We start from the raw sequence: 72,089 nt of genomic DNA on the forward strand, positions 1-72,089 counted from the left end.
GAAAAAAAAAATAAACCAAAACAGAACAAAAACCCCAAACCTGCCTAAAATTGTACAGTTAACATTTCAAAATGCTTCAAGTCCATTTAAATTTATATATTTCTATCACAGTATCACCAAGGTTGGAAGAGACCTCATAGATCATCAAGTCCAACCCTTTACCACAGAGCTCAAGGCTAGACCATGGCACCAGCAAGTTTACAGATGACACCAAGCTGGGGGCAGACGTGGCTGGGTTGGAGAGCAGAAGGGCTCTGCAGCAGGACCTTGACCACCTGGACAGATGGGCAGAGTCCAATGGGATGGCATTCAATAGCTCCAAGTGCAGGGTGCTGCACTTTGGCCACAACAACCATATATATATCAGTACTCAAGGCTAAAATAAGTATTTGAAAGGGAAAAAATCATTAATTCACCCTGATTTTGCTTATTTTGTTATCTGATTCTCTATGACTGCCATATCAGTTCATGAATTGAAGAAAAATGGCCAAGTTTGTTGTATTTATTGTAAAATACTGAAGTTGCTACTATTGGCTTCTTTGCTTTTCATCGAAGCAGTCATAATTCCCCCATTCTCCTTGATAAATAACCGTTGCATAAGAAAACTTTGAAGCTCCTAACAGCTACTGCTTCTGTTAAGGCTGGTGAAGGTCATGTTTACATATTTATCACAATATCTGATCTTGCACTCCTTGTGCTTGACTCATTCCAGGTTTCTTCATTATTTTCTCTTCTCCCACACATATATTTTGCTCTTAAATGCAGACATTTGGGGTTTGAGTAGTATTTTATTTATATTATATATATATACATATATATATATATATATGAGAAATGTGTGGATTTTTTTCTCTTTTGGGAGGGGAAACAGGTGGGAGGTTGTTTGGTGGCTATCTTTATTTACAGTGTTTTCATAAGGCACACTGTAGTTTTAGAATTGCATCTGACAACAGAGTCTTTCTTGACACTTTTAAAATTAAGATTTTTAAAGAAAAAGGCTTATGGTGATCTTCTCCTCTCTTTTCCTTCACAGAGCAATTACAAAGTTATAGAAGCATAGAATGGCTTAGGTTGGAAAGGACCTCAAAGATCATCAAGTTGGAATGGGCTGCTCAGGGAGGTGGTGGAGTTGCTGTCCCTGGGGGTGTTCAAAAAAAGATTGGATGAGGCACTTAGTGCCATGGTGTAGTTGATTGGACAGGGCTGGGTGCTAGGTTGGTCTGGATGATCTTGGAGGTCTCTTCCAACCCGGTTGATTCTATGATTCTATGCTAGTTCCAACCCACCCTGCCATAAGCAGAGACAGCTCATCCAACCTGACCTTGAACACCTCGTGGGAGAGAGCAGGCAAACCTCCCTGGGCAACCTGTGCCAGTGTCTCACCACCCTCACCGTAAAGAACTTATTCCTAACATCCAATTTAAATCTCCCCTCTGCCAGTTTCAACCCATTGCTCCTCATCCTGTCATTACAACACCTTGCAAATAGTTCCTCCCCAGCCTTCTTGTAGGCTCTCTTCAGATACTGCTTCTCAGGAGAAATTTATCAATCAAATAACTAAGATAAAGTTTCCTACTTCATCTTAGGTAAAAAAAGTCCTTTCAAAATCATGACACAGTACTTATGTATTCACATCAAGCTGTTAATTCAGGTCTAAATATACACATTTACCAAAGACCTACCTTGTACCTCTGCATGGAGGATGATTTGGCAATGGATCGTTATGGTTTTTTCCCAATGCCATTTAAATACTTTTTTTCCTTTTTTTTAATATATAACTTAGAAATTGCAGGCATTGAAGTAATGCAAAAGAGACACAAGAAGCTAATCAAAGCATTAAAATTTTGGACAAACCTTTTCATCAAGCCTACGAGTACAGCAATCAAAATCTTTTCAGTCTTACAGGGAATTTTGCATCTCCTCCACGAGTCTCATCTTCTGCCCCTGAATCTTTTCTGATTTTTACAATCATTTGAACATGCTGCTTTAATTTGTTGATTTTAATGACAAAACAGAGGTGACTACAAGTGTTCTAAGCTGCCTGAGAGTCAGTAGTGAATCACAGCCAAGGAAAATCTTTTGACAAGTGTTTTGTCCAGACGAGAACAATTCAGCTTAGCTAACTAAAGTCAGTTAACTACAAAACAAAAAAGCTCCCAAATCCTGTCTGTTTCTACACAAACCTTCTCTAGAAGCTCCACCAAACATATGGTGGCTTTTGCAGTGACCTCATAGCCATTATGATGATCTCATATTACATTTTTATTGGCATTATATATGTGCTCTTTCTCTTCCATTTTTTCTTACAACTCCATTGTTCTCAATTGAGCATTTATAGCTTTCTCTCTAGCTGATGCTTCTCTGCAGTCCCTCAGCTTTAATTCATTCCTTTTCAGCAAGTTAGTTTACAGTTGCCTCCTATGGATGCTCAGCAGATTCTTTAAGCTTTAACTAAAGGTCTTCAAATGAATTCAGGATAGATCTTCCACTGCCTTTCACACTTTGCTAGCATAAAAATGTAAGCTATCATCTTCTTATCATTGTGCTAGTTTGAGGCTAGCTGAAATAGTCTAGCAAGAGGAATTAGATTACAGGTTGTGAAAAGGAAACAGTGGTGATGTCTACTTCACTCCTAGGCTTGCTGAGATGTATAAAAACAAGAACATAAAACATAGATAACACAGTCATGCAATGGCTCTCTGTTGCAGATGGTGTCTGTACTTTTCTCCCTAACCTGCCATCTGTGTAACTAATCTGTCTGCTTCCTAATACCCCTGGCAGAACCTCCAAACTCACCTTGTGCATAAGACAAACTCCAGGATAGGGTAGAGGGGTGAAAGGGAGGTGGAAGGGTGGTTGGGAGCCCTTCCTGGGGACTCTGGTTTCTGGGAGGGTTGTTGTGTTTCTGTACTACTTTTAACTTGTCTATTTCTGTCTATAGCTGTATAGATTGTAAACATCTGTTTGTATATTGTGCTAAGCTGTAAATATAGCTTCATTTCCTTAGCTTCCAGCTCATCTGAGTCTAGTCTGGGTGATTTCCTAAGGGGGGGGGGTTAACACCCAAACCATTACAACCTTAGCAATTCTTATCTGTGCTATATTTATGCATTAAAGTATTCTCCACATCTGAAAAACAAACACCTTGCATTTTTATACTCCTCAGATGAAAGAACATAAACACATGCTCTATCTAACAAGTGGGTGTTTTTTTTCCCCTGTTAATCATTTTCAGTTTAATTAACTTGTATTTATTACTTGGTTTTTCCTGTGTATGTAAAAATAAACCTCTAGCAAAACCATACAGTATTTCCTTGAGATTTTGAAGACCTTGCTTCATCTCAACACCTACTAGTAAATTAACAAAGTGAAGGAAATAGAACATGCACATCTGAAGTAATAGACAGCTGAAACTTTGTAGGTTGAAAGAGGTGATTCTCCCTCTCTACTCCACTCTGATCAGACCCCACTTTGAGTACTACATCTAATTACAAGAAGGATATAGATGTGCTGGAATGTGTCCAGAGAAGGGCCACGAGGATGATCAGGGGGCTGGAGCACTTCTCCTATGGAGACAGAGCAAGTGAGTTGGGGTTGTTCAGTCTGGAGAAGTGAAGGCTCCAAGTATACCTTACTGTGACCTTCCAGTATCTGAAGGGGTCAACAGGAAAGCTGGTGAGGGACTTTTTGTGATAGGACTAGGGGGAATGGAGCAGAACTAGAAGTGGGAAGATTTGGATTGGACGTTTGCAAGAAGTTCTTCACCATGAGGGTGGTGAGACACTGGCACGGGTTGCCCAGGGAGATGGTGGAAGCTCCATTCCTGGAGGTCATTACAGCCAGGTTGGATGTGGTTCTGAGCAACCTGATCTAGTGTGAAGTGTCCCTGTCCATGGCAGGGGGGGTTGGAAGTGGATGATTTTTTAACTGTCCTCCAGCCCTGATGATTCTATGAAAAATGTCCATAGCTTTTCATCACTTTTCCTGCCTCGCTTTCCCCTCTCTGTGGTTTCTGTGTTAGAGAAGCATGTGTTACTCAAGAATTTGTGAGTCCAGTATAACTGCAATTCTTCCAGCTGTTTAACAGCATTATTGTCCAGTATCTGTCAGGAGGAAGCAATGCCTATCAACAACTCCACAAGTCTCTTTTAAAGCCCAAGTAAATATCCTAAGCATTCACTTTCTCCAGGGACCGGTAGCAAATACAGTTCAAACTCAGAAACAGAAATCAGGATTATTGTTTGAAAGTAGTTAGTTTGTAGTGGGCAGATAAAGTTTGAAGGTGTTTTTTTTGTCAGAATTTTCTCTTGAGCAGCTGTGTTTTCATTAGGATAAGCAATGAATAATAAGCTTGGAGCAATATGTTTCAGGGTTTATTGGGACAAGCTAAAGAAAGGAGAATGGGCTTGCACTTTCAACTTGATGCTCTATCCATCTTCCAAATAAGACATTGTGGGTACTGGTAGATAGTAGGCTGAAGATGAGCCAGCAGTGAGCCCAGATGCCCAAGAAAACCAATGGCATCCTGGCCTGGATCAGGAACAGTGTGGCCAGTAGGACAAGGGAGGTTATTCTTCCGCTGTACTCAGCACTGATCAGGCCACACCTTGAGTCCTATGTCCAGTTCTGGGCTACTCAATTCAAGAGAGAAGCTGAGATACTGGAAAGTGTCCAGAGAAGGGCTATGAAGCTGGTGAGAGGCCTGGAACACAAACCCTATGAGGAGAGGCTGAGGGAGCTGGGGGTGTTTAGCCTGGAGAAGAGGAGGCTCAGGGGTGACCTCCTTGCTGTCTCCAAACTACCTGAAGGGAAGTTATAGCCAGATGGGGGTTGGTCTCTTCTGCCAGGCAACCAGCAATAGAACAAGGGGACACAGTCTCAAGTTGTGCCAGGGGAGGTCCAGGCTGGATGTTAGGAGGAAGTTCTTCACAGCAAGAGTGATTGGCATTGGAATGGGCTGCCCAGGGAGGTGGTGGAGTCACCGTCCCTGGAGGTGTTCAAGGAAAGCCTGGATGAGGCACTTAGTGCCATGGTCTAGTTGGTTGCATAGGGCTGGGGGATGGGTTGGGCTGGATGATCTTGGAGGTCTCTTCCAACCTGGTTGATTCTATGATTCTATTCTATACACTTTTTTAAGCTGTCTCTTCCAAACTTTCCAACTTTCTTTCTGACAGAGTGTAGGGATAAAACTGCTCTCACAGTGACAGTGTGCTTCTTGCCTGGCTGTATCAACCAGTACCTATTAGCCCCTGAGGAGCTCAACTCCTAGGATCATTTAGCATGCCTTGACACTGGTGTTTAATTAGAGAATGTTTGAGCTCTTTAAACTGCTAGTCACTCACAGTTACTTGCATCACCTTTTCAAACTTTTAAAACATTTATTTTTATTTTTAGAAACTCTTAATCCCCTTTTTAATAGAAGAGAGTGAAAAGGATTAAGCCAACGAACTGTGAATGGAATACTAAACAACGTGAAGGAAGATCCTCTGACAGCAGCTAGCGTAGAGCCATCCAGGAAGGCAGTTGCTCAACAGGCAGAAAGATAGAGGGCATTTTAAATATACATGATTCTTACATCATCTGTCAGTAGCCATGCATAGAAAAAGGTCAGAGATTGAGGTGAAGACAGATGTTCACATGAAAAGAGACAAATAAAAGGAAAGGATCAGGAAAATGAAATGATAAGAAGTTGATTGAAAGAAGAGTGTGCCCAGCAGGTCAAGGAGGTTCTCCTCACCCTCTGCTCTGCCCTGGTGAGACCATATCTTGAATACTGTGTTCAGGTTTGGGCTCCCCAGTTTAAGAGGGACAGGGATCTGCTGGAGAGAGTCCAGTGGAGGGCTACGAGCATCATGAAGGGACTGGAGGACATGTCTTATGAGGAGAGGCTGAGAGACTTGGGACTTTTTAGCCTGGAAAAGAGAAGACTTAGAGGGGATTTGATAAACGTTTATAAATATCTGAGGGCTGGCCAGAAAGGGAGAGACAGGTTCTGCTCACTGCTCCCTGGCACAGGACAAGGAGCAATGGGTGTCAGTTGCAGCACAGGATGTTCTGCCTCAACACAACACAGCTCCACATCTGCTCCTAGCTTGGTGTCATTTGCAAACCTACTGATGTTGGGCTCAATCTCTCGGTCCAGATCCTCAATGAAGATATAGAACAGGACTGTGCCCAGCACTGATCCTTGGGGCACACCACTAGTGACAGCTGCCAACTGCATGTGGCACCATTCACCACTGCTCTCTGGGCCCAGCCCTCCAGCCAGTTTTTGACCTATGTCAAAGTGAATCTGTCCAAGCCACAAGCTGCCAGCTTTGCCAGCAGCTTCTTGTGGCAGACTATCAGAGAGAGCTTCTATGTATTGATTTTGCAGACTTAACATAGAGATATTACAGATATATTCTGCAGCATAACTTGTCAGAAACAACCACAAAGGCAAGGAAGCAGGCAATTCTGATAGTACACATTGAAGATTCTAGGCATCTGAATCATAAACTTGCAGCCTATCTCAAAAGCAGTGTTCCTGAGGACTTACAGCAGAGGCATAATCCAGATGACATTTTATGCACTTTTCTAGGTGGCTTTTTGGTTTTCTTATTGAGAAGAATATTAAATAATAAATAGAAGGCAGCAAAGAAGCCCCTTGCAATTTAGTATCTGATTGGTAATTAGCTCAGAGATACCACAGTTGCATAAGAACTCAATTATCTGTATTTCTGAGCCTTTTGCAGTTTAAAGCTTCTGCAGTGATAATATAACTGTTGTTGAATTTGAGTCAGCTTTGTGCTTTGGGCATCAAAATTGTTTCCTTGCATCACAGCATCATTTGTTAGTGGACTGTAAAAGTAGACCAGCTCCTCTGGTGCCACATGGGATTCTTTATTGAGATTCTCCTAATTTTGTTCAGCCCGAAGAAAGCATTAAGGAGACCATGCAACCTAGGGCCTACCTTGTGGCTGAATATGCAAAGAATGATAATGAGCATGAAAGCTTCTTTAGCTCAATGACATTCAAAGTCCTTGCTATCACAATGCCTGACCACTGGAGTTACTGGAATGGAAAAGACTGTTCTGTCATTTAATCAGTGCTTCCCACTCATTGGGATTCAGCCCCAGTCTCTAGTGACAACTGTGCTAGGATTTCTCCAGCTTTAGGGCTGCAATAACTCACTTAACCATAAAAAGGGGTGGGACAGATGAAGAAGATTAAGAAATGCAGTGGTTTGTGGAGGTTTGCTCATTTGCATATGTTTTCATCTCCCCCGTGGATGGGCTGGCATTCATTAATTTCCCCTCAAACAGAAACTCTTGTTTGTCACGGAAACCCCCAAGATACATCTCCTGAATTTGTCCTACATATAGATATTATGCCACAGAGAGCAATAAACAGTATTGATTGCTTCCTGCCATATTTGGGTGACCCTGACTACTTTGCAAGAGTTTTAAAAATCTGTGTTGCTTAGACAGCATCCAGGAGGCTGCTGGACCTGTGGCTTGGCTTCTAAACCCTTTGTCTCCTTAAGAAGGAGATTTATATTGGCTGCATCCCAGAGGTGAATATAATGACCTCTTTCACCTTGTCAAAAGGGCAGCTTTGTCAGACTCGCGGTAGTCAATATCCTACAGTGCATCCATTTAGCACCGGAGCACAGCCCAAACTGGGACTTCAGAGTGCAGGTACTCAAATGCACAGGTCTGACAAAGACAAATAGCACAGGGATGCACTAACCGAGCAAGGACAAAGGGACGCCGTGCCTCCACTGTGTGAGAAATTGAAGTCCACTTATATTTCTCCTGCATGCGTTTCATGATGTGAGAAGAGGTTTAATATCTTTGAAATCTCTGACTTCAGGTGTGAGAAGCAGAGAAAATACTTCTGCACAATGCTGCACATTTTCTTTCATGTCTTTTTCCTTTCAATATTTGTTGTTGTTGCTTTAATTGACTGCAACTTTATCTTTTTCAAATGAGTACATTGGTTGGGACTCTTGAATAATACACTTTCCCTGCTGATACTCTCAATGCTGACAGCTACCAGTATGTAGTTAAGAGTTCCTGCTTAATCTGTTACAGCAGTGCTGTGCCTAGCAGTGGTTATATTTTTCATGTGGGCAGTTCTGATCTTCTTACTGACCCTTCTGACCAACTAAGTTATGCTGCAATTGTGCTGTGCAGAAATCTGTAACACAGAATGCATTTTGCAGAATAAAACTTATTAAATAGCAGGGGGAAAAATTGGTTTGATTATTAAGAAAAATAAGAAAAAGAGAAAAGAAAAGAAAAATAACAAAGAAAAAGAAAAAAAGGGGAAAAAAACAGAAAAAAGAAAAAGAAAAAAAAATATAAAAAAAGAAAAAAGATTAAAAAGGGAAAAAAAAGGGAAAAAAAGGAAAATAAAGAAAAGACAAATACAAGAAAAAAAGGGGAAAAGGGGGGGGAGAAAAATATTTAAAAAGTAAAAAAGAAAAAAAGAAGATAAAAGAAGAAATAAAAGGAAAAGGAAAAAAAGAAAAAATGAACACGAAAAAGAAAAAGAAAAAAGTAAAAAATAGAAAAAAGGAAAAAAGAGGAAAACAAAAAAGAAAAAGAAAAAAAGAAAAGAGATGAAAGAAAAAAGAAAAAATAAATAAAAGAAAAAGGAAAAAATAAAAAGAAAAAAAAGAACAAGAATAAAAGGAAAAAGAAAAAGAAAAGAAGAGGAAAACAAAAAAAAAAAGAAAAAGAAAAAAGAAAAGAAAGAAAAAAGAAAATAAAGGAGAAAAAGGAAAAGAAAAAACAAAATAAAGAAACAAAGAAAAAGGAAAAAGAAAAGAAGAGGAAAACAAAGAAAAAAGAAAAAGAAAAAAGAATATAAAGGAGAAAAAGGATAAGAAAAAATAAAATAAAGAAACAAAGAAAAAGGCAAAAGGAAAAAAGAAAAAGGCAAAAGGAAACAAGAAAAAGGCAAATAATATTTTTTTCATATGACTTTACTATTGAAAAACTTAAATTTGTGATGCACGTGACCCAACTCTTCCTTTAACACAGCTCTGTCATACAAGGGTGGTCTTTTTCAAACGTAAAGCTCTGCAGTGATCTTGAGTCTGTTTTGAATTAGGATTGCATTTATCCTTCAGGTCATCGTTTCCTGACTGTCATTTTAATGCAAATCACAAGTAAACACGAGAGTAAAATCTGTATAAAATCACCACCAGTCCCCAATCCCACATACGCTCAGCGTGCAGCTAATGGTGAGCCACATCGATCTCAACAGTACTACTAACAGTGTGCAAAATTAAAGGCATTTATAAGTCTTTGCAGGATCAGGGCTTCAGAGAGCTCACAAACTGGCCTTTGATGTCCCTTTATAAATCCCCATTATAATTAGCGGGAGTTTTGCAGGCACATCAATAGCAAAGTATATGCGGAGTGTACTCCTGCTAGCCAAATAGTCTGCAGATGGAGTCCCAAACTATTCATTGACTCCCTGCTGGCAAGGAAATTATTTATTATTTCTACCTACATGATACAGTACTACCCTTGAAAACCCATTATATTCTAATGAAGCCAAAGACGTTTCAAATAACAAACAATCACCACCTCAAAATATGACTTAATTTAAGGAAACATTGCAGCTAGCAGAGAATGAGAAATTCCAGACTTTCTTGCTATGTCTCATAGTGGAAGGGATAAAGCCTTCTAGAAATGTCCCTTGGGGAGGGACTTTTTAGGCTATCATGTAGTGACAGGACTAGGGAGAATGGAGCAAAGCTGGAGGTGGGGAGACTCAGGCTGGAGGTGAGGGAGGAAGTTGTTCAGCATGAGAGTGGTGAGAGCCTGGAATGGGTTGCCCAGGGAGGTGATTGAAGCCTCATCCCTGGAGGTTTTTAAGGTCAGGCTGGATGAGTCTGTGGGCAGCCTGCTCTAGGGTAGGGTGTCCCTGGGCATGGCAGGGTGGTTGGAACTGGATGATCCTTGTGGTCCCTTCCAACCCTGACTGATTTTATGACTCTATTCTAAGTATTTAAGTACCTTTCATTGAAGTATGGCAAATCAACCAGAGAGAATCTGACCTATTCAGCAAATGTCGGGGCTGTGGGGGTTTATGCTGTGTTAGCAACAAACAAGAAATGCAGGCAAAAGTTCAAGTTTGGAATTAAACAAATTCTGGATTTTCTATCTGAGTCCCCAGTTAGCTACAGATACTTGCACACTAAATCAAGTGGCACAGAAGGTGCTCTGAGAAAGTAGCATGTATGTTTTTCTCCTTGTCGTATAGACTGGATGATCTTGGTCCTTTCCAACCACAGCTATTCATAGTGAGTAGATGTTGTGCTGAGGGCAAGGACTTGTCAGTGTGAAACTAATGATTGGACTCAATGAGCTTGAAGGTCTCTTCCAGTCTAAGAAATTCTGTGATTCTGTGATTCTGTGAATAAGCAACTTTAGGATTTACCATAAGCTCTTCTCCAAACCAGTCTGGAAATCAGGGTAAGATGTCTATTGTACAGTTACCTAGCTGTGATTATATGTTCACTTTTTCTTCTTTTAATTCTCTACTAGTATGATTACTGATCCAAGACAAAGTGAACTAACTCTTGTTCTGTTAAAAGATCAATATATGTGACCAGATCATAAAGGTCTTCTCAAGAGAAATGTGCTCTCATAGTTGCTGTCATAGGATCACAGATCCATCTGTTATGAACATTTGCCCCTGTCTGACCTTTCTCTACTATTATGAAACTTCTACATCTGACCAGCTGCTGCCTCCAAAGCTAAAGTTTTGGGTGCAGGAATATCAATACTTTAAAATTCCCTCCTGGCAAACTGTTCTCCATCACCTTCACAGGATCACAGGATGTTAGGGATTGGAAGGGAGCCAAAGAGTCCAACCCCTCTGCCAGAGCAGGACCATACAATCTGGCTCAGGTCACAGAAGAACACATCAAGAGAGGCCCTGAAAGTCTCCAGAGGAGACTACACTACCTCTCTGGGGAGTCTGTTCCAGAGGTCTGTGACCCTTACAGTAAAGAAGATCCCCATTGTGTTGAGGTGGAACTTCCTGTGATGCAGGTTACATCCATTGCTCCTTGTCCTGTCACAGGGAGCAGTGAGCAGAGCCTGTCCCTGCTCCGGCCCCCAGCCCTCAGATATTTATAAATATTAAATCCCTTCTCAGTCTTCTCCAGACTAAACAGCCCCAGGTCTCTCAGCCTTTCCTCATCAGGCAGTGCTCCAGTCCCATCATCATCCTCATAGCCCTCTATTGGACTCCCAACAGCAGATCTCTGTCCCTCTCCCTCTTAAACTGGGGAGCCCAAAGCTGAATGCACTACTCAAGATGAGGTCACACTACTGCAGTGTAGAGGTGAAGGAGAACCTCCCTTGATCTGCTGGACACACTCTTCTTAATGCACCCCAGGAGCACCCCAGGATCCCATTGGCCTTCTTGACCACAAGGGCACATTGCTGTCCCATAGACAGGTGTCCCTCGAAGGAGTCTTATTCTTATTACTTTATCAACTGTAATTGAAACATAGGTAGAGGAGAATTTAATCATTTCCTTTTTTTCTCTGTGCTTTACTCTTAACTGTAGCTGTGAAAGCCAAGTTGAGTTTATAGTAGCTTGATTTTTGACATAAGACATTTTAGAATAACTGCACTCTTGAATAATTCCATCTCTGAAAGAGCTTTTGTGCTATGGCAGAAACAGGATCCTAAATGTTAGCTCTGTAATGGATATCAGAACATCACCATATGTTATATTGTAATTTACCCTTGGGTTCCCAGAGTTTATTGAGATGCTGGTTTAAAAGTCAAACATCTCACATCTGTACTTTAAAAAAAAAAGAGTATTCAAGCAGATACAACAGGAAAGGAAAAGTATAAATTATCATTATAAAACATGCCTAGAGTGCCACGTAGAAGTCAGATTACCATATCCAGGAAACACGAATTCCAGTGAGGAATACCTAGCAAAGTTGTAGTATTATACATCTATCATAACAGGGAAGGAAAAAAATACCAAAGTGTCAAAAATATTTAGAAGGATGTTGATGTTTTCAGGTACTGCAACGGGCACTGACACTGTGTGATATCAGGTTCTTCAGTCCCTCTGTCCTGAGTTTTTCCTTACTAGCAAGGGAAAGCAACCCTGCCCCACTGATATCACTCTTCCTGATCATGGAAGTATCACAGAAACATCCAGGTTGGAATAGCCCCTCAGGATCACCAAGTGCAACCAATAACCCTGCTCTTCAAGGTACACCCTAAACCATATCCCTAAGAACCAATTCCGAACAACCTTTAAACACATCCAGGGTTAGTGACTCCACCACCTCCCTGGGCAGCTCATTCCAATGTCTGACCACTCTCTCCATGATTTTTTCTTTCCTAGTTTAAACCTACCCAATCACAGCTTGAGGCCATTCCCTCTTGTTCCATCACTACTTACCTCTGACAAGGTAAGTAGGCACCAACCTCTCCACAACATCCTTTCAGGTATCTGCAGACAGCTACAAGGTCTCCCCTCAGCCTCTTCTTTTCCAAACAGACCCAGCTCCTTTAGTTGTTCCTCTTAAGATTTATTCTCTAGGCCCTTCAGCAGCTTTATTGCCCTCGCCTGCACTTGCTTGCGACTCAAAGTAGAATGAACACGTGTTATGGGTGAAAAACACTTTGCTTTAGTGTCCTCTTCCAGCTACAGTGGAGCATAGGAGATATCCCTGGACATTCCCATACACACCATCTCTCTTCCTCATCATTGCTTTCCCTATTTCTTTACCACCTTTTCTGCACCTGAGCCTTGTCCAATATAATTCCTGTTAATAACTTTTTTAACTCCATCCATAACCCAAATTCTGTATTTCTTATTCTGCTACTTAGGTAACTTCAGCATTATGTGCTCTACCAAGAGGGCTGCCTAGGTGCTACTAATCTTGCAAGAAACTTGTCCTTCCAGTTATCTCTGATCTTCAACCCTTTCTCACTTAATTCTCAGGTAACCATCCAAGTGTCCTTTGTACTCCTCACACTGCTATCTGTAACTTTTGGCAGCTTCTCACACCGTTTATCTGTCATATCCAGCAATTTCTCATGTTGTAGTTTCTCATGTCCTGCTCAGGTAGCTTAACCCCAGGCCAGGGCTTATTCAGATGCCTTGATATCTGCCCACAGCCCTAACAAAAGGGAAAATGAAACTTGTCTTCTTTATCTTTGCAACATGAAGACTGAGGTCAGATGTGGAGTAAAATCTTGCAGACATCTTAAGTATGAAGGACTAAAGCAACCAAATAGAATAATAGGAAAAAAGAAATTGTTACTGCAGCAACTGCATATATGTGGAGGGATGTATCAGGCACCCAGAGATCACTGTGAGCTTTTAATGATTGGTAAGCCTGATCACAGAATCATAGAATCAGTCAGGGTTGGAAGGGACCACAAGGATCATCTAGTTCCAACCACCCTGCCATGCCCAGGGACACCCTACCCTACATCAGGCTGCCCACAGCCTCATCCAGCCTGACCTTAAACACTTCCAGGGATGGAGCCTCAACCACCTCCCTGGGCAACCCATTCCAGGCTCTCACCACTCTCATGCTGAACAACTTCCTCCCTCACCTCCAGCCTGAATCTCCCCACCTCCAGCTTTGCTCCATTCCCCCTAGTCCTCCTGATAGCCTAAAAAGTCCCTCCCCAGATTTTTTATAGTCTCCCTTCAGATACTGGAAAGTCACAAGAAGGTCACCTTCCAGCCTCCTCTTCTCCACACTGCACAGCCCCAACTCTTTCAGTCTGTCCTCACAGCAGAGCTGCTGCAGCCCTCTGAGCATCTTTGTGGCCCTTCTCTAGACACGCTCCAGCATCTCCACATCCCTCTTGCCATAGGGGCTCCAGAACTGGATGAACTAGATTGACTTTCACTGAGACCCCTCACTCTAATGCTTAGTTCCTACTCATTTTTAGATGTTATCACCATACATTCAAAGATGTCAGTCATATGCTACACTCACTGTGAGCACACTACTGTGGCACTGGTGCCATACCTTCAGTGTGGTGGTCACCATTACCTCAGCAAGTGAAAGGGTCTTTTGAGCTCTTCCATGTAGGATATTAAGGTAAACAATATTTGGGATCTCTCCCTATTGTAAAACATTTGAGTTTCTTGACAGCTCTAACCCTCTGGCCTCTGTTACAGATGCAGGTACCTTGGGATGCTCAGGGAGGCTGCTGTGCCAGGTGATCTGTCCTACCACTTGGCTCTTATTTCCCTGCTCAATGGCTTCTCATTTTCTTGTAGGTTCCTTTTTTCAGTGAGAAGTAATTAACTACAAATGGGTTTTTTACAATGAGGCTTCTGCTTTCAAGGTATGCCCATATTTGAAGCACCTTAATTATATGCTTTCAAAACTTAACAACCTAGACAGAGATATCAGGCACGAAGCTCCAGTTCACATCACAAGTTCTTACAGCAGCTTGGTAACAGTCCCAACAGACCACAGCTGGGGCCCTGCAGAGTTTGCTGAGGCCCAGTTACCTTAAAGCTAGAAGCTTATTCCCTGAAGCATTACAGTTTTTATGGGGCCACAGGGTGCAAAAATGTTTTTACAGCTATTATTGTTATTTACTGTGCTTACATCTAAGTTTAAAACAACTCGTGTTTATTAAATCCTGCTTAGTGTAAATCTGCTTTTATGAGTGCAATAGACCTTTGCTTTGGCTGCAGTATAAAGTGCTCATGTATTAGGAAAGGCTTTCTAAATACTATACAGTGAAATTAAAAAGGCAGTCATCCAGTGGGATAGGAGGTATAAAGAGCAGTTTTAATGGCAAGGCAAAAATTCTTTCCTTATAAACCAGAATTTAGCAATTATATAAGGAAGGACTATATGATATGTTTGCTTAGCGTGATCAAGGATTACACTGCTCAGCTCAGGAATTCACTTCCCACTCCACTATCCAACAACGGATTCTGTCTTGGCTTCTAACATCTCATTGACATAATTTAGATCTGCATCTGTGCCAAGCCAGATTTAACCTCTATTGCAAAGTTCATTTTTAAAGAAAGAGGACACAAAGGTTTCAATATTCTATCACAAGTTGATTTACAAGTTAACAGATAAGTTACCTCTTTTTTTCTAGTTAATACATCAACTGCAATAGGTTGGATGATCTTGGAGCTCTCTTCCAGCCTGGTTGATTCTATGATGCTATGAAAATTTGAGTTACAGCTGACCACTCTGATTTAGAGGTTATTTTCAGTGGAAATAGAGTATCTAGAGGCATATGTATGCTATCCTCTTTTTCTAACTCCACTTTTTCTGTCCATGGATTCGTTAGCTTCTAAAGAAAGCTCTTACACTGAAAGATAGCCATTTACATATGAAAACATACATTCACTTGAACTGTAACAGGATTAATTGAGAAGGGACCAATGCAGGAAATTAAATTTGCAGCTTCTTCCCTGAAAATAACATTCAAATCCTGTGAGTACTAGCACCTGACTTCTTATACTTTTCATCTAATGGCTGGTCACACAAATGTGTGAATACACAGATTATCATTTGCTTGTTAATAACAACCTACCTGTTGTAGTGTGCCAAACTGCTGGTTAAGAATGGGTGAGAAAAGTTGGGCATGTTTTCAAGTGCTGAGTATAAAGGTGTTGGTGATTATTGTTTCTTCTGTATTCAACATACCACATTACTATTTCTTTGTTCTCCATTAATAGGTGATCCTTTGACAACCACTGAAAAAGTTAATCCTTTTAAATGAAGATGCACTGTCTTTCCTTTGTTTATTACTGAAGTGTAAACAGGTAAGGAAGCTCAGGGAGTCAAGAGAGAGTTTTATAAGTGCACTTTGCTGCTTCTGCTGAAGGAGAAGTGAATATCACATCCTTCAGAATGAAACAGTGGCAGTGGTCTGAACATGAGATTTGAATTGTGCTATTGCCTCTGCTTTCAAGTTCTCAAACATTACAACGCTATTATGCTCAAGTTGAACCAGGACAGGTATGGGCTGGATGTTAGGAAGAAGTTCTTGCCAGAGAGAGTGATTTGCCATTGGAATGGGCTGCCCAGGGAGGTGGTGGAGTCACCTGGATGTGTTGAAGAAAAGACTGGATGAGGCACTTAGTGCCATGGTCTAGTTGACTGGATAGGGTTGGGTGATGGTCTAGTTGACTGGAAAGGGCTGGACAGGATGACCTTGGAAGTCTCTTCCAACATGGTTGATTCTATGATCCTATGAATACTTATCTGCATGTATCAGAGCACTGCAAAGCTTGCAGACAGTTCTACTAGAATGCAGATGCAGTCCAGAACTAAACTTGAGTCCACACTTACTAGGTATTGAGGAAGTGAAACAGTTCTCCCCTGTCTTTCCTTAACTGAGAATGTTAATGCGAGCTCTTTCTTCCTCTTTCTGTAATGGAGCAATTCAAATGGCAAGAAAGACTTTGTCAATCTTTTGATTATGTTTAGATGGTGTAAAGATATATTAGATAAAACACATCAATTATCCATAGCACAGTTTCAAAAGCCAAATGAAGGATGAGAGTGATGGATTAATTTAACTAATATTTAAAATAAAATTCATCCAGAAATAATAAAATTTAAAAACAAAATCAAATAGCCAAACACAAAGTTAAAGATTCTACAGTCCAGTATCAGAGGACATAACTTCTATTTAGTTGTGTGTAGCATAATTACCACAGTATGCCCATGATGTGCAGGGTGAAGCAAGCATATTAAGCATAGATTTTTAATTAGATCTGAGGTACTTGGCTAATTAACATAATGGATAGACAAAATCTGTATTTCATTAGGGTGAGATGTATCAGTTTCCTCCTGTGCTCCTACATGTTTGATATATTATACTGCAGTGAGTTATTTCCAGTGCATCATGTTGGGATGTTGTGATGTGTCACATGCAAAGCAACATGGTAAAATAATTTATGATCAACCAGGATGAAAATATCAGTTGAGGGATTTGTTGTATCTAATGGCTCACTGCATGACTTCATCACATTTCACTCAAGCTTTTAAGGCAGTGCAGCTACTGATATTATTTGAACAGTCTTCATTTTCCCTCTCAGAAAATGAAAGAATAAAAGTCCTCTCATATTGGATGTCTTATATGTTGCAAGTCTTACCATGCTGTCTTATACAGCTCATTAGTCAACTTGGTGCACATATAGCCTAATGAGAGGTTATCAGGTATGTATAGGTAAATAGACAGTTAAAGAAGTGCTCATTCTCATTCACTCTTTATACCATAAAGCTGGGAGTGTACAGAAGAAAATTGCACCTGTATTGAAGAATCAGGAATTCATTTAAAATACCAATATATTGGTATTTTATACCAATATATTGGTGTCCTTATTTTTACAGTTACATTAATGAAATTATTATTACTTATAAAGCTATTATTAACAATGTTTTGTTATTATTATTAAGAAAGGAATCAAGTACACCCTCAGAAAGTTTGCAGATGACAGAGGAAGCCACAAAGATAATCACAGGGCTCTGCTATGAGGACAGGCTGGGAGAGTTGGGGTTCTTCAGCCTGGAGAAGAGAAGACTTTGAGGAGACCTTGCAGTAGCCTTCCAGTATCTGAAAAGGGCTTACAGGAAGGCTGGGGAGGGACTATTGACAAGGTCTTGTAATGACAGGATGAAGGCAAATGGGTTTAAACTGCCAGAGGGGAGATTTAAACTGGATGTTAGGAAGAAGTTCTCTCCAGTGAGGGTGGTGAGACACTGGCACAGGTTGCCCTGGGAAGTTGTGGCTGCTCCCTCCCTGGAGGTGTTCAAGGCCAGGTTGGATGAGCAACCTGTTCTAGTGGGAGGTGTCCCTGCCTATAGCATGGCATTGGAACTGGATGATCCTTGAGTTCCCTTCCAACCTAAACCATTCTATGATTCTACCACTTCAGACAAAACAACATTTCCATCCCCAAGAAGCATTATGTTTAAAGTAGAAGAGGAGGTGGTAAAGCCACTTACCTCCATTTCTACAGAGATGCCTTGATAAATTCAGCAGAAACATAAAGTCTGCATGCTTGGTTGTGCATAGTTAACACTCTACCTATTGGCAGTCCAGAAACACTTACTGTTATGGAGGTTACAGGTGTTTCCATTCATAAATACTATAGCTAAAATTCATTGTGCATGACTCATATTGCTGTATGCTGTGAGCAAGTCCTAGAGCCTGTGTGAGTACATCACCTGTATGGTGCTGCCTTCTCCAAGATTTCATCCTCTGAAGTACTGTAGGTTTGTTTGTAGCCAGTCTATGCCTCACATTTTCTTCATCACAGAATGTATAGAGTGGTTTTGGAGTAGCAGTTCCATAGGTTTAAAAACAATGTGATCTCAGCCTCCAGTGCAGCTGATGCTTGGCAGCTCTCAATAATCTCACAGAGTGAAATGATCATTTTGGCTGAGCAGGTAAAAAATGAGACTAAGGTTCAGATATTTAAAGGTAATTAGGAGTCTGTCTTCCCTTGAACCAATTTTTCCCCCTCTCTATTTTGATGTCGTTGTTGTCAAGAGCATTTATAAAGATGCTATAATTGCTCAAATGATACAACCAAGAAATATTAACTAATATTGGCTAGTACTGAAAAGTAAACTGAAGCTAAAGCAAGTGATGACAGATGGTCTTATTTGTCCAACAGGCAAAACAAGCTTGAAGAATGGCATTCTGATTTGTAGTGCTTTTTCATTATAATTTTCAGGCTTCCACACAGGTACTTAAGCTCAGATGGCATCTGAAATGCTTACAAATCTGCTGCTGAAGAATTCCAGCATTAGCTTGTAGGAGGTATATGTAACACTGATGTTAGCTATTAAAATGACATCTGCAGAGAAAACATGCAAAAGCAGCTGTCACTTGATTTGGGCCATTCTATATGACTAAAACCCATCAGATTGCTTGAATAAGTAATAAAAAACCAGCTGATTCACTTACCATATTAGTTGCTAAAATGTGTCTGGGGATTTAGATTTGCAGGCAGAGTATCCTTTCAAGACTCAAGAGAAAAGATGCCATGGAGGCCAATTAACTTAGGAATAGCTGCTAATCCTTTTCACATCGTGTAGAGTCACAAGTACATATAAATACATGGTACAAAAGCACTTTTGATTTCACTAAGCTGCTTTTTAAAATAGTTCTTAGGCAGCAATTCTAATAGCATTGCCACACTTCATATTTTCTCAGTGCTATGCAAACAGCTAATTAGGTCTCAGAGTTGCTTATTGTTCTCCAAATCTTTCAGGCAGGAAAACTGAGGCATGGAACTGGGAGGTATCCAAGGCCACAGTGCCGACAATTGAGTCAGGATTACCGTTCTGGACTAGCTACAATCAACTCCTCAGTTTGTACCTGCAGTGCTGTGTGCAGTTCTGGAGCCCCCTGCACAAGAAGGACATTGAACTGTTGGAGCAAGGGCAGGAGGAGGGCAATGAAGATGCTCAGAGGGCTGCAGCAGTTCTGTTATGAGGACAGGCTACAAGAGTTGGGGCTCTTCAGCCTGGAGAAGAGAAGGCTTTGAGAAGACCTTGTAATACCCTTCCAGTATCTTAAGGGGACCTACAGGAGGGCTGGAGAGGGACTATTGACAAGGTCTTTTAGTGACAGGATGAGGAGCAATTGGTTTAAACTGTCAGAGGGGAGATTTAAACTGCATGTTAGGAAGAAGTTCTTTCCAGTGAGGATGGTGAGACACTGGCACAGGTTGCCCTGGGAGATTGTGACTGCTCACTCCCTGGAGGTGCTCAAGGCCAGGTTGGATGAGGCCTTGAGCAACCTGTTCTAGTGGGAGGTGTCCCTGCCTATGGCAGGGGATTGGAACTGGATGATCCCTTCCAACTTAAACCATTCTATGATTCTACCACTTCAGACAAAACAACAATTCCATCCCCAAGAAGCACTATGTTTATAGTGCAAATGTTCAAGATCCTGCTGCGTTTTTTGGGAGGTCTAGTTATTGACCCTGACTGTCAAGCATCTTTTTATGTCAAAGAAAGAGTGACCCAAGGAAAATACATAAGTCAGAGAATACAAATTACCATCATCTCCTGATCTTGCATAATCCAATCATTAACAATCTCATGGAGAAGGAACATTAAATCTCATTAGAAAACACTGGGCTCCAGGTGATAATTACATTAAGACAAACAAATAAAATGAGCAGTCAGAAGCAAGAATAAGAGATCCAAAGTACAGGTCTCAGATTTGTGTGCATCAATCAGCTCAGAAAAAAAGTAATTATTCCTTTTAACCCCACTGGGTACAATAAGTTCAATTTTAGATACTGTGAATGGGGCAAAGCTGGAGATGGGTAGGTTCAGACTGGATGTGAGGAGGAAGCTCTTCAGCATAAGAGTGGTGAGAGCCTGGAGTGGGTTGCCCAGATAGGTGGTTGAGGGCCCATACATGGATGTGTTTAAGGCCAGGCTGGCTGAGTCTGTGGCCAGGCTGATCTAGGGTAGGGTATCCCTGCCCATGGCAAGGGGTATGGAACTAGATGATCCTGATCCTTGTAGTCCCTTCCAATCCTGACTAATTCTATGATTCTATGATTCTTTGTACAGGAGCCTGTCCATAATATACATTGTAATGTTCAGTATTTTCATGCTAGTTCACTCCTTCCCTCCCCCCAGTTTAAATTCCAATTTAATATTTTTAAATTGTTTTCTCTTATTTTGAAAACAGCCAAGGATCAGTTCACACAAATCCTAATTTTGCCAGAAGTTCTATTGAAAATCAAATATCCTGAGTTTTCCCTGGTCCATAACACTATTTCAAATGTATATGCTAATTCATTCAACCTATTCAGCGTTCTCGCCACTGAACTGAAGCTTGCAGAAAATGTGGTGTTGAAAAAAAGAAAGAAAAAGGGGCCACTATATTAAATCAACTTTTATAACAAACAGAGAAATGTTATTTCAGTATGCTAAGCTAAACCAATCAAAATATACACCCAGCATTTTTAAACGTTATTAAATAATGAGCTGAGGTAGAACTACAGCAGCAGAATGATTTCATCATTGCCCTAAAAAAAAAACCCCACCACCCAGAATACCAATTTAATATCTAATTTCTTCCCTCAATTGTAACCACTGTAACCCCACTGACTTCAATTTAGAATTTTCATAGAATTTACATTTGGATAGAGATTTAGTTTGAAGTGCCAGTTATGTTATTCTTATATATTAGTTTCTCTCCTCTTTCAGACCAGCAAAGCTGCTTGTGGAATGCGATATCTCACCTGCTCCCATTTTGAAGATGTAAACTCTTCATGATTTCAGACTCACTTATTTGTTGAGAGAAGCAGTGTTGGGGTTTTTTTTGGGGGGTGTTTTTGTTTGCTGTGAGCTGCCTGTGCAGATATGGTGCTTTGACTCTGTTTCTGAGAACTACCTATCCACATTCCCACTCATTCCCACTAGTAAGGGAGGCCAGTAGGACAAGGGAGGTTATTCTTCCCCTGTACTCAACACTGGTCAGGCAACACCTTGAGTACTGTGTCCAGTTTTGGGTCATCAATTCAAGAGAGATGTTGAGGTACTGGAACATGTCCAGAGAAGATGCTTGATGCAAGCAATTCCAATCCATTTATTGCATTCCAAACGTGTTTATAGACCTTTCATCAGAAGGCTACAAGTTGCATTAAGCTGTAATTGGTTACATGTACTTGTGTTAGAAATTACATGCTAATTGGCACAGACATTGTTCACATTCTCTCAACAAACACATGCATTGTCTCTAAACAATCTAAGTCAACAGAGATAGGTAAAAAACACAGGCTCCAGTCTTACATTTGTTTAGATTTGTTACACCATTCTCTAAGGTCATTCCAACCTTCTATTTTATCTGAACTCATGACTGAGCTCGCGAACTCTCGCCTGTCCATGGCAATGTACCACAATCAGACAATTCTATAGAATCACTACATTTAATATTACTATTCCCAGCAATCAACTATCCCAGTCATTGTCCCAGGCAAGGCTCCCACATCCTGTTCATCTGCTTGTGTTAATGCTAATGCAAAGAGAGGAGATGAGCACAGAGACCCAAATGATTCACACAAGCGAAAAGTAAACTGTGGTGTTTAAATTACTTCCTGAAAGGCTGTTTAACAGCTCCAGAAGAATCAGACTGAAAAACTTCTCTAAAGTAAACTTTGCATCTTTAAAAGCATCGTTTTCCAAATGATGATGACTTGACTGCTACTCCGTGTGAGTCTTAATGCCTCTCTTTCAAATTCATGGAAGCAGATCTCACATAAAATTGCTGAACTACTTCTGGCTATTAAATATGTGAATACAAAGCAGATTAATTAAATATATATATATATAATTATCCAGTAATTAAATATTGATTAAATTGGAAGGTTCTGGAAACAAACATATGAACAAATAAACAAAAAACTAAGAAAAACTATGATGGAAGAAAAACTAAACCAACCAAACAACCAAATGAAACAAAAAAACAAATCCAAACCACAGTGGTTATCTCATGAGACAAAACTCTGTCTTACTGTGTCAAGAAAAAGATTCTTTTATGTAAGGTATGAATATCATTAAAGAAATATGCAGAGTTGCAATCACATAAGAATCAACCATTATTGCAGGCTCTTTAACAGGTCATAACTGCAATTTGCAGTATTCAGGGAGTGGATAAAAAGTGAAATTTAGAGAGGCCAAAAGTGCAGATAAGATATGAGGGCATGTAACTGAGACAGCCTGGTGGCTGATCTAAACTGGTTGCAAACTAGGGCTAAAACAAGAATAGAATATTCATTACTTCCCAGAGAAGATTTCTCAGGGCTAAACAAGAAGGTAATCCTTTACATGTGGCATTAAAGCCCAGTTCCTAACTGTGTGTATTGTACTGCATTCACTGAAAAGGGAGAACAAATACATGAACAGTTGAGAAGAAAGACTAGATTGTCTTTTCAGAGAACCACAGACTGATTAAGGTTGCAGGGGACTTCTGGATGCTAATTGTCCCAACCCCTGTGCTCATGAAGGGCCACTGTGGTGGTTTTTCTATGGCTGGGAGCTAAACGCCCACTAAAGATGCTCTATCACTCTCTCTCTTAAATAGATGGGGAGAGGGGAAAATATAACACAAGCCAGTCATAAGATAGAAGCAAATTAATAATGACAACAAGCAAAACAATAGACCACAAAGAAGCAAAAGCAGAGAGAGAAGTTAATCTCCACTTCCCATTAGCAGGTGATGTTCAGTCTTGGGAAGCAGGGCTCTCTGTGCTTGGTGGCTACTTTCAGAAAACAGATGCCATGGACAAATCTTCCCAAACTTCCTTCTTTCACCTCATTCTTTTACCTGAGCTGACATCATATGCATGGAATGTCCCTTTGGTCAGTATGGATCATCTAGTTCATCTGTGTCCCCTCAGCATCATGGGGCAGGGAGATGTTGGAAAAAAAACAGTCTGGGTGCTCAGCTCAGCAGTCTCTTTGCTGTCTACAACTATGTGAAGGGAGTCTGCAGCCAGATGAGGGTCAGCCTCTTCTCTCAGGCAACCAGCAACAGAACAAGGGGACACAGTCTCAAGTTGTGCCAGGGAGGGAGAGGCTGGATGTTAGGAGGAAGTTGTTGGCAGAGAGAGTGATTGGCATTGGAATGGGCTGTCCAGGGAGGAGGTGGAGGCACCATCCCTGGAGGTGTTCAAGCAAAGCCTGGATGGGGCACTTAGTGTCATGGTCTGGTTGATTGGATAGGGCTGGGTCGGAAGTCTCCTGGGCAGCCTGACTGTTTCAGGGGTGATTTTGTGTTTCTGGATTACTTTTGATGTGGATGTAACTGTAAATATCTGTGTATGTCATGTATGTATATGCTTGTAAGTTGTGCTATGCTGTAAATATAAAGCTTCATTCCTTAACTTCCAGCCAGCTGAGTGTACTCTGGGCAAATTCCTAACTGAGAGGCAGAGGGAGGGTGTAGGTAATTCCCAAATCACTAAAGTAGCCCATCAGAAAATGCACAATCATCTTTAACAATGGTAAGGATTGTGTATTGCAATGTAAGTCCCTGGGGTTAAAAAAGAAAGAAGCTTGTGATAGCCCAGTTCTATATTTTCTCAAAACAATGCTGGGCTATCACAGAGAGACCTGTGCTTTACAGATTTAGTGCAAAGAATACAAAAAGGAAGATATTATGGTAAAATAATTGTAAGAGAAAGGGATTTAGAGGCATTTAGAGACAGAAAATCAAGCAGTACCAGTGCTTTGTCTGTTCTGTCTTTAAAGTCCAAGTGCTGTATAATTCTCTGATAAAAATACTCTTTCCTATCTAATTGGCACCACAGATAGTACAGGAAACCTTTTGGTTTATTTATATTCACCAAATAGTTGATATGAAATTACCTAATATTTACTGTGGGGAAATACACTCCCAACTTGTTTGCCGTGCAAACTGTGTTTAAGGTTGTAAACTATCGTTCAGTAATTATCACTAAGATTTAATGGAAATCAATATTACATTGAAGAAGTGGAGGAAAAAAAAACCTAACACTCAAGTTCCAGCCCTGCACTTCACTAAAAAAAAAAAGAGACAAAAAAGAAAATGAATTAAAGCAAATTTAACATATATAACTTTAATATGCACAAAAGAGGAGTATTTTATTTCCTTAATTTCTGCCACTTATGAATATTAAAATGTCTTTATCCTATCTATAAATAGCCATCTTTGGTGTTGAAGCCTCTGATATGTACACAGAAGCCCTGAAAGAGTTGTCTATCATCAGAACAGAGTTTTCTTAATACTTCTGTATTGCTTTCATTAACACTAATTGTAGGTACAAGGGAAGAATAACCCCCAAAGTATTATCTAAATGCAGCTCAGCCAACATTACAGAGATCTGTTCTGTCACTTAATATTGTTTATTGTATTTGCTGAGTGGTTTAGATACTGCCATTTTAAACCTTCTTAGGGAAAAAAAAACCAAACTAATCCAAACCAAAACAGCCAATAGAAGACAGGCAAGGGAAGGAGAAAATAAATTAATGTAGTATTTTGGTTAATGTTAATACTCTGAACTTAAGACACAGATGATCAGTTTCAGCATAGGTGTCCAGTGATCTGCCTGCAATTGAAACATCTTTGTGCACAGGAGACTTTTGTCCTCATTGTGAAAGGTACAACATGCACTCTGTAAAAAGATAAACTACTACCCTTGTTAAATTGCCTCGAGTCTTTCACTGAGAGGTAAGTAAACTTTTAATGTTCACATTATCTCTTTAAATCTTTCTAATCAAGCTTGCATTAACAGGTACACACATCTTACTAGCATCTGATAATAAATCAAATCATTGCTCAGTTTTGGGGTCCTTACTACATGTTAAGGTGCTGGAATGTATCCAGAGAAGGGCAGTGAAGCTGGTGAAGGATCTGGAGAGCAAGTTCTGTGAGGAACAGCTGAGAGAGCTGGAATTGTTCATTCTGGAGAAAATGAGGCTGAGGGGAGACCTCATTGCTCGCTACAACTCCCTGAAGGCAAGATGGATCCAGATTGAGGGTGGCTCTCTTCTCCCAGGGAACAAGAAAAGCCTGGATGAGGCACTTAGTGCCATGGTCTAGTTCTTTGCGTAGGGCTGGGTGCTAGGTTGGACTGGATGAGCTTGGAGGTCTCTTCTAACCTGATTGATTCTATGATTCATACACCTACAGCTCACTGAGGCTTGTTTTACATATGTCTTAACTTCAGCAAAAGCTGAAGGCCATGTGGTTCTCTATCACAGCAGGTTCCCACAATGCTGTGTTTCTCAAATATAAGTATTCCAAATGTAAGCCAAGTGTCTATCTATCTATATATAGATATATTTATATAGCTATATATCTATCCTATTTCACTATATATATATATATATATATCTACCTTGTCACCTTTCCATGTTAACAGCAGATGAAATGGTGTATGTTAAAGATGGAGGGATTTGTCAGTGTTTTTTGTGATTCTGAGTGAACAGACTAATTTTGCAAGGCTAAAACAACAATCCTGGCATGGTTTCTCTATGTTCAGTGCAGCATACATGGCTGTGCTTTGTAACACTCTCACCACAAATCCCACGCCAATTCCTGAGCTCAGAGTAGATAATGCAGTCCTGCACTGACAAGAAAATTGTTGTCTCCTTAGTTTGCAGGCCCACAAAAATGTATACACATGTTAACCCTAAGACTCAGCAGGCAGCTCCAGTGAAAGCACTGAAGTTGTTCTCAGAACATGAGCAGATGAGTAAATATTTATAAGATTGGGATCTTAGAAGTTATGACACTTTTGGATGACATGACAAGGTGATAGCCTTTCCCTTCAGTCCCACAGAGGAAGTGCCATGAGACTGAGTGATGACTGAAACATTGATTTGGATTTTACACCTATTATTCTCTAAAAACATAGGGGTAATGTGGAGATGAACCAAAGCTGAGTTTGTATGTTAAAAAGAAAAGGGCATGCTTATGCAGGACTTCATTTTCTTATTAGCAGCAAGATTATTGTCTGTGTCCCCTAACAGCTTCCAGATCTCTCCAGGGTGTTACCAATATGTACTTACTACTTTAGGGAGTATAAGAAGCACTTTTTTGGAGTTGATAAAAGAGGAAATAACCATGAATGAGACTCAATTACTGGTAGGACTATTTAGAAACACAAAACTAAACAATTTGTTCCATCTGGGTTTCCAGGCTACGGGACAAAGTGGAGGGAATTGATCCTTATCAAATAGCACACTGGAAGAACAATCAAGATAATTTGTCATGAGGCAATATGTTGGCAAATGAAAAAAAGTTATAAAACTATATAATACACATGGAAGTGTCCTTATGTAATCCCTGACAAGCTTCTAAATAACACAAAGGAATAGATTTCCTTCTGCATCAGAATTCACAGTATCACAGAATTATCAGGGTTGGAAGAGACCTCATAGATCATCAAGTCCAACCCTTTACCACAGAGCTCAAGGCTAGACCATGGCACCAAGTGCCACATCCAATCTTGCCTTGAACAGCCCCAGGGACGGTGACTCCACCACCTCCCCAGGCAGCCCATTCCAGTGTCCAGATTCAAAACACTCATTGAATTCTCTTTGTTGTTAGGCTTTTTTTTTCTTTACCAAGACAAAGAACTTGTATAAGCTTCTAGAAAGAAGCAAGACAGATTAATGTCACCAATATTATCCAACATAATGATATCACAGAATCATAGAACCATAGAGGTTGGAAGGGACCTCTGGAGATCATCAAGTCCAACCCCTTTGCAGTGGCAGGATCACTAAGGGTAGTTCACACAGGAATGCATCCAGGCAGGTTTGGAAACTCTCCAGAGATGGAGACTCCACAACCTCTCTGGGCAGCCTGTTGCAGTGTTCTGTCACCTGCACTGTAAAAAAGTTTCTCCTTGTGTTGAGGTGAAACCTTCTGTGTTCCAGTTTGTAGCTGTATCACTGATAGCATTAGTGTAAGGCAATATCTTGTGCCAGGAAACAAATAGCATTGTGTGTGGAAAAAATTACTTTAAAACCAGATTGCATTACATTGTCTCTAAGAAGGGTGAGGGTTATGAGACTGAAAAAAAAAGAGAAAAGAAAAAAAGTTATAACTCATTCCCTTTTCAGTGTGATTTTTAATCTGATCAGACTTCTCTACAGTGTTTGAAATGTTACTGAATCACAGATTCACAAAAACATTGCTATTGGAAAAGCATCTCAGCATCACCAGGTCCAACTGACATCCCTACTCTACAAGGTGTTGGAACCATATGCCCAAGCACCACATTCGAGTGACTGAAACACATCCAGGGTTGGTGACTCAATCACCTCCTTGGGCAACCCATTCCAATGCCTGAAAAAAGTTCATCACTTTCCTAACAGAGAGAACCTCCTGTATGAAAACACAAATGAAAGCCAACTTAACAATATGAAACACTGACATGGATCACGCTGTTGTTAGCCACCAGGTGCTCCGCTCTCACCTATTGAACTGAAGACTTCCAAAGAATTCATGCTAACCAACAGGAGCAGATCCATAAAGCCCAGCTTACAGGAAAGAAAGGCTGTGTGGAGAAGCCTCCTGTAATACCTCCATTATCCAAAACATATGTGACTCTTGTTTTAACACCTTTTAAAAACAATACCTCTTTTAGGTGTCATGCTCAATAAAACACTTGTTCTCCAAAACTCAGAATGAATTAGAGACAGGAGGAGAAGTAAAAGCCACACTTTTTATCATCACATTTTTATTGAAATTTAAACACCCAAGTGAAAGAGATTTACATAAAAGAATTTGACCTACACGATACACCATACGTGACTGAAAATTGCTTTGCCGTTGTTCATAAGGTCTCAGCTTGACTGGCAGGTGGAATGTAAAAGCAATATGTGAGCTCTGCTTTCATTTAAATGTGTACCCTCACGTGTCAAAAAGTATTATATAGTCTTGCTTAATGTTTTATAACAGCCAGGACATTAGTTCAGTATCCTTCTAAAGAGCCCAACACACACCAAATGTGCTAGTTTGAAGCTAGCTGGGATATTTTGGTGAGAAGAATTAATGATAAGCTGTGAAAAGGAAACAATAAAGATGTCTACTGCACTCATAGGCTTGCTGAGATGTATAAGAACAAGAATATAAACATAGGTAACAGAGTTTGCTCTCTGTCTTTGGGGCTGCACTTCTCTCTCTAACCTAACCTGTTGTCTGTGTGACTAATCCTTCTGCTTCCTAACCCCCCTGGCCAACCTCCAAACTCACCTTGAATATAAGGCAGTCTGGAGTAAGGTAGAGGGGTGGGAAGAAGGTGGAAGGGTAGTTGAGAGCTCCTCCTGGGGACTCAGGTTTGTGGGAGGGCTGTTGTGCTTCTGTATTACTTTTCAACTTGTGCATTTCTGTCTATAGCTATATCTGTTGTAAATATCTGCTTGTATATTGTGCTAAGCTGTGAGTATAAAACTTCATTCAATTTCCAGCAGCTGAGTCTAGTCTGGCTGATTTTCCCAAGTGTGGGGAGTGAGTAACACCCAAACCATCACACTAAGTCAGACAGAACTCTGGGTTCTTTATTTAACCTTCTATATAGTCATGCTTTCAGAGGCTTAAATCACAAATAGAAGCCAACAGGGATAATTTTGATAAAAGTCAAGGCAGGTTGGATTATAATTTTAAATTGAGTTCTATTTATTAAAGGAAAGTTTTAAAGTATCTGTAGCCTTCAAAGGAGTTAGGCATTTAATTTCCCTAAGTCAACTTTGAGAATCCACTTTTCCTGATGCAGAAGTCCAAGTTATAAAACCTATTACACTTATGTCCTATCAGGAGTACAATCAATGGGATTTCATCCCATATTTATCACAATATTGCTTTCAGTGTCATAAATAGCTAATAAATAAAAACTGGAAAATGCCAGCAAGTTGGGAAAGTAATAATTTATACAAGCAAACAAACAGGCAATTCCCTCAAAATAACCACTCACAAAAATCCCACTTAATTTAGATCATTTTTTCCCATGAATGATAACATTAGGAGGGTGCAAGTTTTGCAAGTTTTGGCCACAAGATATCCAGGGTAACAAAAACTTCAGTCCATTTTCTATGTGTAATAAATGTGGTTGCCAGAGCAAAGCTGAGCTGAGCAATGCATTTTTTCACTGCAGTCATAGGACTTCGAAGTAACTAATAACTGTATGATAGTGCAGCAGAGAATGCCCTCACAAGCTGAAAGTTGTTGGAATGGCTTGTAGATTCAGATGTACACAGGAGCTGGCATGCCAAGTGAAACCAGAATAAAAGTAAGAAGTATCTTGAAAGTGGTATCTCAAGCTATGCAGGAGGAGGTCCAGGATGGATGTTAGGAGGAAGTTCTTCACAGAGAGAGTGATTGGCATTGGAATGGGCTGCCCAAGGAGGTGGTGGAGTCGCTGTTGCTGGAGATGTTCAGGCAAAGCCTGGATGAGGCACTTAGTGCCATGATCTAGTTGATTGGACAGGGCTGGGTGCTAGGTTGGCCTGGATGATCTTGGAGGTCTCTTCCAACCTGGTTGATTCTATGGTGGTTTGAAATTAGAGAAGAGCAGGTTTAGATTGGATGGTAAGAAAAAGTTCTTTACAATGAGATTGGCTGAGCATTGGAACAAGTTGTCCAGACAGGTGCTTCAGGCCCCATCCCTGGAGACATTCAAGAGTCATGCACTGTGTACCTCAGCATTTAAAATCAAGGTTGTGAGAAATCTATTTGTCAAAAGAAGGAAGCAGCTGCACCTCATGAACCCTGATGTATTTAATTTTGCCATTATTTCAAAGCTTCAGACTTACTGTTCATATATGCCCCCCCAACACACACCCACTTTGGCTTGCCTGTGAATCTTCTGTTTTCATGCAGGGGTAAAGACGATCTAAAATCAACTATTGAAAAACAAACCCTATTATAAATTCCTCCCCTCAGCAGCACAAAAACAGTCAAGAGAGCAGCCTCCTTGAGTGCATCCACATATCGATATTGATTCTTCTTCTGTAGTGCTCACTGCTACCACACTAAAGTGATGCAGACAAAGGTTAGAGTCAGCCTTCAAAAGGTCCTTTCTAAGTCTGAGGCAGAAGAGTTTGACTGGTCTCTCTCTCTCTTTCATAGATATTTCATCAGTGAATCTTCCCTTTCAAATTGCCAGGTCTTTGTCTGTGTGTTCCTTTAGTCTTTAGAGTAGAGCCATTGTTTGGAGTACCTGTGTGTGTTTCTCCTTGTGGAACATTGTAAGGCATTGGGGAAAGCTGTCTTCAAAGGAAAAAAAAACTAAAACAAAATAAAGCAAGCAAGAAGCATTATGGCCAGTGTTATCTTTCACACAGCATGTCTTTGTGGCTGTCCCTCAGAGCCAAACCCCTATAATCCCTAACTCTTTATATGTGCATCTCTTCTTCTAGCCTTGGTTGTTTTCTTTTGTTAGTTGCCATGCTCCAGAGAATCAAACTCATCTTGATGGATCACAACTACAAAGCTGTATCTATGTTTAAAAGCTATAAAAAACCCTACATGATGCAGGTCTAACCCACTGATTAGTATGCCTCACAGGTTCTCCTCTGAGCCATATCCATAGAGGTTATCAGCTTGTCATGGTCTCAGCTGAAAAGCTTGGGATCAGATTGCTGAGACTTCAGCATTTAGCTTCTGAGATTCCCTGGTTTGTTTCCTAGCCTGGCAGTAAATCTTATGGCCTTCACATTAAAGCAATGGATCTGAATTTGAATTACTCTTTGCCTCATGTTCTTGGATATGGCTTCTTTAGGTGTTGGGAAATAAATAAATCATTGTTCAATATGCAATATAATCAGAGAGAGTGATATCTTATACACTGGTATCTTCACTTCTCATAAACCCTCAGGAAATGCTTTAACAGTGCTTTAAACCACTGTGTCAAACAAAAATACCCAAACCGAAATGCCTAACATTTTGTAGGATCTGTAGCTCAGTAAGATTGAGCTTTGCATACACCAGAGAGGCAGTTGCTAAGGTTCACCCTTCTTGCTTCCTATGCCACTCCTGTACTTCTCTTACTATTCCTATATTATTCCTATGCTCACTACATTGTTGCTGTTGCTTCCTACACTACTTCTGTACTTCTCTTACTATTCCTATATCATTCCTATACTCATTATATCATTGCTGTTGCTTCCTCTGCTACTCCTGTACTTCTCTTACTATTCCTATGTCATTTCTATGCTCACTACATCGTTGCTGTTGCTTCCTATGCTACTCCTGTACTTCTACTATTCCTGTGCTTGCTATGTTATTGCTGTTGCTTCCTGTACTATTGTTTCATTACAGACAAATAACATATATTAGGATCCAAATCTCATCTTTTGCTTCAAGTTTAGTTGATTGTAATTCCTTAGCCATTTTGGAAGAGGTATGTAAAGAGAAAATACCTGGAAATATCTGCTGAAATAACTGTTATCCTTCAGATCTCTATATCATTCAATCGTTGCACAAAAGGTGAGAAAGGAGATTTACCAAAGGGAATCAGAGAGTTAAGTTTTCTTTTTCTCTCCTCACCCTTTCCTAGTAACACCTGTTCATTTCTTTCTCATGTCACTTTTGCTGCCTGTGACCACATCACTGTTTAACTCCCTCCCTTTTGGTCAAGGACTTGTCTATCTTGATATAAATATTAATGGTTTCAGTTCTTCACAAAGAATGGTGTATTACTTGAGTGAGAGAGTTTTCAAAAGCCAAATACCTTCAAAACTGATGATTCTGAGAGACAGAGCATCATCTATACAACAAGCATGGAACTAGAATAGATGACTTGATCTGGTTGATTGGACAGGGCTGAGTGATAGGTTGGACAGGATGATCTTGGAGGTCTCTTCCAACTTGGTTGTTTTTATGATTCCATGACTTAGACCAAGAAAACAGGTTATGCTTTCTTAAAATATAGCATTGAACAACTACATATATGATTTTTATCTCTGCCAAATTATTGCACTTCCCTCTTCAGTGAATAAACTCTATTACAATGAAACAAGCCTTATTAAAAATGGCATGTAAATGTTGCACTCATTTCTTTCAGATCCTGATTTAAACAAAGAAAATAGATAGATAGGTGTAGATAGATAGACAGACAGACAAATGGATGGAAAGATAGATAGACAGATAGATAGATAGATAGATAGATAGATAGATAGATAGAGGGATGGATAGGTAGATAGGTAGATAGATGTAGGTAGGTAGGTAGGTAGGTAGGTAGATAGCTAGATAGATAGATGGAACGATGGATGGATGGATAGATAGACAGATGGATAGATAGATAGATAGGTAGACAGATGGATGGATAGGTAGATAAGTAGGTAGGTGTAGGTAGATAGATAAATAGATATATAGGTATATAGGTAGGTATAGGTAGATAGGTAGCTAGCTAGATGGATGGATAGATAGATAGAGAGAGAGATGTATATATGGATGGATAGATAGATGGATAGATAGACAGATGGATGTATAGATAGATAGGAAGACAGATGGATGGACGGATTGGTAGATAAGTAGGTAGGTGTAGGTAGATAGATAAATAGATATATAGGTAGATAGATAGGTATAGTTAGATAGGTAGGTATAGGTAGATAGGTAGCTAGCTAGATGGATGGATGGATGGATAGATAGATAGATAGATAGATAGGTAGATAGGTGTAGGTAGATAGATAGATACATAGGTAGATAGGTAGGTAGGTAGATGGATAGATATATAGATGGAGAGATGGATGGATGGATAGAAAGATAGATAGACAGACAGAGACAAAGAAATTATTTTCAACATGTAGAACTGGAATTTAAACTAAGACCTCAGTATCTGGGATGTGAGGAAGTCAGAGAAAAAATAAGCAGCAAGCACATTTGTGTGATATGGAGGAAAGAAATGTATTCACTATATTTGCTCACAAAACATGACTTCTCTTCTTAACCTTTTGACCAGAATACCAGCATGATAACGTGACAAAATGTTATAATATTATCCCAACCTTCTCTGGAGCTTTTTTTGCACTGCTTGATTTCTCTGGGGCATCTATTCGTTATCTCAGTGGACATTCTAATCTGAACTACACTAAATATTCGCAGCATCACAGCTCCTCCAGCCTTGGCGTCTGCAACTGAAATTTCTATCTCTCACAGAGCAAACAAGCCAAGGGTCTTCCCTGCACACATTCTCAGCTGATTCTTATATTGAAAAATACATTTGCACTTAAAATGCTAGAAAGCATGGACTCATGTGCCTCGTGGCTCTCTTGTTATATAGTTTTATTTAATAAAATCATTATTAGTTTCACTTCTAGAATCAATCTGCAGTTCCAGAGGTGACATGTTATCAAGAGACAGAGAAAATACAAGCAATTCACAGAGCAAATCCAATGAACAAGGATGGAAATAGATGGCAGAAAAATGTGAAAGGCTCATTTTGCTCTTGGTTTTGTAGGAACAAATTCTGTGAAGGAATTTTGTACTAACAGATATCCTAAAAAAAAATTTGCATTGAAAATATCCATTGGGATGTCTTCAGTAAGGCCAAGATTCTCTCTGCTCATTTTAGTGGGATGTTGGGGTTTGGGCAGCGCTGAGTGATTTGAAATAAGAGCAAGAGGGGTAACATTAGGACACAGAGAAGGATGTGAGATAAGGAGAGTAGCTTCAGGGAAAACAACCTTGAAAAGTTGGCAGAGAAGCTGCAGAGTTAGCTGTGAGAGGGGACTAAGGGTGGGATGATCAGTCAGATTTGCTCCTAGGGCATGTGGACAGCCCATACTCTGTTGTGCAACCTGTCAGAATTATACACCTTGTATTAGCTCTCTATACAAGCATTGCTTTTAGCTGCAATAAAGGTTCAACTTATAGAAGAGTCACAGAAGAGTCATAGAATCAACCAGCTTGGAAGAGACCTCCAAGATCATCCAGTCCAACCTAGCACCCAGCCCTAGGCACTCAACTAGACCACGTCACCAAGTGCCTCATCCAGGCTTTTCTTGAACACCTCCAGGGACAGTGACTCCACCACCTCCCTGGGCAGCCCATTCCAATGCCAATCACTCTCTCTGTGAAGAACTTCCTCCTAACATCCAGCCTATACTTCCCCCGGCACCACTTGGGACTGTGTCCCCTTGTTCTGTTGCTGCTTGCCTGGGAGAAGGGACCAACCCCCACGTGGCTACAACCTCCCTTCAGGTAGCTGTAGACAGCAATGAGGTCACCTCTGAGCCTCTTCTTCTCCAGGCTAAACAACCCCAGCTCCCTCAGCCTCTCCTCACAGGGTTTGTGTTCCGCAGCATTCTGCTCCCTGCACGATCTAGGCAACCCTGGCAGTGGGTAGCTACGATGATATATTTTATTACTGCAACTTTAATTCCCAGGAATCCTATTCTATCTCTTTTATGTGAAGTGTGAAACTCATTATCAATATTTTGGGTGAATATTTTGATTTTTTAAAAATTCATGTTATTAAGGAATGTGGGGAAAATAAATGGGAAAAAAAAAGATTGTTAAATATGAAATTTTGAGGCACAGGAAGAATGAGAACAACTTTCAAAATAGCTTACACATGAAAAGAGAAGAGAGAGTATTCTGGACATTCCACATATCTAAATGGTATGCATCATGCAAGTCTTTTTGGGAATATGTCAGTGCTGTCATGCACAACAAGTATAATGACAGTAGTTGGAAAAGATTTTTGCAGTGATTCCCTTAAGCACAGACAATTTGTTAGCTGTTTAGATTTTCCAGAATAAATAAATATATATAACAACTCAGATAGGGACAAAATTCTCAATTACTTAATGACCTTACAGAAGAAAATAAAATCCCTGTCTTGCAAACACACTGTTAATACAGACTTAATGCAAAGAGACATATAATGCAGGCAGAGGCAGGTAGCTATGTAGACAAAAGGCAGGTAAATCCATTTGGATCTAACATTGTTATGTCTGATTTGGGGAAGAGACTCTTGGATTTTTACAGTGTCTAATTTACTGCAATTTCTAGCTGTCTCTCAGTTTTGGTATGTTTCCTGTAAGTAACATAACCATTTTTCAAGTCCCAAACTCAATGTCCCATTATACTTGCAAATAGTCAGCTAAAGTACATCTGTTCGTTACAGAGAAATGTAGGTCTACCTCTTTTTTTCACCCATAGCATTGACTGTAGCATAAAAAATAGGTACCAAACAACTTATACATATTTTCTTACCTTCAACACTGTATATTCTATTAAGAAAGTGTGTACCAATAGATAAGTATTTAATTTAGTCACTAAAATCTTCTGCTAAGTAGAAAACATTTGGGAAATGAATGTTTGATACTTTAATATTACAGCAGGCTTCTTGGTTTGAATCCAAGTAGGTATACAGCTGACATTGATGGAAAACCTTGGAGAAGGTTTTTTGCTCACTAAGCACAGATTTGCATGATGGCAGTTTCTCCATTACTGATAATATTAAGAAGCTGAACTCATTTATTTGACCATTTTGTTGCCTCCCTTCCCCCTTCCTTGCTTCTCACTTGCTGGACTGGAGAGTAAAGATCCTTCATTTAGCTGTCATCCAGACCCAAGGTTTTAGCCTGACACCCAAACTTAAATTAGACAAATAAGATCATTGCAAAGCAAAATAATTGTTAGTATCTGCATTTAAGGTATGTAAAATGTACTGAAATTCTAATGGCTCAGTTCTTCACATTCCTCTTCAGTTGCTACAGAGCACACTTTAAAACATATGTTTTAAATTACCTAAAAATATATTTTGTGATGGTGCACTGAAAGCAATCTGGAGGACAACATTTCCCAGCAGCAACAAATCTGGCATGGTGTTGTTATTATTATTATTATTATTATTATTATTATGTTCTTGTAGTCTGAAGTTTAGGGGGGGGTTGGTTGGGTTTTGTTTGGTTGGTTTGCATTTGTATATTTGCTTTTAGAGGTGGGAGATAGAAAGGAGACTTTCTATTAAAATAATGTCAGACAAATTCAAGATTAAATCAGAAAGAAAAATGAATCACTCTATTTTTGCCTGCCAAAGGGGGAAAAATAAAGAAAGGGCCAATACAGAGAGTATTAAATTCCTAATACACACTACATTTAATAGTCTTCTCTCTGCATACAGCTCCAGCACTTAGTCTTTAACTTCTCTTCCAACCTGGTTGATTCTATGATTCTATGATTCTATGGAATTATGAATGAATGCACTGAAAATCCCCTGACATTTGTATGTTTCTGCATTCTCACAATAGAAATCTACCTGTAGCTCCTCTGAACTATCTGTCATGTCATTACACAAGAAGCAGAGGCTTTCAGAACTCTCCCTTTTATCCTTCACTTGGTACATTTGTGTTTTGTAAATATATGAGCTTAACAAGCTAGGATCTGCTCTTTCTCTGGAGAGAAGAGACCCAAGGGGAGCTCCAAACCCCTGGCAGAAGACAGGAGTTGAGATGTGTTCCTTTGTTACTTTGAGAGGAAACCCTACTGTCATCCACAGATGTTTTATTTGCCATGGACATCCAGCAAGATGCTCACTGCTAAGAAAACCGCAACGACAAGAGCAAATGATTCAGATTACTGCACCAAGCAGCCTTCTGCAGTCAGAAATGGTCCAGCAAAGCCCTGCTGGGCTTGGAGGAATTTTGCCTCTATTCCAGTTTAACAACGAGCCAGAAAGGAGACATTTGAAGCAATAAAGCAAGGAACAGATGGGTGAGCCAAAGGTTAGCGTTAATATGATCCTCTGAAAATTAGCTGGATGGTCATCATTACCGCAGACCGACACAACAAGAACCGTCATTGGAAGAGACAGAGGAGAGTAGTACAAGCACAAAGGGATCAAAAACCTCCTCCCAAGAATATGTACATATTAATTCACACACACACAAAAAAAAGATTACATGCACCTTCAGAGCTACTAATTAGAGATGTAGGTGGTCTCCAAAGTTATCTCTATCAGAGACATCTTTAGTAAAGACAGCCTAATTGGAATTCCCATCGAGTTAGAGGTGCTAAAAGAGACTCATAGGTTTCAGAGGATATTAGCTGCCTTAGGTAGAAATGCATTTTGTTAGACAGCTCTCCCTGAGCTTTCCCCAGCTCTCATGTGCTTCGCCTCAGGGTTGTGATATGCATTACCATAGACAAGCACAGTTGTCTCGTTGATTCATAGGTTGTAGTGGGGGCATGATCTGTTATCCTAATTGCCACGTTGAAAGAAATATTCAAGACAAATATGAAAAGATGTCTTTTTGAGCCTCATCCACAGAAATTCATGTCTAGCCAAGTGAATGAGTGTACTGAAGTTTACTGAGATTATACTCATTGGCACAGACTGTAATTCCAGGGAAGCCTATGGAAAGATGCCAAATTACACTAGGTGCAAAAAAAATAGATCTACCTGCATATTTTATATTCTTTTTCTTTCTGGCTCTTGAATGAATGTAATTAATTTCTTTCATCAGCTCTATAATATAAAGAGCAGTCCTTTTATTTCTTCTTTTATTTTTTTTAGTAGATGAATGGGTAAAGTAGTCCTTGGCAAAAAGGTAGAAAGAATCAAATATAAATCCATACAGATCTCCAAAATGTTATCAAATGATTCTGGATGTTACTGAGGTTTGAGGATCATTGGTCCCAGGAGCAGACTCTGCTAAGAGTCATGTTGGGCCTTAAAATCATAGAAACAAAGAATCAGTCAGGGTTGGAAGGGACCACAAGGATCAGCCAGATCTGTCCATGGGCAGGGACACCCTACCCTAGAGCAGGCTGCACAGAGCCGCATCCAGCCTGGCCTTAAACACCTCCAGGGGTGGTCCCTAACCACCTCCCTGGGCAACCCATTCCATTCTCTCACCACTCTCATGCTCAACAACTTCCTCCTCATATTCAGCCTGAACCTACCCATCTCCAGCTTTGCTCCATTCCCCCCAGTCCTGTCACTCCCTGAGAGCCTAAAAAGTCCCTCCCCAGCTTTTTGTAGGCCCCCTTCAGATTCTGGAAGGCCGCAAGAAGGTCACCTGGGAGCCTCCTCTTCTGCAGACTGAACAGCCTCAACTCTTTCAGTCTGTCCTCACAGCAGAGCTGCTGCAGCCCTCTGAGCATCCTCGTGGCCCTTCTCTGGACATGCTCCAGCATCTCCACATCCTTCTTGTAATGGGAGCTCCAGAACTGGATGCAGTGCTCCAGGTGGGGTCTCAGCAGAGTGCAGTAGAGGGGGAGAATCTCCTCCCTTCACCTGCTGGCCACACTTCTCCTCATGCAGCCCAGGCTCTGGTTGGCCCTTCAGCTGCAAGCGCACACTGCAGACTCATGTTGAGCTTCTCATCCAGCAGCACCCCCAAGTCCCTTTCCTCAGGGCTACTCTCCAGCCATTCACTGTCCAGCCTGGATTTGTGCTTGAGATTGCCTTGACCCAGACATAGGAGCTAGAATATCACTACCTGGAACCACAATCTAGGATTGACAAAACATCTTTGTTTTCCCTAAGTAAGAAACAGGGGAGGTGCAACATGGCAAAGTTCACCAAAAAGAATAAAAGGGCACAGAAGGGCAACTAGCCACAAACAACCCCTTTGAATCTACATATTCTCCTTGTCCTTTCTCTCACTGGGTCTTATGAATCATAGAATTCTATGATTCTATGAAGACACTGGCTGAAATGTTCAGAGCTCTAAACTCAGTCTTGCTCTCTACTCACCTGTAATTTTTGAGCAATCATTAAAACTGCTTACAGACCTACGGGTTTTGCAAATGCTATCCAAAAATTCTATGCCAGTTGGCCACCCCACATCTTATTTGAAAAGGAATGCATACTTTTACTTGTAGTCTGAGGTAATAAAGACCCTTTGTTCACTGACTAAAAGAGCAGAGAAACAGGCAGGAATGTCTCCAGTTTCTAATGCAATTTCTGTACTCTGTGAACAATTATCTTAATCAACACACCCAAGACTTCCTAATCTACTCAGTCATTTATACACAGAGACAAAAAGCAGAAACTGTGTGTATGGCTTTCAGGGAGACCAAGCATTTCTAGAATTTCCCTACTCATTTATTAAATAACACAGATCTAGTTGGCAGTGAGAGCATTTTTCTCACAGCATCATTTAGAGACGTTAGAAGAAACACGGCTAGTGTGAAGGAGACATAATTGTCCAGAGTCTTAAATGAACACATTCATTTCCAGTCATGTTCTTATTTATTTTAGCCTTATGATATAAACTTGTTCTCTTGAATATGTTAGAAGCAATTCTTTCCTGTGGTTCTGTGAGAGTAAAAGGCACATCAGCCTCTATACTTTGACACAGCATAAATCCAACAGACTGCGACAGAGTCAATCAAGCACCACGGTCTAGCTGATTAGACAGGGCTAGGTGATAGTTTGGACTGGATGATCTTGGAGGTCTCTTCCAACCTGCTTGATTCTATGATTCTGTAAGTGCACATAAAGCAACTCTTTCCTTAAATTTAGGATTCAGGAGCCAGAAGAATTTGGAGCAGATGGAAAATGTCTTCTTTATCTGTGGTGGTTTAAAACTAACCCTCTAGCCTAATTTTAAATGATAAACATAGAATAGGAAAATTCCAAAGGTGATCAATAGAAAAAAATCAAATAATAAAAGGTAAATAAAATAGGAGATTGGCTGCAAAAGACAAATAATAGATAAGTACATATCATAGATTCATAGAATCAACCAGATTGGAAGAGGCCTCCAAGATCATCATTCCATTTGCTTGCGGGTTTAAGTATATAATTTGCTCCACAATCTATTCTTTCTTCCTCTTTTCTTCTTTACTCTGGCTGTTATTTGTTGCTTCACTGTTTGTACTGGTTTGAGGCTAATTGAAATATTTTAATGAGAGAAATGAGATCATTGGCTGTGAAAAGAAAATAATAATAGTGATGTCTATATCATAGAATCAAACAGGTTGGAAGAGACCTCCAAGATCATCCAGGCCAACCTATCACCCAGCCCTAACCAATCAACTAGACCATGGCACTAAGTGCCTCATCCAGGCTTTTCTTGAACACCTCCAGGGACGGTGCCTCCACCACCTCCCTGGGCAGCCCATTCCAATGGGAAATCACTCTCTCTGTGAAGAATTTCTTCTTCTCCACCCTATACCTCCCCTGGCACAACTTGAGACTGTGTCCCCTTCTCATTCATTCTGCTGAGACATAGAAAAACAGGATACAATAAACAAAAGTCAGTCAGTCTCTGGCTGCTGCTGCTTAGTGCCATGGTCTAGTTGATTGGACAGGGCTGGGTGCTAGGTTGGACTGGATGATCTTGGAGGTCTCTTCCAACCTGGTTGATTCTATTATTCTATGAAGCTCTGTAACCTGAACTAATTATTTCCTTCTAATATCTTATCAGCTCTGATATCTCGCCTTCCTCCTAACATCCAGCCTGGACCTGCCCCGCCACAATTTGAGACTGTGTCCCTTTTTTCTTTTGCTGGTTGCCTGGCAGGAGAGACCAACTCCCACCTGGATGCAACCTCCCTTCAGGAAGTTGTAGACAGTAATGAGGTTACCCCTGAACCTCCTCTTCTCCAGGCTAAACAAGCCCAGCTCCCTCAGCCTCTCCTCATAGGCCTTGTATTCCAGGCCTCTCACCAGTTTTGTTGCACTTCTTTGGACACATTCCAGTATCTCAACTTCTCTCTTGAATTGAGGAGCCCAGAACTGGATGCAGGACTCTAGGTGTGGCCTGACCAGTGCTGAGTACAGGGGAAGAATAACCTCCCTTGTCCTACTGGACACAGTGTTCCTGATGTAGGCCATGATACCGTTGGCTCTCTTGGGCACCTGGGCACACTGCTGGCTCACCTTCAGCCTACTATCTAGCAGTACCCCCAGGTCCCTTTCTTCCTGGCTGCTCTCCAGCCACTTTTTCCCCAGCCTGTAGCACTACTCGGGGTTGTTGTGGCCAAAGTGCAGAACCCTGCAAATAACAGCCAAAATGCATCATGGTTTCATAGCATTTTCAGTGCTGGAGGAACATATACAAAGAGCCACCAAAAATATATACACCTATTTTGTGCAGGCATCAGGATCCACTCCTGGGGGAGGTCTAGGCTGAATGTTAGGAGGAAGTTCTTGCCAGAGAGTGATTTGCCATTGGAATGGGCTGCCCAGGGAGGTGGTGGAGTCACCATCCCTGGAAGTGTTCAAGAAAAGCCTGGCTGAGGCACTTAGTGCCATGGTCTAGTTGATTGGCTAGGGCTTCATGATAGATTGGACTGGATGATCTTGGAGGTCTCTTCCAACCTGCTTGATTCTATGATTCTATGATTACATTGTTTCAAAATCAGGTTTCAGAAGTAGAGAATAAAGGAATGAAATGAAGAACAGTGTTTCCATCATAGTAGAAAACCAAAGGAGCCCAGTTCTAGATTTCTGGGAGTTGGGTAAATTGCCTCCTCAACTTCTCTGTTTCTGAGAGTACCTATAAAAAGGACTGGGACTGCTCACACACACACAAAAAAAATCCCAAAGGAATAAAAAACTGAAGCACTTACAGGTTTTGGTTTTTACTCTCAGAGTCCAAATTAAAGATACTTAAAAAAAAAAATATATATAAGCTCTGGAGAAATGAGAAATGCTTATTAAATGTGCTAAAGTTTTATTTGCTGTGTTCCACTCACCTCCTCCTTTCCAGTGCTCGTAATTATTTCTGTGACTAGCTGAAAGTACACAAAAATTACCCTGATTAAAAAAGAAATGTGCTCCTAGTGGCCAGCACAACCAGGTGTTTGGTTTCTTTCCTTTCTCCTCGCACAAAGCAAGGAGGATTCTCAACAAGAATTTCCTACTTAAAATGCACATTATAAATATGAGATGAGCAATGATGTTTACGACCTAACACTGGCAATCCTGACAAGGATGGCTCAGGGCACTTCGTAGGCTTTTGTTACTACTCAGCAGTATACCTGCAGTTTATGAGAACTTGTGGTTCAGGGAAAAGATTAATGAGATTAATTATTTAGTTCTTACATATTGTATTATTTTAAGTTGCATGCATATACTACCTGTTCGGTTTAATATGCCCAAGCGCTTAAATAAGAGACAGCTGATTTGGGTGTATTTGGAGAGGCACAAGATAGAAAAAGCATTTAGCAAGCAAGCAAAAGACTGCCCACTGTAGGTATAAAAGGAAAATAAGGCAATACTTTCTTAAAAGGGTCCTTGAAATATAATTCTTAAAGTAAACAGGCAACAAAGAAATAAAGAGCACAGGTCTGAAATGATTCTATGATTCTGTCTTTTCTTGCTTACTACATTTGCAGATGCTATCTACAGCATCATTTAAGGCTTGTTCACACTTCAATCTTTCCTGTTTCTCTATACCACATAGCAATTATCTTTGCCTTTCTGTGGGCTGAGTATAGTAGCATTAAGGAGCTGCTATGATCCCTGCCACTGAATCTGGCATAAGCATAAGGTTTTACTCTGAATCCTCACATCAGCTGTACATAATGAGTAGATATGGTGGTGTTCTCAGATCTACTTTGTTCTCAGTGTTATGTTGAGCTAGTTACAGAATCACAGAATTGCCTTGATTGGAAAAGATCTTTAAGATTATTGAGTCCAATCATTAACCCAACACTGACAAGTCTTTACCTAAACATATACCTAAGCACAATGTCTGTGCACATCTTAAATACCTTCACACACTACTCTGGGCAGGGTGTTGCAATGCCTAATAAAGTTTTCAGTAATGAAATTCTTCCTAATATCCAATCTGAGCTTTACTTGACACATCCAGCATTGGAGCATTCCTCGATTGTGCATTGCTTTACATGCACTGATTTTAAGGTGCCTTTAGGACCACTTCAATTTCCAAGTTCTAGGCCTTGTCTTAAATTATTAGCTTCCTGAAAGTTAGAGAAAAAGCTGCCTGATGCTAAAGAGTGTCCTCCACTAGTGAGAATTTCACAGTATCACAGTATCACAGTATCATCAGGGTTGGAAGAGACCTCACAGATCATCAAGTCCAACCCTTTACCACAGAGCTCAAGGCTAGACCCTTGCAGACTGCACTGGAAGCCTGCAGCATTTTCACTCTTCACAGTTCAGATGCTTCCAGATAGTCTATATGCCCAGGAATTCGTGCCTAAGCATCAGAGCAAATGAAAGGCTAAGTGCATATATGGTGAGATGGACACATGTGCCCACAGTATTTTTAATTTAAAACCCTTTTAGTTATATGCATTAATAAGTTCTCAATGCATGCACTTTCACCCAAACTCGTATAACTTGGATGCATATTTATTGTTATTAGATTTTTATAGCATTTTTCCTGTGTAGCACCTCGTAGGCGTTAAGTTAGCTGAATGCTCTAAAATTCAGGCTGTTTAGAGAACAATAGGTCCATTCACAAGTCACATTAACTGCTTAGCAATTTATAGCTCCTATTTGCACTTACCTTGTGCAATATAGGTAGCATAAATCTTCATTGAAACCAAGCAATTAATGTATTTGGATATAATGAAACGAGTAAATATCTGAGGTGTTTTCTTGTGCTTCATAAAAGTGGTCTTCAGGCTTGGGGTGTAAGCAAAAATTTCCCTATTAAGTTTAAAATGGAATCTCTGGGAATGCTTTTCCTATAGAAAGATTTAATGTAACTTTTCTGTTGTTGTGGTTGTTCTCCCTACTCCTCCCACTCCCCTCATTTGCTATGTTTAACAGTGAAAGCCTCCAGTAAAGATCAGATAGGAACAGAAGAGGAAAATCAGCTTATTCTACCACAGCGCTGACTCTGACAGTGTTATAAATGATGGCAAGGCTCCAATTCTTGAAATTGTTTCATTTAAAATCTAAACATTGAATCCCTGTACAGTGTTTAGAGGCTTCTCAGCCTTCTCTGATTCAATTTAGAGGAAACATTTATGGGGTTTAAATTGTTGCTGGCAATTCGGAGCTCTCTTTCATTTTAACCAAATGTATTTCGTACAAAGCTCTGCCGCATACAGTCCCCAGAAAGCTAAAAATATCAATCAAATTTCATTTGCAAAGCAGTTTTACTAATAGTCCCTGGTTCAATTGTTCTTCCCTCTTGGAATTAAGGGCAGTTTAAAATTGATAACTGTGAAATATACATTTCCAACAACCCTCCTTCTCATATGGAATGACTAAAAGACTTTACAATCAAATCAAATAAAGCCTTGAAAACAGCATGTAGATTCCTTGTTCAGTTGTTATGCCTAAAGTCCAACACATTAATCAGTCATCAGGAAAGTTCAGGGTGGCAGCATTGGGTGAATTCATCTCCAATCTTTCACTTTTTTTTTGGTGAGCTTCATAAATTTGCTCTAACTCAAGAGATAAAATGCATACTTATATTCAGAGATTAAAAGATCACCTAAAGGCTGATTATCAGGGGACACAATACTGTGCTTTATTGGCAAGTCGCACACTCATGTCAATTTTAATTGTGTAGTATGCCACTACCTGCATAATATCCTTCAAATATGTCACCTTTCCTAGGTGAGTCGTCCTAGGGCCATGAGGATGGTCAGAGGGTTGGAGCACCTCTCCTGTGAGGACAGACTGAGGGAGTTGGGAGCTTCCTCTTCTCCAAACTGAAGAGTCCCAGGTGACCTTATTGTGGCTTTCCAGTATCTGAAGGGGACCTACAAAAAAGCTGGGGAGGCACTTTCTAGTCTAGCAGGTAGTGACAGAAGAAGGGGAAATGGAGCAAAGCTGGAGGTGGGGAGAGTCAGGCTGGACGTGAGGAGGAAGTTGTTCATCATGAGAGTGGTGAGAGGCTGGAATGGGTTGCCCAGGGAGGTGGTTGAGGCCCATTCCCTGGAGATGTTTAAGACCAGGCTGGATGAGGCTCTGGCAAGCCTAATTCATAGAATCATAGAATCAACCAGGTTGGAAGAGACCTCCAAGATCATCCAGGCCAACCTAGCACCCAGCCCTAGCCAATCAACCAGACCATGGCACTAAGTGCCCCAGCCAGGCTTTTCTTGTACACCTCCAGGCACAGCATCTCCACCACCTCCCTGGGCAGCCCATTCCAATGCCAATCACTCTCTCTGTGAAGAACTTCCTCCTAACATCCAGCCTAGACTTCTCCTGACACAACTTCAGACTGTCTCCCCTTGTTCTGTTACTGCTTGCCTGAGAAGAGACCAACCCCCACGTGTCTACAACCTCCCTTCAGGTACTTGTAGACAGCAATGCCTATGTGCTTGCCTTGTGCTCAATTTTTCATTTTGAGTAAACTCATGTTTACAAGATCCAACTTTAATTCTATCATAGCTTTTATTTTTCCTGCCTTTTTTTCCCCATCTTTCTTCTGTAGAAGGCTGTAGCCCCTCTCTGATTTTTTCCTTTTTCCCTTTTTTCATTTTTTCCTTATTTTTCCTTATTTTTCCTTTTTTTCCCCCTTTTTTTTTCTTTTTTTTTTCCTTTATTTTTTTCCTTTTTTCCCCATTTTTTTTTTCAGTGAAACAATATGACTGCCTATTATTTTCTTCCTGTAAGCCCACTTGCAGTGCAGGTTGTTTGTCATATTTGCTAGCTGGTTGTGGCCTGATTTTAAAATCTGATAGATTCAGAATCCACTTACATCAGTCAGACTGCACATTTCAGAACCTTCCTGGAAATCAATGTCAGAGTTCTCTTTTAATCTTAATTTCCATGTTGGGCTAACCAAAACTTTTTTTTTTTTTTCCAAGTACTCACCTCTCACCTATCTCATTGTGTGAGAACTTGGCAATGCTTTCAGGTCAGACTCTGCCATTGAAATGATTGGCAGTATCTCCAATTAGCATAACTTCAACTAGTCGGGTGAACAGGTAGACTATTTTTTGGCTATATCAACTGATTGAAGTTAAATCAGTATGTCATTTCTCTTCCTAGGAACCTAAAAGATTTACACCACCTGTTTAGAGCAAGCACGTTTTTGCTTGCAGCTGCCAAAACAGCCTGTCAGATCAATTATCTGGAATGCCTATTAGTCAATTTTTAATAAAGCTTCCACTGCTTTTCCCTGCCTGTTTAATGATGGAGGTACTTCTGCACACCTTTTAAATATGTGTTTCATGGCCCCTGTGGAATTCAGAAATATTAAAAAAAAATAAAATATTTGATTTACTCATAAGATGCATTAGAATTTCATGTCTTGCTTGGAACTGCCACCACTCTCTGCTTGTGGGACCTCCTGTGCCCTTTTGACACTATTAGGTTTTCTATTTGGAGTATTTAGTTTGTACTGGTAACAGCACTGGAGAAAATACGGCTCACCAGAAGCTCCTCCTAGCAGAGCAAAGTCAGCTGCTGTTAGGAAAAGCACAATCTCTTCTTCTTCCAGAGGATTATTGCTGTCTTCAACTACCTGAGGGGTGGTTGTGGCCAGGAGGAGGTTGCTCTCTTCTCTCAAGTGGCCAGCGCCAGAACAAGAGGACACAGCCTCAGGCTGCGCCAGGGGAGATTTAGGCTTGAGGTGAGGAGAAAGTTCTTCACTGAGAGAGTCATTGGACACTGGAATGGGCTGCCCGGGGAGGTGGTGGAGTCGCCGTCCTTGGGGCTGTTCAAGGCAAGGTCGGATGTGGCACTTGGTGCCATGGTCTAGCCTTGAGCTGTGTGGTAAAGGGTTGGACTTGATGATCTGTGAGGTCTCTTCCAACCCTGATGATACTGTGATACTGTGATTTCTCCTGACCCAGGTTTGAGCTGTCTGAACGTTGCAAAGCAAGGAGGTTTCTGCTTCAGCACCATACATATGCCAAAAAGTAAAAGAAGGAACATAACCTAAAAATAAAATCATCATAATTGCAAATAGAGCAGATAAACATCCATTACACTGATGTAAAGCAAAACTCTACAAGTACTCCTTAATCTTGCATGCCAGAGAACTTAAAATAAAGAGATGCTAGTTTTAAACTTACAGCCCATGTCACAGATAAACAGGGTCATTTGAACAGAAGATTAGAGTAAGCTGCTAAGAACGAAACAAATCATAAGGAACAAAATATGTATCTAATTCTTTGCAGCATTTTAAGTGGTATTATGTCAAATTATTTTTATCTACCTTCTCAGATGTTACTATCATCATTACATTAACTCTATATAGCAAACTCATCCTCATAATAGCTGCATGCTACTGAGAGAAATTATCCAGGTTATACATGGGGAAACTGAAACACTGAAAGACTGAAAATGAGATCCAACACTGCATGTAGGTGTTTAAATCATAGAATCATTGAATGGTTTAGGTTGGAAGGGACCTCAAAGATCATCCACTTCCAACCCCCTGCCATAGGCAGGGACACCTTTGTGATGGTTTGGATGTTAACTGCTCCCCCATGCTTTGTAAATTCACCCAGACTAGACTCAGTGGCTCTGGAAATCGAATGAAGCTTTGTATTTATAACTTAGCACAATAGACAAGCAGATATTTACAATAGATACAGTTATATACAGAAATATGCAAGTTAAAAAGGTAATACAGAAACACAACAGCCCTCCCAGAAACCTGAGTCCCCAGGAGGGGCTCTCAACCACCCCTCCACCTTTGTCCCACCCCTCCCTCTTAGTCCAGATTTTGCCTTATGCCCAAGGAAGATTGGAGGGTTGGCCAGGGGGTTAGGAAGCAGGTAGACTAATCACAGAGATGGCAGGTTAGGTTAGAGAGAGGTGCAGCCCAAAGCCCAGACAGAGAGTGTCTGTGTTATCTATATTTACATTCTTATTCTTATACATCTCAGCAAACCTATGAGTGAAGTATACATCACCATTGTTTTCTTCTCACAGCCTATGATCTAGTTCTCACCAAAACATTCTAGCTAGCTTCAAACTAGCACAATCTCCCACTAGAACAGGTTGCTCAAGGCCTTATCCAACCTGGCCTTGAACACCTCCAGGGAGGGTGAATCTACAACCTCCCTGGGCAACCTGCACCAGTGTCTCACCACCCTCACTGCAAAGAATTTCTTCCTAACATCCAGTTTAAATCTTCCCTCTGCCAGTTTAAACCCATTACTCTTCATCCTGTCATTACAAAAACCTGTAAATAGTCCCTCCCCAACCTTCCTGTAGGCCCCTTTCAGATATTGGAAGGCTACAATAAGGTCTCCTCAAAGCCTTCTCCTCTCCAAGCTGAAGAGCCCCAGCTCTTGTAGCCTGTCCTTATAGCAGAGCTGCTGCAGCCCTCTGAGCGTCTTCATGGCTTCCTCTGTACTCCCTCCAACAGTTCAGTGACCTTCTTGTGTTGGGAGCTCCAGAACTGCACACAGTACTCCAAGTGGGGTCTGACGAGAGCAGAGCAGAGGGGGAGAACCACCTCCCTTGCCCTGCTGGCCACTCTGCTCTTGCTGCATCCCAGCACATATAATTTTACTGGATCTGTGATCAAAATCAGTCCTCTGTGGTGATTAGCCTGAGAAGTGCCTACATTTCATAGAATTCCTAGGTTTTTACCTCTAAGCTTTTTGGTACTTAGAGATCTGAGCTACTTAAGTACAGCTTAGTTCCAGTTTGGGGCTCCTATGAGAGTCCAGTCAAGTCAGAAACCCTGCCTTAGCCTGTTGCAGGGTTTTATCCAGCAGCAGCTGTCAGGAGCTGTGTCAAGCATTGCAACGCAGAGGCAGCCTGTGCTCTCTTTAGAAGTTAAAGGAGAGTGCTAGCACTTTTTTGCTGGCATCTTTTCTCCTTTCTTGTTTAGAAGGAGATGAAGCATTTGCTTAGGATTTAGAAGTGAGTTTGTTCCCTTCTCTGTCTCTTGGAATATGAAAATACACTTTCTTGTTTTCCAGATAAGTGCCCTCATCACCAAGGCCATGCTTCATTCTTACCCCTCATGACCTTCACTCTTCCTCCGCAGTGACTTGAGCAGAAGAGCTAAAGAGTCAGTTTCCCTAGAGAACTGAGCAACCAACCCACTTACACAAAAGTCACCTTAAAGAAAGCTTAAAATTCAAGTCTTTCATTTTGCTGGGGATTTCTCTACCTGAGAGCACACTGCAAAAGTGGTCTTGTGAAAATGCCACAGCTGCCAATTTGTGAAGGTTTTGATGGCTGCTTACCCATAGTGAGTGTTTGACCATAGTCCTCACCAGATGAAAGAATGGGGCCATCTTGGCTCTGAATACCAACAGATTTATGTGGGAATCAGATGCAGAATGTGCAGAAGTATGTAAATGGCTATGAAATCTCCAGGATGGATGTGGAGGCATCTAAAGACACATAGGTGACTGCCTGGTGGCTGCTGAGGTTACAGTTCTGCTCTGCGTGCCTAACAGCTACATTTAATATTTATATATTCTTTTTGTCATCAGTTTGGAGTTTTAATTCTTTCTTTTAGCAGCCCCAAAGTCCATGGCAACATTTAATTTACTGCATTAAATTTTAACTGTGGGCACAAGACCTTTCCAGAGTGTCTATGGCATATAATTAAGAACATAGATGTTAAAAATATATGCACAAAAGACATACAGCTTTTTTCTTGACCTTTAAACCTCTAACTGGTGGGAGTTTTTTAATGGAATGCTCTTCTTAACCCGTTCTGTAACATCTCACTGTGATATTCCTTGGTCCTGAACTGACAGTAACCCCTTTCAGTTGAAGAAAAAGTGGTTGCCCAGGATGTAGGACTGTTATAGAGGGGTTTGAGTCGGAGTTTGGGGTGAGATACAAGGCTGATTTAAAGGTTATTGAATAGTTTGTTAATATAGACAAAGAGAACTTTCCCCCAAACTTATATGCAGCTAACCCACACAAATTTATGCCTCTTCTCCCAGGCAACCAGCAATAGAACAAGGGGACACAGTCTCAAGTTGTGCTGGGGAAAGTATAGGCTGGATGTTAGGAGGAAGTTGTTGGCAGAGAGAGTGATTGGCATTGGAATGGGCTGCCCAGGGAAGTGGTGGAGGCACCATCCCTGGAGATGTTGAAGAAAAGCCTGGATGAGGCACTTAGTGCCATGGTCTAGTTGACTTGCTAGGGCTGAGTGCTAGGTTGGCCTGGATGATCTTGGAGGTCTCTTCCAACCTGGTTGATTCTATGATTCTGCGATTCTATCAGTAAGAGAAAAATAAACCCCAGGTGATTGTTCATTTAAGTAGAATGCTCACAGGACAGACTAAGATTTCAGATGCATTGGTTACTAGGTGAATTGAGATAATTGTAGTTCAAACAGAACCTGTTCTTCCTTATTTGAAATTTGCATTACAAAACCAAACCAAAACAAAAACAAAAACAAAAACCATAAAAATGAAAGAATCTTTCAGGGAGATGAGGATGAGTTGTAAGGGAAGAGGTTTTGGACAGCTGAAGGAAAAGATGGGCACCTGCTGTTCAGCAAGTCAAGGGAATTGTTGCAAGTTGTAATTTTTCCTGTGCATTACCAGGATGAGCAGAAGGCTAGAGACAGAGTTTTCTCCTTGTGTTTAGTTTATCTCCTTATGCCTTCCAATGGCCTATATCAAAGCTTTGCAGCATTACATTCAATTCAGTTTAATACTGCTAATATACATTTAAGCAGTACCAGATGCTGCCAAAATTGCCTACTTGGAATAGATAATTCTTTCAAATACCTCACCAAGGATGGCATTATAAGGAGAAACACTGCATGTTATTTAGGATGCTAACTCAGCCCCCTAGGGATGAAGCTACTGCCTCACTCATCCTGAGGCACTTCTGTGTTCCAAAAAAAAATGATTTTGCCTTCCTTAGCCTTCACAAGGGAAAAGATGTAACAGCTTCTGTCTCATGAAAACAAGGTTGCAAGGGCTGACAATGGGCAGAACTGGTCAACACTGTTGTTTTTCTTTCATGCTATACCACCTTTTAATTTTATTCTATATCTATATAGAGTAGATACCAAGATAGATATAGAGAGATTGAGTAGATATCTAGATAGATATAGAGAGATTAGATATAAATATTGATATTGAGATAGACAGATGCAGACAGAGATAGATATAGACATCTATAGATACCCATTGTACTGATAGATACCTATATCAATATCTAGTAGAGATAGAGATATTAGATATTACATGTAAATATTGATATTAAGACAGATACAGATAGATAGATATCTATAGATATCCATTGTATCTATAGATATCTATATCTATAAGGGAGATATTAGATATTACATATAAATATTGATATTAAGATAGATGTAGATATCTATATTACAGATATATTACAGATATATTACAGATACAGATAGATAGATATAGATATCTATAGATATCCATTGTATCTACAGATATCTATGGCTATATATCTGCATCTAGTAGAGATAGGCGTGCTAGTTTGAAGCAGGCTAGAATGTTTTGGTGAGAGAAAGTAGATAATTGGCTATGAAAGGAAAACATGGTTGTGTCTCTTCTCTCACAGTCCCGCTGAGAAGTATGGGAACAAGAAGCAAACATTAGATAATATTCTCCATTTTGTCTCACTCTGCTTTTGGCTTTAGACTGAGCAACATCTCATTAACCTCACTGCCACTAACCTTGCTCCTTAACCTCTTGGCTGCACCTCTATTCTTTCTCAGGATTGGGGTAATGTTGAGAGGGGCAGGCGGAGGTGCAGGGGTGGTTGAGAGCCCCTCCTGGGGACTCAGGTTTCTGGGAGGGGAGTTGTGTTTCTGTATTACTTTTTACCTGTATATTTCTGTCTATAACTGTATATACTGTAAATAGCTGCTTGTATATTGTGCCAGCTGTAAATAAATAGCTTCATTTATATTCCCAGAGCCTGTCTGAGTTAGCCGGGGTTCTTTCTAAATTGTGGGGGGGCAGGTAAAAGCCAAACCACCACAATAGGGATATTAGATATTACATATAAATATTGATATTGATATCAAGACAGAGGTGAGGGGAAAGTTCTTCACTGAGAGAGTCATTGGACACTGGAATGGGCTGCCCAGGGAGGTGGTGGAGTCGCCGTCCCTGGAGCTGTTCAAGGCAGGATTGGACGTGGCACTTAGTGCTATGGTCTAGCCTTGAGCTCTGTGGTAAAGGTTGGAATTGATGATCTGTGAGGTCTCTTCCAACCCTGATAATACTGTGATACTGTGATATAGATAGCCACTCTATCTATAGATACCAATATCTAGTAGAGATAGAGATATTAGATATTACATATAAATATTGATATTGATATTAAGATAGATAGATGCAGATAGATAGAAATAGATATAGATATCCATTGTATCCATAGATACCTATATCTATATCTAGTAGAGATAGAGATATTAGATATTACATCTAAATATTGATATTGATATTTAGATAGATACAGATATCCCTTGTATCTCTAGATACCTATATCTATATCTAGTAGGGACAGAGATATTAGATATTACATCTAAATACTGATATAGATATCTATAGATATCTGTATCTAATTATATTACTGATATATTACAGATACAGATAGATACTATCTATATACAGAGAGATATAATATCTATAGACATCTCTACATATAGATAACTATCTAGTAGAGATACAGAGAGAGAGAGAGAGAGAGAGAGATTGATTAAAAAACTGCAGACTATAAAAGTATCTGTGGAAGACCTATGCAGGATATTATTAGTTTTACTGTTTTGTTAAATACTATTGAATGTTCCCAATATACACATTTATAGTATTAAAGTGCATTAAAAGGTAGGGGGGAAAAAAAGGAGAAGTGTCTGCGCTTAGTAGTATCTGAGTATCTTCAGCAGGACACAAGAAGTGCGGTGACTGTTTTGTTTGGGGTTTTTTTTCTGCTACTTGTCCCTGCTTGGGTTGGCTGCTTAAACAAACCAAAAATAATCTGGGAAAATATGGAGTGAAGTCTCTAGATTTCTTCTTTTTGCTCTGAATTTACCTTTTCCCCTTGTCAGTGAATTCTGTATTCTTGACCCTGCAGTAGCACAGCAGAAACAGCAGAGTGAGATTGAGCTGGTGCATTTTCAGTTTCAGTTTAGGATTGAAACTATGTAGCATCTGCTTTCCACAGCTATGCCCCTTTTTTGAGAGGAACTTTGAGCATGTGGTCATGACCACAACCACAAGTAAGAAAACAGACTACTTTGGTGGGGTTCCACACACAAATTATTTCTTACTTTAGTTTTCCAGTCTCCACATTCCAGGTTTCAGTTTTGGTTTCCTTTTTTTTACCTGTTAGCCAGCATTTATAGTAAGATCTGATAACTATACCAGATAAAAAAGATTGGTGAATTCAAGGAGGGGTCTCTGAGAAACAGAAATGTCTTTTGGAATTCCTTTTCTTTTCTTTTCTTTTCTTTTCTTTTCTTTTCTTTTCTTTTCTTTTCTTTTCTTTTCTTTTCTTTTCTTTTCTTTTCTTTTCTTTTCTTTTCTTTTCTTTTCTTTTCTTTTCTTTTCTTTTCTTTTCTTTTCTTTCCTTTCCTTTCCTTTCCTTTCCTTTCCTTTCCTTTCCTTTCCTTTCCTTTCCTTTCCTTTCCTTTCCTTTCCTTTCCTTTCCTTTCCTTTCCTTTTCTTTTCTTTTCTCTTTTTTAATGGCAATGTCAGCTGCTCAAGGCAACATGATTCTTGAAGCTTTCCAAATTCTTCTTGGTCTTTGAAGTGGAGATTTGGCAGTCTTATCCAAGAGCATCTTATATCAGTTCTCTGATCACTTCAATTAACTTCCTCAAGAAGAAGAGCAGAGCTATGTGAAACTTTCCATGCTAATCCCACAATCAACTGAGATTTGAATGTAGGATTTATGAATCAATTTGGAAATCAGGGAAGAGTTTTCAAAAGAATGTTTCTTTCTTTGTGAATTACAGGGTAGGCTGCCCACTTCAATCTGAAAACCAGGCATCACTACTTTCCAGGAGTAATCAGTAGGAGAGCTGACTAATGACAAAACCACTGCCTGACCACAGGAGCTCAGCGATCAGCCTCAGAGAGAGTAGTTCACATAGTGCTAAGAGTGCCTACACAGAATTCAGTAGAGTGTACATGAGATGTAGGTTGACTTCTGGAGCTAAAGTAACTGAAATTAGCAGGAGGAGGTGTCACAACCCAGTATCCTACACCAACCCTGGGCAGTGAGGGAGGTCATTCTAAGATCAAAAATTCCCTTGAAGTGAATAAAAGTAGACTGATGTCAAACAGCTGATGAGGTTTGTCTATTAGACTGGACCAGATCAGAGGGGAAATGGGAAGAAAAGAGAACAGGAAAAGGAGAGAGAGAGACATAAGAAGCAAGCAGAAAAAAGAAATATATCATAACCCTTGGTTCCCATTAGGGTTCATGAGCATAGTCCAAATTCTCGGTGGTGGGTTATCACTGGATGAGGGAAGAGCAACTGATGTCATCTACCTGAACTTGTGTAAAGTATTTGATCCTGTCTCGTATGACATCTTGGACATCAAATTGGAAAAGTATGGATTTGAAGGGTGAACCACTCACTGGATAAGGAAATGGCTGGATGGCTGCATACATTGAGATGAAATCCAAAGCAATCTAAATCTCCCCAAAGCCAAACCAACACTAAACTCTTACAGGTGCAGTTCTTCCGTGATGATACATAATTTTTCTGACTTGGACTCACTCCATAATATTTAGTATGTGCAGGACTAGCAGTCACACTTTAAAATCTTCGCTGGCTTGGTTTTGATAACCATCCAAAAATTCCTCTGCTCATTTGAATTTTGATCCTGCAAAATTGCTTTCATTGCAGTCTGTCATTTTCCATTGATTATCCCCCCCCCCCCCCCTTTCCCCACTCCCTTTGGAGAATGTCTTAGTATACCCTTGATATCAGAAGGGTCAAAAAGAAAGCAAAATATGCTGGAAAACTAAAAATGTGAGAGTGCTCTTTGTAGTTAAATGATATAGAAAATCTTCAGCAATTGGATTGTATCTTACTATTTGTTTAGGTTTTTTTTTCATTTCTGGAAGACAAATAAGTAGAGTTTTTTTTTGTTTTCATTAATTATTTTGGTCCATTGGTAAACCATTTGTAACAAAGAAAGTGAGTTTCAGATAAGCAATTATTTTTATGACTTTAGTGATTGTAGATAGTCAGAGTATCACTGCTAGCTGAAAAAAAAAAAGTTTCAATGTTGTTTTTTTTTCATTGTCAAATACTTTTTTCTCTTCTTTTCCACATATAGAAATTGGCTTTGTCATCGGGTATGAGGTACAAGATTGTATTTCTACTCCAGATGAAAGTTGCATAGTTGGCACAGGCTATTAATATTACTTCAGGCACTGACCTAAGATACAAGAAGCTGATTCAGATCTTGGCATTTAGGTAAATAAGGAGCTGCACACTTTCTCCACCCCAAGTCTTCTCATCCCATTCTATTCCACTGCAGATGAATTTTTGGGTGTAATATGTTTTATAACATGGAAAACTTTGCACTGTGGTTGGTGTTCTAGTTTCATCTTGATGCAGGATAAAAGTAGTCTTTCCAACTTTACATATAAGCATCCATTAATTTTGGTGTTGTTTTGTTGGCTTTTTTTTTTTAATAGATCTGGAGAAGTTTTGAGTTCCAAATGATATCAGCTACTCAAAATTCATTCCATCTTGCATGCCTCAAAGTTTTTCAACCAAAACAACTGACAGTATGTTTTAGTGCTGTTGCACTAAGGAAAAGACTAGTGAGGGCTAAGTCTGAAGAGATTCAAGGACTTTGTTTATAACACACCCACTAGCTGAGATGCTTTTTTATAAGCTCTGTAATTGGCAATCCATTCAGCAGTCTCACTGAGATGGTATTTGTCACTAGAAAATGGTAATTTTACTTCCAAGCATGGTGGAATACAAGTGAAAATCAGTCTAGTGAACTATCAGCATGCTCACATAGCATGCTTCTTTGGAATTAAAGTTCACCTGTTGTTCAGTGCCTTGGACTTCATGTCACCCATTGCTCCTCAACAGTACATCTAACCAGTCTCTTTCCCACTCACTTATGCCATGGCTAACTGCACAAGTGACTCCATGCACCTTTACAGAATTAACCAGGTTGGAAAAGCCCTTGGAGATGATCAAGCCCAACCTATCACCTAACACCTTCTAATTAACTAAACCATGGGACTAAGTGCCTCATCCAGTCTCCTTGTCACTGCTACAATGAGCCTTTCTGTCTGCCAAGTCGGTTATTTAGCATCTGAATGTACTAACTTCTCTTGCAAGTCTGGGTATTGTTATGCTAGAAGGCATTAATTGGGTATTATCAATTGATTCTTCAGTCTTTGCTTTGTTTTAAGTGCATTTAAGCTGCCAGGTAAGTGTCAGCTCCCTCCTCTCTTTGTATTTTAAAATGCAAACTTTCCCTGAAGCCATATGGGTTTTCTCCACTGATATCTAAATAAGACACTGACCTGTTCCAACATTTCCCATAATGTCTAATTAGCATGCAAAGATAGAAAAGTGCTGATGATCTTGGACATCTCATCCAGTGAGTATAGCCATTAACAGTCACGTATTTAAAGTAGTGTAGTACCAATAAGATGTTGAAAATGCTTGGAGTGACAGACTGTTTGTTCTGTCGATGTGGGTTTGTTTGCTTTTTTGTAAAGTCTGATCTGAGAAATAGGCTAATTACATGATACACAAATTGACAACTGAAGGGGCACCTTTTGCATTCCATCTGAACAGAAAGGATTTGCATTTTCTTCTGATGGCTGTATTCATCTGTATTTCCCTAAATATTTATGCTAATCACAGAATTAACTAGGTTGGAAAAGACCTCCAGAATCATTGACTCCAACCTAACACCTAACCCTTCTAATTAATGGAACCATGGCACTGAGTGCCTTATCCAGCCTCCTCTTAAACGCATCCAGGGATGGCAGCCCATTCCAATAAGCAAGCACTCTTTCTGTGTAGAACTTCTTCCTAGACTGGAGAAGAGGAGGCTTGGGAGTGACCTCATTGTTGTCTAGAACTACCTGAAGGGAGGCAGTAGCCAGGTGGAGGTCAGCCTCTTCTGCCAGGCAACCAGCAACAGAAAAAGGGGATGCAGACTCAAGTTATGCCAGGGTAGGTAAAAGTTGGATGTTAGGAGGAAGTTCTTCACAGAGAGAGTGATTTTCCATTGGAATGGGGTGCCCAGGGAGGTGGTGGAGTCGCTGTCCCTGGAGGTGTTCAAGAAAAGACTGGATGAGGCACTTAGTGCCATGGTCTAGTTGATTGGACAGGGCTGGGTGATAGGTTGGACTGGATGACCTTGGAGGTCTCTTCCAACCTGGTTGAGCTTATTATTGTAATGTCCAGCCTAAACCTGCCCTGGTGCAGTTTGAGGCTGTGCCCTCTTGTTCTGTAACTGGGTGCCTGGGAGAAGAGACTAATCCTCATCTGGCTACAACATCCTTTCAGGTAATTGTAGAGAGCGATAAGGTCTCCTCTGAGCCTCCTCTTCTCTACACTATTATTGTGTTATACATGGGGAAAAGGCTTTGCAAGACAGAGGAAGCTGAAATCATTATTAGTTGGTCTGTTTTGCTTTACAACCATTCACTCACTGTGTGGTAGGTGCAGTATTCTATGGAAAATCTTAGCTGATTCATTTGTAGTAGTTTTTTCTAAGTCTTCAGTCAACAAAACACAGTCTGCACTTCAGAGGCCTAACTGGCATATGGCTTTGTAAGGCATTAATAGATTTATTTGCTCTGTGGTTAAAACAGGACCCCAATCCTCAACATCAAGTCCTTCATTCATATGGTTTCCTATCTTACTTTACACAGGACTCTAGGGAGCAGATTACAAAATGTAAGTTATCAAAGGAACAAACACATTTAATTTGTTTCAAACTGTTGAAATGGCTACCAGTCAATAATACCTTGCTGACTAATAAAGCAGATCACACTATGAGCTTCAATATTCAGTGTTTGGCCATTGTTTGCATTATGGGAGCACTCTGTATACGTGTGAGGGAGATTTACTAGGTTATTTAAACAAGTCCATGTCGGTATGAGTGTATTTCCTTCAGTTTCTGGACTGGATTGCAAAGCCCAGACCTGATTATACACATTCCCTGTGAAATCTATGTGCTCTGTATAGGGACATCAAGATGCCTGCAGAAGGTGTCCTGAAGGAACAAAAAGCAGAGCTGGTTTCAAAGTGTCATCTATCCCCAAAGTCAGGGACCACTTCTGTGGACAAATATTGCCAGAATCTCTCTCATGATGGTCCCCATTATTTTCCATACTTGCTAAGGATACTAATGCAGCATGGATGAGCACATATGTCCTTTCCTTATTGCTCTTCTTCCTATAACTCCATCTTGTTTTCCATTAGCCTGTTTTATGCACTCTGACTTCATCTGAGTTACTGACGTGTAGCTGATTACACTTCCAAGCTTGCACCTGATGAGAAATGGATTTTAAGTGATGCTTTCTCTGTTTCTGTGGTATATGAATTCTTCTTCTGAGAACTGAAGAAGATACACTGGGCTATTTCATCCACTTCTTTGCCAGGAGGAGATTGCTTCTATCCTTTAACTCAGAGTAGGCTATTTAGAGTTGAAAATAAGGAACTTATCTGCTACAGTAAAACACAGTTTCAGTCGTGCCTAAATTTGGGCTACAAAAGAAGAATGAAACAAAAACTAGCAATGCCCCAATTGATGGCTATATTAATGACTCACACAACTTCAGATCTGTAATTCTTTACAGAATAATCTCTAATATAGTCTTAAAAGAAATAGCAGCACATTTTCTTGACCATCTCATCAACTGTGGTTCTGGAACTGTCGAGGGTTTAAGGTTAAAGTCTTCTGCACTATATTACTGTCTGTCTGTGTTTACCCAACACCTAGCCCTGAGACCAAAAAAATCCATTGCATAAATCCAAGTGACAATCTCAGTCGTAATATATCCCCCACCACCTGACTAAGTCCAGGGAGGGGAATCAAGTCGTAGTATTATCTAGCTGGCAGTCTTAAAACATCACAAAAAATGTATCTGTGGATTTGGACCACATTCATCTAGGGGATGAACAATACCCATATGTTCACCAGATGACTACGGGGCTGGGTTGATTGAGTCAAAGTTCAAGGCTGCAACAAAGGGTAACTTGTTTCTTCAGGCCTGGCTTTGATTAGACCCCTGTTTACCTAGATAGATAGATATTAATTTTTTTAAATGAATATTCCAAAACATGTAGGAGGATCATTGTTACATCTTATCTTTCTTTTTTTTTCATCTATTTTCTGTGTTTCATGAGCTATTTTCCTTAAGAATTTACTTCCATTACAGTGACACCCAGCTGGAATTACAACGTATGCAGTTCTCATAATTCAGAAGCCAGAAAACTGAAAACTAATGTTGAAGAGAAATCTCAGGGAATGTGCATAGTCACTCTCATAGTCTCACTCTTTATACATAAACACTCAGAGAGAGGTATAAAGGGAAAAATATCCTTTAATTAATGCAGACACACATATATGCAAAAGTAGAGTGTAAATATAACTAGTGATATTTAGATGTATAGTGGTGTGTGTGTGTCCATGCAGGAAACTCCAGGTCTTCATCCATTTAATTTAGAAGGAAGGGGACAGAAGGAGCTTAAGAAGAGTGTGTCCAGCAGATCAAGGGAGGTTCTCCTTCCCCTCTAGTCTGCCCTGGTGAGACCTCATCTTGAGTACTTTGTTCAGTTTTGGGCTCTACAGTTTAAGAGGGACAGGGATCTGCTGGAGAGGGTCCAGCTGCAAGGATGATTAGGGGACTGGAGGGCATGCTTTATGAGGAGAGGCTGAGGGACCTGGGACTGTTTAGTTTGGAGAAGAAAAGACTGACAGGGGACTTAATAAATGTTTATAAACATCTCCGGGCTGGTCAGGAGTGGGGGGGGGGGGGGGACGACAGGCTCTGCTCACTGCTCCCTGTGATAAGACAAAGAGCAATGGGTCTAAGTTGCAGCACAAGAGGCTCCACCTCAACACAAGGGGGAACTTCTTTACTGTAAGGGCCACAGAGCACTGGAACAGGCTCCCCAGGGAGGTTGTGGAGTCTCCTTCTCTGGAGACTTTCAAGGCCCATCTGGATGTGTTCCTCTGTGATCTGTGCTAGATGATGTGGTCCTGCTCTGGCAGGCAGGTTGGACTCGATGATCTCCTTGGGTCCCTTCCAACCTCTAATATCCTGTGGTCCTCTGTGATCCTGTAAGTTTTGGTTTCTTTTCAATATCTAAAATGAATGGGATGGAAATATTCTGCATCATATTCTCCTTAAGCAAAATGCTAACCTTTTGTATTCAAAGCCTCTAAAACACTGCATTATCGACAGCAAAATTATTAGAGACTTCTAACATTCCCCCCTCCCCTGATAAATGTGTTCTGCACTTCCTAGAGATAGCAAAAACCTGGACTCTGAATATAATTTCTTTGCATTTACCTAAATGAAAATAATACAAATAAAACTTTATTCTTTTGCACATGTTACTTACACCTTGAGTTGAATGGAGCAACACTGCATGTTGAATAAGCACAAAAAGACAAGTCGGCAAGGAATAGGTCTAAAACTTTGTTGCTGTTGATCTGCAGAATTGCTGCAGGCTGAGAAACAACTTTTCCCACAGAGGTGGAAGTAGTGTAGAATCCTGCATTTCAGTGGATCAGATGGCTTCTGAAGGCTGCACCTGGAGTGGCTTGCTGAAGGAGAAATCTTTCCCAAAGAGAACAATAAAACTTGCAGAAACTGGAAGAAAGGCTTGCTGTAGCCTCTGTGTACACATGGCTAAGTTTGCTTAATCGTTACTGAAGGTTTAATTAAATAATTGTTTTTCTTTTTCTTTGAAGTAGAATAATTTAGTAGGTTAAAGTAATGTTTATTTAATTAAAAATGAAATTATAACCTATTATCTAATTCAAATAATCTAAAAAAGCTGGCTAGAAAGGGAGGGAGAAAGCCCTCTGTGCTTGAGAAAGCCACTTTCATGACACAAAGTGCTCCAATCCTGTCCCAAGGTCACAGTGTGTTTCTAGATAATTGTCTAGATGTGTGAATTGTGAGGAGATCAAAATACCATTAGCAATATTGCATTTATGCATCTTTGTTGTTACAAAAGGGAAATATTCCAATTCAGTGGAAGCACAAACATTACAACAATGCATGATTCCCTAGCGTTCCAACAGCAAACCCCCCCCCAAACCAGAGTAGAATGGAAACAACACTAGCCAGGTGATATAAAAATCATTATTTCTTGGACGTGGGAAAATTTAGTAAGATATTAGGTGGTTTTCTGGTTTAGTTTTATTTCTAGCCACAGGAGTGTTAAAATCCTCTAGCAGGCTTTCCAGAGAGGTAGTGAGATCTCTGGAGATGTTTGGCAACCTGCCCTGATTAGATCTTTGAGAAGGGAGTTAAACTAGGTGACCTCTGGAGGCCCCTTCAAGCCTCAGCTACTCTGATTCTGTGATTTCACAATTCTGATGAACCATGGGAAGGTTTTAAAACCAAACTAAAAGAGTGAGTTCATAATCTCACTTCCCCTGTGTTGTTCAAACTGATGATTTAGAGTGGAGCTTAGTTTTGTTCATGAAAATGCCATAAGCTTTGTTGCTTCCCCTAGTTAACTGTACCCCTCTGCCATGTTTGGATATTACCACATAGGACTCATGCATCTTTTTTTGTGGTCTGGAGTCTTGTTTTGAAGACAAGTGTTACAACAGGCATACAGCTTGAGTAATGAGATGCATATCATACATGTGTCCTCCAAAGACATTTTATCTGCTGAGTTTCTTTGATCTAATTACACATTTTTCCTCACTCAAGGCTTTAGGTGTTGGGAGTTACACCCAATAAAGAAGCAAAAGTACAACTTTGCAACAGGAACTTCTACATAATACATTAACATGTCACACCAGACTCAATCTTTTTTATTTTAGGAATCCAATGGAGTATATAAAAGATTTCAGATCAGGTGAATGCTAATGTCACAAGACTCAACAAGACCATATGCAAGGTTCTGCATCTGGGTCAGGGCAAACACAGGCACTGATATAGGCTGTGCAGTTAATGGCTTGAGAGTAGCCTTGAAGAAAAGGACTTGAGAGTGCTGGTGGATAAGGAAGTCAATATGAGCAACCAGCATACACTTGCAGCCCAGAAAGCCAATCATATGCTGGGTTGCACCAGGAGAAATGAGGCCAGCAGGTCAAGAGAGGTGATTCTCCTTCTCTGCACTGCTCTTGTGAGACCCCAATTAGAGCACTGCATTGAGTTCTGGAGCTGCTATTACATGAAAGATCTGGACATGCTGGACCATGTCCAAAGAAGGGCCACAAGGGTGATCAGGGGGCTGGAGCACCTCTCCTGTGAAGACAGACTGAGAGAGCTGAGGCTCTTCAATCTGGAGAGGAGTAGGCTCCAAGAAGAGCTTTCCATTATCTGAAGAGGGCCTACAAGAAAGCTGGTGAGGGACTTTTTTAGGATGTTAGGTAATGATAGGATTGGGGGAATAGAGTAAAACTAGAGGAGGGGAGATTTGTATTAGACACCAGGAAGAAGTTCTTCACCATAAATGTGAGACACCAGAACAGGTTGCCCGGGGAGGTGGTGGAAGCCTCATCACTGGATGTTTTTAAGGCTAGCCTGGATGTGGCTCTGGACATATAGAAAGTACAAAGTGTCCCTGCCCATGGCAGAAAGGTTGGAACTAGGTGAAACTTGGGATCCCTTTCAACCCTGACAATTCTGTGATTCTATGGTAATGGAGAAATTTAAATCATGGTAATGCATTAACCAATATTGGCATAACTTAAAAAAATAAAAAGCCTATATTAAAAACAAAGCATTTGCAATGTCAGACAAAAGTTTACTGGGTTTGCTAACATTAGATAAAATATATGACAAAAATTCTGATATCCAGAAGGGGTTTTGTATATTTTGATCTTCTGCCACTCAAAAAAAAAAAATATCCAAAAGGAACAGAAAGATGAGATGCTACCTAAATCTTGTGCATGTGTAAAGACACACACAAAGCAAGGAACTCATGCCAGCATGGATACCTATGGCTGATGTTTTTGAACATGACAGCATATGACTCCTACAAATTTACTTCATAAAATAATGATAGAATTTTACAAAACATAAATATCTTAAAAGCTTTTCTATCTCCCAACACAAGAAGGACATCAAATTGGTGAAGCAGGCCCAGAGGAGGGCCACAAGGACAATCAGAGGGCTGGGGCACCTCTGTTATGAGGACAGGCTACGAGAGTTGGGGCTCTTCAGCCTGGAGAAGAAAAGAGTAGGCTTTCAGGAGACCTTGGAGGGACTATAAGGTCTTGAAATGACAGGACGAAGAGTAATGAGTTTAAACTGGCAGAGGGGAGATTTAAACTAGATGTTAGAAAGAAGTTCTTTCCAGTATGGGTGGAGAGAGACTGGCACAGGTTGCCCAGGGAGGCTGTAGCTGCTCCCTGGAAGTGTTGGAGGCCTTAAGTGACCTGTTCTAGTCCCTGCCTATGGCAGAGGGTTGGAACTAGATGATCTTTGAGGTCGCTTCTAACCTAAGCCATTCTATGATTCTATGATCCTGTTATTTTATGTTCTGGAATGTTAGTTTGAGCCTAGGCCTCAAGTGGGTATCACCTTACCTAATAGGAGCATTGCAGTATATGCTTATACATTCTAGGTCCTCCTTCCAGGCGATGTAGAGAGGTAAACAGGTTCAACATACTCCAGTATGTGAAATTAATTGTTGCATCTTCAGCTGAAACTCACAGAAAGACTGACAAGTAGAAGGTTCAAAATCCATCTGCTTGCACTGTAATTCTAATAAAATAAATATTTAAAACCAGATAAGACTGGAGTGCACAATCATTTTTCAGTATGTCCTTTCTTTCCTTGTATTCTGCCTAATTAACAGGGATGCTGTGTTTGACTTATTAAAAGCTGAAATGATGTTCCCACAATCTCCTTTCAATTCTTCTGCTAAACCTACAAGTATACTCTGCTTCAATATGTGGCTTATAATTGAAACATACTTCTGATATCTCTGCTGTTATTAAAGTCATATTTATGAGTACATATTAATTATTACAAGATGAATAGGAACAGGAGAGATAATTCTGTCAATCTGATTGTCTAACACTAAGGCAATAGTTCTGCAGACTTGCTCTGTACATACAGATTAAATGGTACAGTTCCAACAGAAAAATCCATATGCATACTTTGTTTTATTTTTCTAGTTTTCACTTCTTAATGACCTCAGGACATGGCATTTGGAGGGGATTAATGATCTGCTAGAAGATGCTCATTGCCCAAGGTACAGAGATTTCAGCAAGTCATTAACACCGGGGAAATATTTTGTACTTCGATCATTGCTGTCATGTTTCTTAATGTATTCAGACTTTTAAAAGAAGCTCTTAAAGCCTGTGATAAAGCAAAATTTCAAACTTGAAGCATCTGACAAAATTCACATTAAAACAACCTCCTAGGAAAGCACAAAACAACAAAAAAAAAAGTCTCTAGAATAAATCTCTCTAGTCCTTTATCTTGGGTTTTTTTTTCCCCCTTTCTATCTGACCTACTTTTTCTGTCCACTTGTCCTCTGAAGTCCTTCTGTAATCAGGTTGCACATCTATCTAAAGCCCATGAGCAAAGCATTTTGCCCTTTGGCTGAAAAATTTTAGATAGGAGTACTGTCACAGAGCCCACTGAAAGACAGATAGGCATTCATGTGAACTGAGCAAGTCTCTTCATATATCTTTCCATGTATGTGTATCTCTCTCTATACACACACACGTATTGGTGTATATGAAAATGAAGCACTCACATTTAACTTTCTGCTGAGAATGCTGACACAGCTTAGAATATTCTGCCTGAGACTTTATTAAGGGTAAAAAAAGAACAGAAAATCTTGCCTTGTAGCTCTGCTTTGCTTTAATCTGCCCATGATAACTTTACAAGGACATGTAAATTGAATTAAAAAATTGGTTTTCACTAAGATTTTCTTGTCATCCTAAGTAAAACAAATGGAGTGTAATAAGGATTTGCCATTTAATTTCCTCCTTATTTTGAAAGAATCCAAACATGGTGAGTTGAGTCATTTTAATCTGTGATCTCATTTGGACCCTTTTGTCCACATAAAATCGAGTCTTGTGTTTCTATCTGCTTGGTTTATTTGGTTTTTAAAGGTAGGATTGGATCTTTTACACATGAAATTGTGGGAGCAGCTTTTTTTTTGGATGGAAGACATTCTAACACAAGACAATATCAGCATTGTCATCCTCATGATTGAATTTATGACAGGGAAACTGAGCCTATCTTTTCTTTACAGCTAGAACTCGATAAGATGCCAGCTGATGCAGAAGCCTGTGACTCAAATCAACCCTGGGAGGCCCAGATACTTCTTCCTTCTCCAGTTCATGATCTCTCCTGGTGCCTTTCAGCACTCACCTTCTCTTAAAACAGGAAGACAGAACAACACCCTGGTTTAACATTTTGCTAAGGCCCAAGGTAGCGAAAGTTTAATTCTTATTAAAGTCTATCACTGACCAGCTACCTTCAATGATATTAAAACTGTTTGCATGCATTTTAGATCAACAACATGGGACAGTTTTCTTATTAGCATCCAGTTAGATAAACCTAGGACCTTGTCCAGACTCTATCAAACCATGCCTGAAGCACAAAAATTAATCTGCATGTGTAATCATCAGAATAGTAACATCATGACTATAACAATAATCTGTTGAATGAGAAGATACCAGCTTCAAGACTGCCAGTGGCCACCATTCTGATTCAGTTGTCTAGTTCAAAGAGAAGAGTAAGGAAGAGAAAAAGTATGTCACAGTTTGGAATTTATTTACGTGCTTTATTTGTAGATTCATAGAATGGTTTGGGTTGGAAGGGATCTTAAAGATGATTTGTTTCCAACTCCACTGCCATGAGCAGGGATATTTGCCACTGGACAAGGTTATTTTATCCAACCTGGCTTTGAACATGTGCAGGGAGGGGGCATCCACAGCCTTCCTGGACAACCTGTTCCACCCTTTCTCTGATGAATTTCACTTTAACATCTGGCCTAAATCCAACTCCTTCCAGCTTAAATCCCTTCAGCCTCTTTCTATCACAACAGGCTCTTGTAAAAAGTCCTTTCTCAGCTTTTTTGCATACTCCTTTGAAGTACTGGAAGGCCACTATAAGATATCCCTGGAGCCCTCTTTTCTCTGGACTGAACAGCACCAACTCTTGTAGCCTGTTTCCATGGGAGATGCTCTTGTCTTCTGATCATAGAATCGTAGAATCAGCCAGGTTGGAAGACACCTCCAAGATCATCCAGGCCAACCTATCACCCATTCCTGTCCAACCAACTAGACCATGGCACTAAGTGCCTCATCCAGTCTCCTCTTAAACACCTCCAGGGACACTGACTCCATCACCTCCCTGGGCAGCCCATTCCAATGGCAAATCACTGTCCTGTGAAGAACTTCCTCCTAACATCCAGCCTATACTTCCCTCAGCACAACTTGAGACTGTGTCCCTTTGTTCTGTTGCTGCGTGCCTGGGAGAAGAGACCAACCCCTGGACCTTTGTCATCTTGATTAAATCTTTGCCAGTCTTGCAAGGTAGTGAGGTTTAAATATATATATATATATATATGTGTGTATGTATCCATATATATATATATATATATAGATACATACACACATATATATATATGTGTGTATGTATCTATATATATATATATATATGGATACATACACACATATATATATACACCTATGCTAAATTTACACTATTGTTACCAGCATCTGAGTAGTTCCAAAGCATTTATCCAACTGCTAACTTGAAGTTGGTCCTCCCTTAAATGGAGTCTGAGATGGTCACAGCAAATCAAGTTAACTGAAGTAACAGCTCACTTATCACTTAGCACATCTTAACCTAAAGGATGAGAAAGGGTTAAGGTTCATATATAAGGTTTTGCATAAGCTTATAATTCTAACATCAGATATTCCAGAAACAGTAGAAAATTAGCTCATAACTGCCTATAAAGCCCAGGATCCTATCAAATGTTTAGGGTGTGATTTGCTTTACTTACTTTTCAGAAAGAATTCTTGTGTCATAGGGGGATGCTGTCCAAATTAACTAATAGGCATTGAAGAAGGAAGCCAAAAATCTGGAGAATACATTAAGTTCAATTAGACATTTAAGAAGGGTGGGATGAATAATGCTCTGGATCTGTTCATCCTGAATGCTATACTTATTAGACTAGATATCTAAGACAAACTCAAATTGGAAGTAAACCAATTTTCTTTTCCTTTTTAAAAATCTGGGGATAAGTGTTTCATTCTGAGTGAAACTAATGTGTCAAAGTTTCAAGGGAAATTAAGAGAACTCAAAAAAATATTTGCTTGTCATTGAGTAAGGATGGTGATTATAAATTAAACACTAATTTAGATAAATTATGAGGAGAGACTGAGGGAGCTGGGGCTCTTTAGTTTGGAAAGGAGGAGGCTGAGAGGTGACCTCATTAATGCTTATAAACATGTAAAGGGTGAGTGCCAAGATGATAGAGTCAGGCTCTGCTGGGTGATGCCCAGTGACAGGACAAGGGGCAATGGGTGGAAATTGAGGCATAGGAAGTTCCATGGAAACATGAGAAGGATTTTTTTCACTGTGGGGGTGATGGAACACTGGAACAGGTTACCCAGGGAGGTTGTGGAGTATACTTCTCTGGAGACATCCAAAATCCACCTGGATGTATTCCTGTGAGATCTGCTCTAAGTGATCCTGCTCTGGCAGGGCAGTTTGACTGGATGAGCTTCTGAGGCCCCTTCCAGCCCCTAACATTGTGTGCTTCAGTAATTCTCTATATTCTTTAAACTTTTTGGACACAAATTTTAACAAACCAGTTTTTATTTGTCTTTAAAATTCATTACATGGAATTTGATATTCAAATATTATATACAAAGGGGATAGATACTACCAATATAGATGCAAGACAGACACTTAATTTCAGTCTTTTTCATGTTTAGTACTGTGGTTTTGTTGATGTTTGGAGTTTTTTGGGTTTGCTTTTTGGTCTCTTGGGGTTTTTAAAATTTATTTTTCTTTGTCAACCACCACAGAGTCGTGAAACAGATTGTTTGATTTCCATTTTGAGGCACATTACTGGGTGGCATACTAAAACATTGACTCAGTATACCAACATATGAAAATAGTGAATTGGTTTAGAATCATAGAGTCTGTCAGAGTTGGAAAGGGCCACAAGGATCATCTAGTTCCAAATCCCCTGCCATGGGCAGGGACACCTTACCAGCCTGGCCTGAAACACCTCCAGGGATGGGGCTTCAACCATCTCCCTGGGCAACCCATTCCAGCCTCTCACCACTCTCATGCTGAACAACTTCCTCCTCACATCCAGCCTGAACCTACCCACCTCCAGTTTCACTCCATTCCTCCTAGAGTCCTGTCACTCCTTGATATCCTGAAAAGTCCCTCCCCAGCTTTTTTGTAGGCCCCTTTCAGACACTGGAAGGCCACAAGAAGGTCACCTGGGAGCCTCCTCTTCCCCAGACTGAACAGCCCCAACTCTTTCAGCCTGTCCTTACAGGGGAGGTGCTCCAGCCCTGTTTATTCCACAGAGGATCCAGAAAAGGGAAATTCTTCCCAATAGAATAATGAATGCTGTCTGATCTTATGGTTAACCAGTAAATCTTTCACTTTTTTTCCTAAGGTAGTGTATTTTAGTGAGCATTGTTTTCTGCGTTGCAAACGTGCTCCGCTGCTGTTGTTTCTGTGCTGTTACTCATATTTCATCCTAACCAAGCTGGATGTTAACATGGCACATATATCTGATGCCTGACAGTCACCATCAGAACACAAGGTGATCAGGTAACAGTAATGGAAGGAACAGCAGATGTGAATGAACTCAGTATCCCTCACTTTTTGTTTTTCATCCAGTTTTAAATATTCTCAGCTGTTTGAATTTGAAGGAAATAAGCAACTTGGATCAGAACTTGCTTTTTCTGCCAGAGTCCCTGCTTAGTGGTTATGGTGGTAGTGATGATGATAGCAGGGCCAGAGGCAATGTTTTGAATATGTATGCCCCCTCTTCATCACAGAATCAAAGAAAGGTCTGTGTGCTGTGAGCGAAAGATATGCAGTTGATTTAGCTCCTTGCAACACTATTGTTTCTCTGAAGGCATTCCTTGCTTTGATCAATAACTTATCACAAATAAAAACCATAGCAATTGCACAGAAGAGTCTTTCTTGAGAAGGAATAATGTATCTTAAAAACTCAGCAAGCCCATAATTCCTACAATGTGGTATGGCTCCAGATCAAGGACAGTCCTTCCTGCTATTTCCTGGTGCATAGATAGTGTGGTTGGGTGATTTGGGAGATGTTTTGTCTTCTAGGAACAGTCTGCGTGGTCAAGTCTTGGTTTATTTGGTTGGGTTTTCTTTTTCACTCAGTTAAGTGTAACCTCTTGATTCAGTATAATAATGACAATTTTAGTGTTCATACTCAGTTATTTAATAGTGGATAAATAAAATATCACAGTATCACAGTATCATCAGGGTTGGAAGAGACCTCACAGACCATCAAGTCCAGCCCTTTACCACAGAGCTCAAAGCTAGACCATGGCACCAAGTGCCACGTCCAACCCTGCCTTGAACTGCCCCAGGGATGGCGACTCCACCACCTCCCCGGGCAGCCCATTCCAGTGTCCAATGACTCTCTCAGTGAAGAACTTTCTCCAAAATGTTTCATTAAAGGCAGAAAAAACAGAAACCCAAAACTCTAATTTATTTTTAAAGAGTTTTAAAAACCTATCCAAGAAAAGTTAAACCAATGACAACAGTCCAGACAGTTGTATTCAGAATGATACAAGATGGGAAATAGAGATGGTCTTTGTAGTGCTCTGAGTACAAGTTGTTGCCTGCAACAACTGTAGCCAGGTGGGGGTTGGTCTCTTCTGCCAGGCAACCAGCAACAGAACAAGGGGACACAGTCCCAAGTTGTGCTGGGGGATCTCTAGGCTGGATGTTAGGAGGAAGCTGTTGGCAGAGAGAGTGATTGGCATTGGTATAGGCTGGATGTTAGTAGGAAGTTGTTGGCAGAGAGAGTGATTGGCATTGGAATGGGCTGCCCAGGGAGGTGGTGGAGTCACTGTCCCTGGAGGTGTTCAAGCAAAGCCTGGCTGAGGCACTTAGTGCCATGGTCTGGTTGATTGGCTAGGGCTGGGTGCTAGTTTGGCCTGGCTGATCTTGGAGGTCTCTTCCAACCTGACTGACTCTATGATTCTATGATCTTCCCCCGCTGCTGTTTTGACTGCTGCTGCTGCTTTGCCACTTCGCTGATGCTTGACTCCTTCCCCATCTTCCTTAAGGTTATTATGTTTCTGTAGTGGTTCATTTTTCTTAGAGTGTTATATTTAGTTTAAACTGTACAAAAATACAATTTCATTGTTTCTCCAATTTTCCAAAATTCTGAGCTGCAGTGAATTTACTTTTTAGGGGGGGAGAAATTCACCCTAACCCAGCACTCTGGGGCCTAGAGATGGAGGTGGAGGCTTGGCTGGTTGAGGCCTGGTTTGGGTCCCAGCTGAGGAACTGGGCCAAGGCTGATTCTGAGAGTGTTTATAGCCTTTGTGCTTTGATGCATTTAGTACTTTTGTTTACTTTTGTAGGGAGGGTTTCTATACAAAAAAGCTGGGGAGGGACTTTTTAGGCTGTCAGGTAGTGACAGGACTAGGGGGAATGAAGCAAAGCTGGAGATGGGGAGGTTCAGACTGGATGGGAGGAGGAAGTGAGAGTGGTGAGAGCCTGGAATGCTGTGATGGTTTGGGTGTTACCTGCCCCCCCACTTTGGAAATCACCCAGACTAGACTCAGAGACTCTGGAAATTGAATGAAGATTTATATTTACAGCTTAGCACAATAGACAAACAGATATTTGCTATAGATACAGAAATAGACAAGTTTAAGAATAATCCAGAAACACAACAGCCCTCCCAGAAAGCTGAGTCCCCAGGAGGGGCTCCCAACCACCCTTCCATCTTCTCCCACCCCTCTATCTTACCCAAGACTTTGTCTTGTGCTCAAGGTAGCTTAGAGGGTCGCCCAGGGGGGTTAGGAAGTAGATAGATTAGTCACACACACTGCAGGTTAGGTTAGAGAGAGAAGTTCAGCCCAAAGCCCAATCAGAGAGCAACTCCGTTATCTGTGTCAGGGTTGGAAGGGACCACAAGGATCAGCTAGTTCCCACCCAGCTGACATAGGCAGGGACACCCTACCCTAGATCAGGCTGCCCACAGCCTCATCCAGCCTGGCCTTAAACACCTCCAAGGATGGGGCCTCAGCCACCTCCCTGGCCAACCCATTCCAGACTCTAATCACTCTCATGCTGAATAATTTCCTCCTCACATCCAGTCTGAATCTCCCCACCTCCAGCTTTGCTCCATTCCTCCCAGTCCTGTCACTCCCTGAAAGCCTAAGAAATCCCTTCCCAGGCTTTTGGTAGGCCCCCTTCAGATACTGGAAGGCCACAAGAAGGTCACCTGGGAGCCTCCTCTTCTCCAGACTCAACAGCCCAAATTCTTTCAGTCTGTCCTCACAGCAGAGCTGCTGCAGCCCTCTGAGCATCCTTGTAGCCCTTCTCTAGACACACTCCAGCAT

This window comes from Pogoniulus pusillus, chromosome 31 (genome assembly GCF_015220805.1).
Source record: "Pogoniulus pusillus isolate bPogPus1 chromosome 31, bPogPus1.pri, whole genome shotgun sequence".
NCBI lineage: Eukaryota > Metazoa > Chordata > Aves > Piciformes > Lybiidae > Pogoniulus > Pogoniulus pusillus.